The sequence below is a fragment of the Temnothorax nylanderi genome, unplaced genomic scaffold (genome assembly GCF_030848795.1).
Source record: "Temnothorax nylanderi isolate EJ_2023f unplaced genomic scaffold, tnyl_v1.0 TNYL_tig0749_pilon, whole genome shotgun sequence".
In the NCBI taxonomy this organism is placed as follows: Eukaryota; Metazoa; Arthropoda; class Insecta; order Hymenoptera; family Formicidae; genus Temnothorax; species Temnothorax nylanderi.
The window spans coordinates 355-72443 of NW_027249811.1; the positions used below are offsets into that span (position 1 = coordinate 355).

Here is a 72089-nt window from a genome sequence, read left to right on the forward strand (position 1 = left end):
TCTCGAGAGCTTTTCAAAACACTATAATAAAGTATTTTTTCATTAAGAACTTTTGAAATTATGAGGCTTGAAAGTTCTAGTATTTTGACATAAAATACAAAATATCTTGTAAAACATTAAGTTTTCGGTAATGTTACCTTAATACTTTTATGCACAGAATAATGAGACGAATCAATTGGTATGAAAAAAAGGCACAGTTCCTGTAAGAAAAAATATGTAATTTGCAACACGCATCTGCATACTTTTTCTTAAAAGCAAATATGTCTTTTTTTTCATACCAATTGATTCGTCTCATTATTCTGTGCATAAAAGTATTAAGGTAACATTACCGAAAACTTAATGTTTTACAAGATATTTTGTATTTTATGTCAAAATACTAGAACTTTCAAGCCTCATAATTCCAAAAGTTCTTAATGAAAAAATACTTTATTATAGTGTTTTGAAAAGCTCTCGAGATTAGCTACAAGAATATGCATTGAAAAATAGGGGTTTCCATTTAAGAAATTAAAGGTGTCGTTTACGTGAGCTTTAAACGACCATCCAAGGTCAAACCAATGGTACCATCTTATGGCCCCCTCGAAACCAAACAACTTTTGTCTGAAACATTTTTCTGTAAAACTTATAGTTTTCGAGATTTTTCAGGGTTTCCATACTTTTCTCCCACCCTGTATATACGCATGTACATATATAAATGAGCATCCCTAATTTACGTCTAATATTTAGATAATATAATAATATTTCTCATAGATAGTGAAAAAGAGTTCTCAGTCTTATATACATATTCACAAATATATATGATAATCTATAATATTTATTACATATATATAGATTTTTCCTTGTAAGACATGTTTTCTACATATATTGTGTGTGTGTGTTCTGTTTATTAATATTATTAATTGTGAGTACTTACCATATTTAGCAACAACAGTAACAGGGTGAAGGGCCCAATCTTTGTATGGTTCTTTGCGTTTAATAATGCAATTGCGCATATCTTTTTTTGGCCATAAAGTGTATTTTTCATCTTGTTGTAACCAGAAAGTTGGAATTACGGAATATGTTTCATCATCATCGTTTTCAGCAATGAATTTAACAACTGAATATATTGAAGCTTGCTGTAGGAAGTACACATTTCTTTGAAAGTTTACTCAATGCATGGTTAACAAATAATTGCTTGTATACTACAATTACATTGAGATTGAGACAATTACTTTAGAAAACCAGAGAACTGTGATGCTAAATTAATGTATATGGGGCATTCCATGCCAAATCAACCAATGATTGACCCCGACCATTTTTGATTTGGCTGATAATTTTTTGTGTTTTTGCACTAAATGAAAGTAGCTTCCATGATTTTTTGTAGATTTTTATCTCTACTCATACTTAAGTTATGGATTTTTGAAAAAAAATGCAGTTTAAAATTTGGCAAATTTCAAATGCTTGTAACTTTAAGAAGAAAAAAGATATTGTAAAAAACAAGGTGGGCTTTCTTTTCGTTTTTCTCTGTACTTTTCGAAGAAAATATCGAAAAAATGTTTAATGGGCAATGACTGTTTTTTTTTAAGGATTTAAGTAAAAAATGTTTGTTTTTCTCAGTGCGACCGTTTTGATTTTTTTCAAAAAAATCTCACAAATTCTAGACTTAATTTCGAAATTTTCAAGACCTAGAAGAAAATGGGATTCCAATAACTTCGATTTTTTAAGGGACTTTTTCTTCATTTTTTTTCGAAAATATTTTTTTAAAAATAAGATAGACTCTACCGATAGCTATAAAAAAATTTGATAAATTTATAGACAGCAATCCTGAAATTTCTATCTATGGGTAAAGAAGAAATTCGAATATTTTCTATTTTTTAATTGCATTTTTACTTATTTTTATTATTAAATTACTTTTTTTAAATAGAATATTATAAATTGGGGAACTTTAACGGTTAGCATGTAACAATTAAATCATATAGTTAATGAAAAAAACACATATATTATCTGTAAAATTAGCAATCAGATTTATTTGAAAATAAAATAAATAAATCAAAATCAAAATTAAAGATAAACATAAAATAAATGATAAATATATCAAAAAATTATGCCATATAACTATTTATTTATTTATTTTTTTTTTAATTATCTTATGTAATTTTACATCATTACATCGAGAGAATATTTTCACATTTACATTTCCATTCTTATCAGGTATAACGCAATGAATTTTGTGTGTTTCCGGTATACGTTTAGCACTTGCGAAGCGGTCTAGAAGCTTTGTTGCCATTAATTTGTAATCTTCTTTTGAAGAAAATTTAACCTCAATATTAGGCAAATTATTAGATTGTGACGCCCATTCAAAAAATTCTTGTGGTGTTGTTATTTGTTGATCAGAAGGAAGTTGGAGACTGGCTCGAGCAGCCATTCTCTTTACCGTACCACCAATACCATCACACGGGCCTTTGCCATGCGCAGTAGCAAAAAATGCCATTCAGCTTGTATCCCATGGTCTTCTTTATGATAATACAAGTTGATAAAGTTTTTATAGTTTTTAAACTGTTGCGGTGCGCCGTCTGAGAAATAATAAATTTTAGAAATATTCCCAGAAAGTGTTTTGATGAAATCGATTACAATTTTCGAGTAGACATGGACAGCTACGGCATCATGACTCATACAATCTGATATAATAACCAAACTCTTATGCATAAGTTCATTGTTAGCTCTAAAATAAACGACGATTGGATATATCGTGGCCTGATTATTATTCCAATGAAATCCAGGCGCTGCACTCTGAACTATAAATGCGTAATTTTCAGCGAAATCACAAATAACAATAAATTCATTGTCCGGCAGAGAATTTTTAAGACTTTTCAAAAAAGCTGCTTGCTGTTTAGCAATAAAATCATGTGGTAGAAGAGCTGTGATTTTTTCACAGAAATTATCGACAAATTCGGATGAACAATGAGAGAATTTTTCTAAGCTAGTTCGTGGTACAGTAATCCATTGACTATAAATCACATTGTCAATCGCATAGTCTTCCATGGTTTGAATTAAGAATTCACGTAAAACTTCTGTTCGAGGACAATGAGGACATTCTCCGAGGTAACATTGTGATGTAGGAACTGAACACATAATTATCCTAAGACAATCGTTATAATTTTCCAGTTTGAATTCTTGATCTTTTGTTAATGATAACAATTTACCACCTGCAATATGTGGAAAATAGTAAAACTGAAGAAAAAATTTAACTAATATTAAGTCAAGAATTTTGCTCACCAAAAATCATAAGCTTTATATTTTGATGTATCGAGCAAACACAAACGGTATGGGTACCACTACCACCCGCTAAAACGCAATGTTTAGGTCGTAAATCCGCAAACATAGAAAATCCAATCTCAATAGCTGGATTTCTTTCTCGAAATAGTTTATGCAATTCTTTTAAATTAGAAAGAATAAGGCGTTTTTGGACTTTAATTTTTTTGCCTTCATTGCGAGTGATGACATAATCATTCATTCCTGGCATTACAGCGCTCACTTCCTCTTCCTCGTAAAATTTAAGAACAGCTAATTCTGTTTCTTTACAAAGTGGATGACCTATAAAAGATTATTTAATTATTTTATGTCAATTACAGAGGTAAAGAAAATTGATTCAGTAAATAATACAAGCTTGCAAAATTAAATTTATAAAAAGTTGTTTGCATTTTTAAATGGTATTTCTACTTAAATACGTAAATACTATAAAAATATAAATACTATAATATAAATAAAATTGTTATCACATCACATTTAAGTACTATAACATATGACCAATTGCTAAACAAAATGTTTTTTTTATGAGTAAACGTTTATTTTGCTCGAAGTCGATTTTGTTCTATTGAACTATTTTATAATTTTATAATTTATATCAGAAAATGATTAAAGTTGTTTTTAAAATGATACTGAGCTTATTTCCCTTTTTTGAGTAAAATCTTTTTTTTTTAATCCAACAACTCTATATTGTGTGACCTATGCACTTAACGTAATAACTGATGGTTCTTTTTAGCTGAACAGCTATGTTTTAATTATATTATCATAATACCATAAATATGAAAAAGACATGAATATAAATAACAACTAAACACTTAGTGGAAGAAGATTGTAAATAGACACTTATAAAATCTTGTTTTGTAAAAAAATAAAATTAATGCGACGTGATAAAAAAAGTAAATTTATTATCAATTTCAGTAGTTAAAAATCTATAAGAATTGCATGAAATAATTAAAATAATTTTTTCATTGTTGACCTGTGTAATTAAACTTTTTACCTTTTTTTGGCCCAGGCATAGATAATATGCCATTGTCCTTAACAAGTTTTTTCGCTGTCCTTGTCATGAAATTGGTTGAACCTATAATCTCCATAATTTTTGATACACTCCAACTTGTCGGCAATAAAGTTAAGATTTGTATTTTTTCGCCACGGGTCGTATATTCGTCATGAAATTTGTCTCGAAGGCTCTCAATCATTTCAATAGCGTCGGAACTATTTAGTTGGTGAATTAACTCAGAATCATTGTCAACTCCATACGTTCGTTTTAAGTTTCGAGCAATAGTATTAACTTTTTCATTCAGATACTCCGTTCTTCTTAACTTCTTAGTAGGAATTGGAGATTGCTCAAGCAACTCTAGAGCTTTGTTCACGACGGGTAAGGAAGTTTGAATGCTTATAATGAGCTAATCTGCTGTGATAAAATTTGTTCACCATCACTTGATGCTGAATCTATGAGAAACAATAGAATGATAAAAAAGCTAATAGTTATGCTAAAAAGCTATTAGAGATAGGTGAATATTTTTTAAATAATCAAATTTATTGTACTGGTTGAAGTGTAGATATTTCTAACATTAATGTCATCAGGATTATTCTTTGGTAAATCAGTTTGGCTAACGAGATTAGTGTTACCTATTTTGATCTGTTCAGCATCAATATCAGCATCCAATTTTATATCATCAATAGACATACCTTCATTATTAGTGACTCCAATAATTTGTTCATTAGCCGGCAGACTTTGATTCTTTATTTTTTTTAAACAAGCCGAACATAGACGATCATCTTCTTCAAATTGCCATTGAAGTTGAATATTTTTACTCACTCGACGAAGATTTTTCGTCTTTCTGTGCTTCTTAATCTTGAAAGGATTACAGCAGCGATCAAAAAATTTTATCGGTGCCATGATATCAACAAAATTATTATCAATATAGGTTACCGCGGTAACCTTCGATACCTTCTATTACTACGCCACCTGCACGGGGATTCTCTAACTCCTTAACGACAGTTTCGGTATTGTTGCGTAAGTATTATATATGGTAAAAATGCTGTGAAACGATACCGAAACTGTCGTTAAGGAGTTAGAGAATCCCTGTGCTGGTATTAAAAAAGTAATACATTCTACTCATAAAACATTTTTCAAAATTCAAATAGAGGTTTCCAGGCTAAAAATTTGAAAAATAAAGTTTTCAGTGCTTCAGTAATTCTTCATTTTTCAAGTCAAGTGCTAAACGTATACCGTAAACACACAAAATTCATTGCGTTATACCTGATAAGAATGGAAATGTAAATGTGAAAATATTCTCTCGATGTAATGATGTAAAATTACATAAGATAATTAAAAAAAAAATAAATAAATAAATAGTTATATGGCATAATTTTTTGATATATTTATCATTTATTTTATGTTTATCTTTAATTTTGATTTTGATTTATTTATTTTATTTTCAAATAAATCTGATTGCTAATTTTACAGATAATATATGTGTTTTTTTCATTAACTATATGATTTAATTGTTACATGCTAACCGTTAAAGTTCCCCAATTTATAATATTTTATTTAAAAAAAGTAATCTTAATATATAAAAGAGAATAAGTAAAAATGCAATTAAAAAATAGAAAATATTCGAATTTCTTCTTTACCCATAGATAGAAATTTCAGGATTGCTGTCTATAAATTTATCAAATTTTTTTATAGCTATCGGTAGAGTCTATCTTATTTTTAAAAAATATTTTCGAAAAAAAATGAAGAAAAAGTCCCTTAAAAAATCGAAGTTATTGGAATCCCATTTTCTTCTAGGTCTTGAAAATTTCGAAATTAAGTCTAGAATTTGTGAGATTTTTTTGAAAAAAATCAAAACGGTCGCACTGAGAAAAACAAACATTTTTTACTTAAATCCTTAAAAAAAACAGTCATATTGCCCATTAAACATTTTTTCGATATTTTCTTCGAAAAGTACAGAGAAAAACGAAAAGAAAGCCCACCTTGTTTTTTACAATATCTTTTTTCTTCTTAAAGTTACAAGCATTTGAAATTTGCCAAATTTTAAACTGCATTTTTTTCAAAAATCCATAACTTAAGTATAAGTAGAGATAAAAATCTACAAAAAATCATGGAAGCTACTTTCATTTAGTGCAAAAACACAAAAAATTATCAGCCAAATCAAAAATGGTCGGGGTCAATCATTGGTTGATTTGGCATGAAATGCCCCATATAGGATATGTGTATGTGTGTGTGTAAGGTATTGATAAATAAAAATATATGAGTATAAATATATTTAATAATTAATATTTGTATACTATTATAAGAACCATATAGTAGGAAAAATTATATTATAACATTAAAGAACATAAATATATTATATAAATAATTTATCATATAGTGAATGTAAATATCAATTATAGTGTAAGATTGGAATTACTGCATATTTATCATCATATGGTAAAATTAAACATTTTGCTTTAATATCTTTATAATTAAACATTGATGTATTTGAAACTTCATGTATATCAATGACTTTGATAGCTAAGCTAAATGAAGGCTTGTTTGTAAAGTTAGATACATTATGAAGAATTCTTCCACTTATTTTAATATTATTATTCTCACATCCATAAATGCTTGAAATTAGCATGTAAGTAGAATTTTTTAAAAGTACACAATTATTTCTTTGGCATAAAGATATCGTGAGATTTTCATGAGTAAATTTTCTGTAGTATTTATAAGTTTTACCATTTTCATCACATACTATAGATTTATCCTCTTCATACAAAGTGCAAAGCGATGAATTTAAACATTTTTTTTCGACATATGATACATAAGTCCTTTCTTCACAAATTCTGTTATATATTTGTTGTAAAGGGTATCGTGAATTTTTTACATTTTTTTTAATTTTACCTAAATAATTTTCGAATTGAAATGCACTAAAATTGTCAAGTTTTCCGAATAATAATACATCATCACAAAGATGCAAGAGATTGTGAACGTTATATGTAATATGTTCATCACCATATAGTTTTTTGTATTTTATAACGAAATACCTAATTAAAGATTTCGCATATGTATTAAGCCTGATACATTCCGATGAACATAAAATTCTCATAGCAACATGTAAGCATAAAAAATGTTTATATTGTGCTTTAGATATATTTCCTTTTAATGCAATAGGACCTGTATACAACAGAAATTGTCTAAATTCTGTCGCTTTCCAATGGTCTACATCTTCTAAAGGTCTTGGTAAACGAGGAAACTCTTGACACATGTATTTCCTGAAAATCATCATTTTCCTTGATATTGCATTTATATTGCTATCTTTCAATTTAAATTTTCCTTTCTTTCCAATCCAAAACTGTATAAGTTTCTTCATTATACCAAGGCATACCAGATGCATATAATCAAGTAGTACATTACTGACTAAACCAATACCGATTTTGTTGAAAGGAGTGAAATCTTTGTGATGTTCCTGCTGTAATTGCAATGCGAAGTTTTCATTTGTCCTTAACATAGCATTAAGTTCTGGAAATGTCATTTTGCCCCTCACATATTTACCCTTTTGTGTACATTTATTACAACCAAAATATCCTGTGTGAGATTTAATCGAAAGAACAAATGCCGTAGCAGGTGCATCACAAATAATTTTTTTTCATTCCACTCCGACTAATTTTTTATTTATTAAAATACCATCTTTTTTTAATAACAAATATTCTTCCACAAATGCATCCAGAAATTGTGTCACTGATTTTGGTTTACTCATTCCATGATAAATACCTACTATAAAGGGTTCTGAAACTTCCATAAGATCTATTGACATTAAAATAGGCCAAAATTGACTATTTGACGATTTATTCAATGGTAAACCATCTATATTAATTGTTAAAGGGAGGATATCTACATTTTTTGTTAGTGTATTCTGCTTTAATTTATGAATTATACCTTCTTTAATGCCAATATGTATATATGCACCCGGTGGAATATCTACAATATTATTGCAATATAAAGGAGTTTTTAGTAATGTCCTGCAATCTTTTGGAACAGATAAATTTTTTGATCTCATTAAAGACAATAGTCTGTTTGCAGAATTATGTGAGATATTGTCAGTAATAATCCAATGAGCTAATTTGTTCGCTAAAGTATTTTCTTTTTGTAATTGAAATGTTTCATTATCAGCATAATCAGCTAACGTGATTTCTTTATGTGATTGAAATGTTTCATTATCAGCATTATATCTAGATTCTAACGATAAAGCATTTCCATGAAAATCATTATTACTGCTATTATCAGCATTACTATCTGTATCTTTCAAATTATAGGCAATTGAAATATTTTCAAGTGTTCTAAAAGAAGTGTTCTGTGTGCTATTAATGTTTTGCAGTTCTCTGATCTTATTATACTCATTCAATATAATTCTACGAAAATGTCTACTTGTAACCTTTGATAAATCTTTTTTCTTCCTTTGCGGTATCTACAAATAACAAAAAATTTGCTTAAGTGAATAATATATACAGCTCATAAATTAAAGTAAAAGTAAATTAAAGTGATAAACGAATATTTGTGCTTTTTGGCTCGTATTATTAGGCCATATCTAACATTACATTTCAAAGGGTTTTTCTTTAAGAACCAAGATTTTCATTGTGAAATATTTTTTATTAAAAAATATCTTATTTAGATGTTGAAATAAATAATAAAAAAAATAGAAGGAAACAAGCAGAAAATATTATTAACAATTATAGTAGTGCAAATTTATTTTTATGCTAATTAATTCTGAATCTTTATAGTATTGAGTACTTAAAAAAAATTTGGGATTTAACGTGGGCCGTCAGCTCTGTTACCATTTAGTTAGGCTATTGTATGGCACGTATCTCGAGTACTTAATAAATATAGGTTAACGTTCAATTTATTATTTTATTTATTCAGACTTACTTGCATTGACTATATATATAATAATACTTGTATGAAAAGTAATTATAATGTAGTATACATAGGAATATATGTATATAAACACATACCTCATTAGATAATTGGCTCGAAGTGGCACTACTAATAACATTTCTGTTCTTACTGCTGTTAACTGTGCTACAGCTGCGCTTCATTATGAAGAAGTGTGTTCACGTTTTATACTAATTATTATAAATTATTATTAGTATTTACCACTAACAATCGTTAAACTTCTGAGCTCTCTATTTGCTTTGGATTGATATATATCGTGGCTCGACTGCACACACACAGAACGCGGGAACGTTCGCCACGCGGCAAGAAGCGACACGTGCAGTAGCCAATCTAGTGCCGCTCTTCCGCATTGACCAAAAGTTGATTGGCTAACGCGCGTCGTTTCCTGCAGCGCGACAAGCGTTTCCGTGTCCTGTGTGCAGGAGCCATCTCTACACGGAGATGGAGAGACAAAAAGATGCAACTCGCTTATGCACAGTCAGGCTTTACCTATCTAAATATAAAATATTATAAGATGCAATATTTTAAGTTGCTTCATATAAATTTCAAATGATACATTTTACGTGTATGTTTATGTCAAATTTCCGAATCGTTACGATAGAGACATTCCATAATAGCTTATATTATAAATATACCAAATGTGACATTTCCAATGAAACATATGCTAAACATTTCGAAGTGATGTTTTGAATACATTTACAAAATAATAATGAAATTAATGTATCACTATAAACGTCTATGCATTATGACGACGACGACGATGTCCTCACGGTCTCGCCGGCCGTGGAGGAGCGCGCCGTCGCTTGCTCCAAATATTTCCCGAACGTCAGCGGTAGCAAGACGGTAGCTCGACCAGACAATTTTCTCTACTACGGTAATGGGCGCCAGGTGCGAATACGCGCACCACGTTACTCGAATTCCGACTCTAATAAACGCGAAAATATCTCAGGCGTGAATTCTATAGGCGAGATCACGAGTGGATCTCGGTTGAAGGGAGGAGAGGGAGCGCAGCGCAATCGACACACAAAGAAATAAAGCACTTAAATAACAATGGTAACGAGTATATTTGAGACAAGAGACGAAGACCGGATAATGATCTTCCGCAAGGGACCGACGACGGTCATAGCGCGTCCCGCCACGCTTCGCGAGATCGGCTACGTATCTCGTTACAACTCAGTAATGACTGAGCGCGAATTAGCCCTAGCGCGGAACAAAATTCTAACGCGGGACGATACCTTACGCGACGATACTCTAACGCGACACAATACTCTACAACGGATATTTTAACGCAACTCGGTATTTTACGCGAGACGACACATTGACACGAGAATGATACGCTCCCGTGGGCGATACATTTTACGCAAACGATACATTAACATTACGCCAGGTTTCGCGGCATCGACGCGCACTTACGTACAACGAACGCCACGACACAAATCTCCCGAAAATGACCGCGAATCCCCCGGATTACGCGAGTCCCAGATTGACCCCGCGATTGGCCTCGGCCTTCAGGCACGAAGCCTCGCGAGGTCCGCAATACGACAACTCGATGCCCCGCACGCCGCGACGCGATCACGCGGAGGCCACGCTCCGGCCCCGCGATGATACGGTGCCCGGTCGTGCGAAGAGCACCCCGCCTAAAACGGCTCGATTACGCCCGGCGCATCTTCCCGTTCGCGAAACTCCACCGAATCCTCACAACTATCTCACGAAAATCTCACGACACATCACACGCTCCCGTTTTCACCACGATATCACGAAACTAAACGCATCACAAATCACACGGAACGGAAACCGGACGACTCAACGTACGCGGAATCCTACAATTTACGAGACGCTGACTGTCGGCGGCCGCACTTCCGAATCCCCGAGACGGGCAGCACAACTCTCGTTTTCCCGGCCGGGCCCTCCCGCGGTATTTCTCTCGATTCTCTAATAGCGATAACACATTCTCGCGGCACAACGCGACTCCCGGGAGGGCCTCGGTACCGCGGCGATCTTACTTCAGGATGCGTGAGCAGTGGCCTTACAGTGGTTCTCTTGGTTGCCGGCAGCTTCTCGTCGCGAACACCGGGGCTGGATGTTATTTCACTCGCGGCTCACCCGACAGTAATTCTCTCCGGTCCGGCGGGACCACGCTGGGTCCGCGCGCCTGCGCGCCGGGGGTTGCACCACTGCCGATCGTGCGATCGCCGCGCCCGACTTCCGGTGCCTCGCGCGATCGCCGCTTCGCGCGCCCGCCGCGCCCGACTCCTGCTGCGCCCTATGCGCCTGCTGCGCCCGTCCGGGCGCCCCTCGCATGCGCCTCCACCTACCGGCGGGTGTTTCAAATGCACATCGAGTCCGGCTGTCCAGGCCGCGACTCGAGGTCCGGTCCGTCGACGACCAGGCTGGACGGGCCATGGCCTGTCGACCGGTAGCGGAATTCCGGTAGTGGTTTCATCGTGGGACGGGGACCTTCGTCGGGGCGTCCCCCTCCTCGGTCCCCCCCGTGTCCCGGGCCGTCATCCGTCGTTGCGGGCTACGCGTTCCTCGTTCTAGGTGCTCGGCTGCCCCGGCTATGGGCCCCAGCGTGACCCGACCGTCGGCCGTCCTTCCTCGGTAAGCTTCTGGCTGTCCACCTGTAATAATCCCGCGGTGCGACTTTACGTCGTTACATCAATCCTGGCCATCTGCTCCGCACCCTCGCTCCTAACCTAGAAATCTTACAAAATTTAGCCTACGATAACGCTAACGCCTCGCCCGCTCGGGTGGAGGCACCACCCTTGACGCCCACCTCGGCCGAGCTACCATCCGGGCCGGGGACGTGACTAATGTCACGTCACAACTCCCCGCTCCCAGACGAGCGCCGAGGGGGACGTCGGCCCCGGCATGCCGGCGACCACCGCTCAAGCTCCTCCACTCTACTTCAATGCCAACACTCTCCACGACTGTCTCTACCAGCCCTTACGTCTCGGGGGCTCTCTAGCCCCGCTCGCTCGAACCACCGTCAACACGAATCTCTGTCTCCGTATTCCACCCAACCAATACCACCCCGTATGGACACGCAACACCCCTCCCGACGACCGTTCGTCCCCGTCGTTATTTGTTAGTGGACGCTTAGGAGAAGACGAGGGAAAGGACCTCACACACAAGTACAAATAATCCTTTTATTCGGAATCACCCACACGGTAGGGTCTCAACCGCGGCACTTCGACAGGAGTCCCCGCCCGGAATCTTCGGACGCAGTTCCTCATGGCCTCCTTGGCCGGCTACGGCTGCGGTGGCGGTCCCGGGGTCCCCGCTGAGCGCCATACGGCCCTTGTTCCCAGTACCCCGGTCCGCAGCGGCTACACCTATCGACCTTCACCCCCGCGGCTCCGCACCCGAAACAGAATTTTCGCCGGGGATGGGGGCAGTTGCTGTACGCGTGCCCCATCTCGCGGCAGTTCCAGCAGCCCCTCGGGAATTTTTCTGGCGTCGGTGACGGGGCCCGGGTTTGCGCGCCGGCCTGACGCGAGACGGCCGTGTCCGTCTGGGTGCAGCGCTCCATCACGGTCGGCGCACTTGAGCTCTCCAGGCGCGGGAAATCCCGCCCGCTCAGCCACGTCTGCACCGCGCGTTCCGTCCGGGGCAGGGGCCCGGGTACCTCGTGGGCCACAGGGTCCGTCTGGGCCGCTCGGTCACGGCTCGCCCTCTCCGTTTGGGCGGCTTGGTCCCCTTGGCGCGGAACCTCATACATCTCCACGCCCCCCTGGGCCCTCAGGGCCTCCCTCATCAACTCCAGGGTCTGGCCCAAGTCGTCCCAAAACAGCGGGTCGGCTCGGTCGACGGCGATCCACGCGTCCAAGTGGTCCACCCAAAAGGCGAACCACACCCTACGCATAAATCGATGGGCCATTCTTACTGCGCCGCGGTACTGCTCCTCGTATCTCGCGGTAATTCCTACGGGTCAGGGACAGGAGGGTAGTATGGCTTCACATCCTTCACATGTACTTTTCCAACGGTCGGTCCGTCCAGCTGTGCCAACTCATACACAACCGGAGAGATCACCCGTTTCACCCGCAACGGCCCCTGGAACTTGGGTGCCAACTTTCCTGCAATATTCTGCGCGGCTGACGACAGCACGTGCTGCCGCCTCAAGACCAAGTCCCCTACTCGGAATCGTCGCGGTCGTCTCCGCAAATTGTAATTCGCGCCCTGCTTCTGGTTCGCGAGGTCCATATTTTCCGACACCCACTCCCGGATGGCCCGCAACTCGGTCATGCGCTGTGTCCACGCCGCAGGGTCTCGCGGTTCAACCTGATCCACCTCTTCCCCACGGTCACGCAACGAGTTCGGCGGTATCAATTCGCGCCCGAGATTCACGAACGCTGGGGACGTTCCTAGGGACGAATGCGACGCGGTATTGTAAGCGAAACGAAAACTCGGGAGGTGTTTATCCCACTCCCGGTGTTCCCTCTCGATAAACGACACGATCATGGTCTTTACCGTCCGATTAACTCTCTCCACGGGGTTGGCCTGCGGATGGTACGGCGGTACGGTGGTGTGTGTGATACCGTTTTCCTCGGCAAAGCCCTTGATCACGCGATTAACAAACTCCGTCCCGTTATCGGTGAAAAGAATCTTTGGTGTCCCCCACCGCGTCACGACAAGGTCCTCCAAGGCCTCTCGGATCTTCGGACCCGTGGCCGCTCGTAATGGCTTTAACTCTATCCACTTAGTAAATAAATCCTGGATCACCAGGAGATAACTGTATCCGGCTTTACTGCGCGGTAATGGCCCCACTATGTCTGCGGCAATCGCGGTCCACGGCCCCTCAACTACACGCCGACCCATCCAACCCGCTGGACCAGCCTGCTCGACTTTAGTCCTCTGACATGTGTCGCACGTGCGAATATACCGGGTAACCTCCCGGAACATGTTCGGCCAATAATAAGACACAGCGAGACGCTGGTATGTCTTCTCGACCCCCAAATGGCCGGCCTGAGGAGCGTCGTGGGATTCGCGAAGTGCCTCTGCACGTAATTCTTTCGGCAACACTAACTTCCACCGGTCCAAATCCTCCACTATATCCGAGATAACCGGTCGCGGTCGCAAAAAATACAGCTGTTTATCAACGATCTTCCAGTGGGCATATCGTTTCGGATCTGTCGCTACCTCCCTATACCGCTTTCTGTACCACTCGTCGCTCGTACCCTCACATTCCTCGATCTCGACCGCGGCATTCACGAGACCCTCCACGCTCTCATACATTCTCGATAAAGCATCCGGCACGTGGTGTAGGGCCCCTTTTCGGTACTCTACGGTGTAATCGTACTCCAACAATTCCAACGCCCAGCGGGCCAAACGACCCGTGGGATTCTTTAGATTGTGGAGCCACCGCAAACTACTGTGATCCGTAATCACCGTGAATTTATAGCCTTCTAAGTAAGGCCTAAACTTCTGAATGGCCCACACCACTGCCAAACATTCTAGCTCCGTCACCGAGTACCGCTTTTCGGGGTCCGATAACACGCGACTGGCATAGGCTATTACGCGCTCCTCGCCTTCTAGCTTTTGTGTTAGGACCGCCCCCAACCCGACCGAACTCGCGTCGGTCTGTAACACAAACGGCTCCTCAAAATCTGGGCACGCTAGGACGGGGGCCGCCATCAAACTGTCCCTAATACTGTTGAAGGCATGAACCTGTTCATCCCCCCACTCCCAGCGCCTGCCTTTCCTCAAAAGGCGGGTCAAGGGCTCACTCAACGTCGCGAAGCGCGGTATAAATTTCCTATACCAGGAAGACATCCCGAGGAATCTACGTAATTGCTTGAGAGTTCGCGGTGCCGGGTACTCCATTATGGGGCGCGTTTTCTCCGGATCGACCGCTAGGCCCCCCTCCTCCACGACGAAGCCCAAGTATCGGACTTGCGACCGACAAAATTCACACTTTTCCATGTTTATCGTCAACCCCGCCGCGGAAATTTTCTCCATCACTCGCTTTAGCCATTCGAGGTGTTCCTCAAAGGTCTCTGTCGCGATAATAATGTCGTCCAAATATGCAAAAACAAAGGGCTCCATTTCTGGGCCTATCAAGCTGTCCAACAGTCGTTGGAACGTAGCGGGGGCACCCGTCAATCCATATGGCATTCGAACGAAATGATACAAGCCTTTCCCCGGAACGCTGAACGCGGTAATCTCCCTACTGTCTTTACTTAGCGGGATTTGAAAATAAGCCTGGCTGAGATCGATTGTGGATATATACTTGGCCGAACGCAACTTATTTAGTATCCCCTCCATCGGTGGTATCGGATACGCGTCTTTTTTTGACATTTTGTTTACTCCGCGGAAGTCTAGACAGAATCGGTATTTGCCATTTGACTTCTTTACCATCACGATTGGGTTCGACCACTGGCTGGAGGACGGTTCAATTATACCGGCGGCTAACATTTTATCTACCTCCGCGCGGATCGCTTCCTGAACCTTTGGTGAGACTAAGTAACAACGCTGTTTCAATGGAGGATTGTCCCCCACCTCAATTTTGTGTTCCGTCAGGTCGGTTAGGCCGGGATTTTCCGATGGCTTGACTATATTCCGTAAAAAATTTTTGAGGTGTTTTTTCTGGTCTTTCGTTAACTCCGCGAGTCCACAAACGCGAGAATCCGTCTCCGCGGAATCCGTTTTCTTGGAATTAAACTGGTAACGGGCGCGAGGTCTATCCGCGAAATACCACTCCCCTTTTCCGAAGTCCAACGCGATACCAAACTTTGTCAGGAAGTTCATCCCCACTATACACGGCACGGCCAAGTCTGGCAATATCCCTACCGAAATTTTCCGACTCCTGTCCCCCAGATGGATAGGGAGCGAAGCTTCCCTATAAATCGGGGCTATCTGTCCGTTTGCCATTCGGATCTTAGCACCCCCTCCGCGTGTGGTTTGGATGCCCAAACAAAAAAAAGTGTATGCGTGAACTATTTCGACATATATATTAGTCATTTATGCCTTTCAATACTCAAAATAGCTGCTACATTTTCCAAACTTTTTTTGTTAATAACTTTTTAACGAATAACGAGCGCGGGCTGAAACCTTCTGAAGGTCACTCAGGATGACCTTGACAACATACTAAAATATCAAGGTCATCCAAGGTGATCCCCCCATCTATACAATTACCCTTTGATATATTATATAGGATATATTGACAAGTAGGGATGCAATAATATTAATATAATTTATGATAGACAAATTAATAAATCCCCGCGGATCAGTTGGCGACACTGGCGTGAGCGCGGGATGATGTACTATCATGTATCATGATCTATATTCTAATAAATACTGTTAAATTTGCACCTAATAATTTTATTACATAAATATCTGTCCCAAAAATTGAGAAACCTAGACCACTACGTACTCCGTGGGCAATGTCGACAATGCTAAATCTCCATGGACTAAGCTGCGCTAAATAGACGGACATTTAGCGCAGCTTAGCCCACGGAGATTTAGCATTGTCGACATTGCCCACTTGGAACCGAGCAAAGTCCGCAATGTGATAATCGTTGCTGACATTGCCATCGCTGGATGGGCAGTGTTAACTTTGCCCACATCAAACCGGGCAATGTCCGCTAATAAACTACTTTGCCCAGTCGCGTTGTGCAATGCTGACATTGCCCGGGCAATGCCGACACTGCACACCATCCGGACTTTGCCCGTAAACATATACATATATATAATTTACTTATTTACACACATATAATTTATGTCATACTAGGTTTTTCGCCCGCGCTTTGCGCGGACCCAAAACCTCCCTTAGGAAAATTTACTTAAAGTTTTTTAAAGTTACTTAAAGTATTTTAAAGTATTATAAAGTATACTAGCCGTAATAATAGTATACTAATAGTATAATAGTAGACTAATAGTATACTGACAGCCGAGCGTAAAGTTTTCTTTAAGTTATTAACCTCAATAAAAACTTTATAAGCAAGTCGCAAATATACTTTAAATTTACTTTTAACAAACGTAATACTTATAAATATACTTTAAATTTACTTTTTATAAAGGTAATACTTAAAGCTGATTTTAACTTATGCGTGTTGTTTCAACAGTATACTTAAAAAGACAAGTTCCCTTTTTCACCACACTTGCACCACACGAGACATTAAGAAATATTATATCATATAGTATATCCAATTCAAAATTTTATTACTCTTTTTAAACTGAATTTGTTTCTTAAGATGATTTTTGGAAAATTATATATTTGCGCTGGTTATGACATATGTAGACTATATATAACACTTACATCAAATTAAGAAGTAGTCTACCACGTAAGGCAGTTGGCTCACGATCCAGAGGTCCCGAGTTCGAATCCCACCAAGGTAAGTGTGTTTTTCAAATACGAGAAAATATTTATAATCATAGACTGCATCTTAAGAAACAAATTTAGTTATAAAATAGTAATAAAATTTCGAAATAAATAATTTTTTTTATTCCGGGTGAATATCGGAAATCAGTGTCCTCTAGTATTAAGAGGACTGCAATCTTAAGTCTAGTGTCTCATGGTTAGAGGATATTCCTCTAGATTTTAAAATATCTTCTTGAGACCGTATTTCAGAGGAAAATCCTCTAAAATCAAGCGGGAGCCACTAAATGACAGAATATTTTTTTTTGGGTGATTAATAGTAATTGCATGAGTTAACTTAAAGTAACCTTTAAAGTATATTATAGAAATACTTAAAGTTTGGTTCGAAATCACTTCTAGTTTATCAATAGTAATTTCTTTGGTAAACTTTCTAGTTTATTTTAAGTTTTTTTAAGTAAATTTTTCTAAGGGCTTTTCTTTTTTTTTTAGTCTAGATCCCTTTCCTAAACCCTCTTTGTTCTTACTTTTTTCTTCGCAAACAATTTTTTGACGTAGAACTACGTCTTTCTCCGCGGTAGGGGGGGTACCCACGGATGAAACAATGGAACGCGACGATGCAACGAAAACATGTCACACTTTGAACGTTTATATCTTCGAAACTAATAATCGTAGAGTAATCATTGACATCTCATTTTAAAGCTTAAGAAGTCCCATTTATGATAAAACAAGTCCGAACTCTCTATTTCTTACCGTTTAGATATAGTAGCGTTTGAAAGTTTAGCTAAATTTCTTGTAGATGCAACGAAAACATGTCACACTTTGAACGTTTATATCTTCGAAACTAATAATCGTAGAGTAATCATTGACATCTCAATTTAAAGCTTAAGAAGTCCCATTTATGATAAAACAAGTCCGAACTCTCTATTTCTTACCGTTTATATATAGTAGCGTTAGAAAGTTTAGCTAAATTTCTTGTAGATGCAACGAAAACATGTCACACTTTGAACGTTTAGATCTTCGAAACTAATAATCATACAGTAATAATTGACATCTCATTTTAAAGCTTAAGAAGTCCCATTTATGATAAAATGAAAGAGAGAGAGAGAGAGAGAGAGAGGAGAGAGAGAGAGAGGAGAGGAGAGAGAGAGAGGAGAGGAGAGGAGAGAGAGAGAGAGAGAGAGAGAGAGGAGAGGAGAGAGAGAGAGGGAGAGAGAGAGAGAGAGAGAGAGAGAGAGAGAGAGAGATTGATTGATTGATTGATTGATTGATTGATTGATATTTATTATGCCATAGTCTAAAGACTTTAGGCAAATGATAAATAATACAAAGATACATATAATGTAAACAAGAGCGAAATATAAAAGACAGAAGTTGATGTGAGTTTGATAGAAAAGTACAGTACTGTAAATACAAAGCATGTGCATGCTCTCTCTCATAAGACGAGCAACCAATGATCCAGCATAAAAACAATTGATAGGATGTAGAGTATGACGCAATAAAATATAACCAATTTCAATAATGTACACTATAAAAACTAAGAACTAACGCAACTTACAATGAAAATAAAATATGAGAAGCAAGTAATACTAAGCGAACTAAATAGTGAATATAAAATTAAGAACTAAAACGCATAGCAATCTACAAACTAATAATAAGGTAAGAAAGCATTAGAAGCCCTATGCCAAAACTGATGTTATTCAATTCCATGTGCAAGCAAGTCGATATGTCCATAAAGTAAGTTAGCGTTAAATTGAGCGATACGGATAAGAAAATTTACATGATGCATTATGCCGAACGATAGACAAGCTTAGCAAGATCAGTGTCGGAATCAATATGGATAACAGGTTCACCATCGGAATATTTAACGCATATCTGGCCGTTCCTTACCCAGACATACTTATACGACCTCTCCTTAGCAATACTCTTAGCCCGTTGTAATATGTCATAAGTGCTCTTGGATAACAATTCATTGACGTAAATGTGACGATCTGAGTTACCACCGCATACGTCTTTCCTTTTGAGTACACCCTTTGCCCGCTTTTTAGAAATAACAATATCGCGAACGGCACTCGAGGCCAAGGTGACAATGATCGAGCTAGAAGATGCAGCAACTGTGGAAGTCGCTGACAGTGCTTTCTTGACAGCTCTAGCGCTGAGAATATGGCATGACAAGTTCGGAACGTCCAATGCCTCTAGCACATTTTTGGCAAGCTCAGATGGAGCAACGGACAACGTCGAAGGTAAACCTGAAATGATCAACTCATTTCCACTATGGGATCCCTGCAATGACTGAGCAGATTTCAAGTCTTGGATTTCGCGAATAAGTATCGCATTATCTTGCTCCAATTTAGCTAGGCGCTGACTATTCTGAGCGACAGTGTCAGCAAGACGATTTAAGTGACTAAGTTTATCGTTTATTTCTTTGTTCGTACGTCGCTGACTGTCAATAAAAGCGGAAAGGTTCGCATCAGATTTTTTCATCTGCTCAATCAATCCACGCAAAAGATCATTGGTAGAGTCATGTATAGTGTCATGCGTAGTGGAATGCATACGTGCACCGCCAAGTGAGACATCAACGATGTTAGATACTATATTACAATGATCTGAAGAAAGTACGCGGCGATCCTCTCTCGGAGTACCCGGCATATTTAGTAATTTACAACAAGCACTAGCAGACTTCGTTCCAACGTAAGCTTTGACACAACCCGGATGAAATGCTCTATGACACTCAGCACATGAAACAGATTTACCAGCAATCTGTTTAGTACACTTGACACACGTACGCTGCATGTGTTATGTACAATCGCTTAATCACTTAAAAGAAGTAGAGTTCCGTAGTAACGATCCGCGATCAGAGAGTTGCGCATAGATCACAAGGAATGTCGCAGAGTCAGCAGTCACTTAGATAGCACGTGTAGAGAGAGAGAGAGAGAGAGAGAGAGAGAGAGAGAGGGGGAGAGAGAGAGAGAGAGAGAGAGAGAGAGAGAGAGAGAGAGAGAGAGAGAGAGAGAGAGAGAGAGAGAGAGAGAGAGAGAGAGAGAGAGAGAGAGAGAGAGAGAGAGAGTCTCTGTCTTTAGTCCCCCTTTGCAACGTAAGTAAAATCAATGTAGACGAAAATTAAAAAATATAACAATTTTTGAAGTTTCAAAAAATTGGTTTTTAGATAATGATTGATATGTTAACTTTGAGTCGGCTATAACGAGAACAAACCTGCAATTAAAAACATCATAAAGTGCTTGTTGCTTAAAAAACAAACAAAAACAAACAAACAAAAGAAACAAAAAACAAACAAAAACAAACAAAAAAACAAACAAAAACAAAAAACAAAAAATGGGCACAGTAACAACTGTGTCGCAAGCAACACGTAGAACTACGTCAACTGTCACTGATGATGAACTCGGCGCTACAGCCCGGTGTGGGCCTTAGCCTTCCTTGATCACGTCAATCATCATCAGTGACAGTTGACGTAGTTCTACGTGTTGCTTGCGGCACAGTTGTTGCTGTGCCCATACTGTGCAGTAGACGTAGTTCTACGTGTTTGCGGCACAGTTGTTACTGTGCCTGTTTATTTTCCACTTTAAATTATATTTTCCTCTCTTAAATTTATGTATATATAGAGATAATATTTATTTTTCCCGCGCATTACGGGAATGTACTCTCCGCTGACCCGCCATTTTTTGCTCACTTTTATTTTTTCAATTATTTTTTCTAATTCTGTATCGCGTTGCATTTTGGCACTCAAGTCAGGTAGTACAACCCTTTTATTTACTCTCATTTTGATAAAAATTTATACATTGTTTTTTATTTTAAAGAAGTTTCAATTTTTCCACATTATAAATGCCTGTATGTTTTCTAATTTCCGCAAATTTTGAGATATTGGGCCATTTTTTTGTTTCTCGTTGGAGGAGGAAAATGCCTAATGCATACCCTAGGTGGCCAGTCCCTAGGGTTATGCCGGGCTTGCACCGGCTAAAAACATCTTTGTTGTGTATGCGCAATCAGGAATTGTACACGATATCAAGGATAACTCAAGACTGTTTTAATGCAAGAAATTCAATCGTTACAGTTGTTAGAGAAAAGCACGCTTTTGTTACAAATATCGTTTTTCTCTTGTCGTTGCTATGCTCTACTCGCATGTTTTAATATGAACTAATATAACACCAGTATAACATAACACTTCCCCCCCCTAAGAAGGTAATGTACAAGTTGTAATGTTCTTAAAATATAAACGCGTAATATACAATAAGAATTTCGCAATGCAATGAACAGCAAATAATACTTTTAAGGCAAAAAATAATCGTTTAGATAATTCGGCCTTTTACGTGATCGATCCGATCTACGTATGACCTGTTCAACCTGTTCTTGCGGCTCTTCAGGGGCATCCTCGTAAAAAGAGTGATCTGAAGAGTCAAAGTTCTCATTTACTTGCTCTTGCATTGGAGCTTCTTCTCGCTCCTGTGTTGGAGTCGGTTCTCGTGTAGGTACTCTCTCTACTCTCTCTCTCTCCTGTATTGGAGTCGGTTCTCGTGTAGGTACTCTCTCTACTCTCTCTCTCTACTCTATCTCTCTCCTCCTCCAATGGTGGAGGACCAAAATCTAAATGATCTTGTTCGTCTCTAGGTGTAGATTCTCCAATTTTTCTAATCTGATTTATGTGACGTCTCCAAAGTCGTTCACCATCCAAAAGTATTAAGTAATGTAGTTTTCCTAACTTCTTCTTAACTTTTCCGAAACGCCACTTTTTTGTACTTAAGTAGTCCCTACGACTCTTTGTCCTATATCTAAGCTTAGAACTATTTTATCGCTATTAACATTGTAATGTCTTTGTTTAACGGGTTTTAAGAAATATAAACGTGAACGAATTTGTCGGCTAAAGACTAATTCCGACGGCGATTTTTTAGTAATAACATGTGGAGATCTTCTGTAGTTTAGAAGAAATTTTTGTAAATTTAATTGTACTGATTCCTTATTTGTATTCATACGTAACAAAGCATTTTTCATTGTTTGTATAAGTCTCTCAGCTTGCCCATTTGTAGCGGGATTGTAAGGTGCTGTAAGTTTTAATTCAATGTTATTTAGTTTTAAGAACTTTTGAAATTCAGTTGAAATGAACGTACGACCATTGTCAGTAACTAAGTACTGTGGAATTCCGAACGTAGCAAAGATTTTCCTACATATTTGAATAATTGATTTGGCAGTAATATTTTGCATTACATGTACTTCAGGCCATTTTCAAAAAGCGTCGATTAAAATGAAAAAGTAGTGACCTAAAAATGGACCTGCAAAGTCCGCATGAACTCTTTGAAAAGGGAAGTCTGCTGGTTCCCAAAAATGCTTTTCTACTAACTTTGGATTATTTCGAACAGAATTGCAATTTTTGCAGTTATTAGAAAGTGACTCTAAATCTCCATCGATTCCTGGCCACCAAACGTAATTTCTAGCTAAGTTTTTCATCTTAACTACACCGAAATGACCCTCATGTAACTCTTTAAGTATTTCCGGGCGTAACTTTTTTGGAATTACAACTCTATGTCCACGCATTAACACTCCGCTTTGTAAATTAAATTCGTGTTGTTCAATATTAAACCTATTTGCTTTAGGCAGCAATTTACCTGAAAGAATCGAATTTTTAATCCTAAGTAATTCAGAATCATTATCAGTTTCTTTGACTAGATTCGAAAAAGTAATTGGTAAATTCTCAATCACGTCTATTTCGAAAGCATCCGCAATATCAAAACCATGATTTGATTTTTCTGATATGGGTAGTCTAGATAGACCCGATGAAAGTAGATGCCGATGCATTACTGTGGGATTTAGTTTGCCTATATTCAATTTTATATCTAAAGGCTCTGAGAAATAAAGCATAATGTTGCATACGTAATGCACTGCAGATTGGTAGACTTTTCATAGGATTGAAAATTTGCACTAACGGCCTATGGTCCGTTATTAAGGTAAATTCATTTGCGTACAAGTATTGATAGAACTTTTTAATACCGAAGATTATAGCATATGCTTCTTTATCGATCTGTGAATACTTTTTTTGAGTATCAGATAAAGTTTGTGACGCGTACAAAATAACTTTTTCGGATCCGTCAGAATATCGGTGTGATAACACCGCTCCTACGCCATATGAACTGGCATCCGTAGCTAGAATAAGCGGCAACCTCGGATCGAAATGCACCAAATAGTTCCCGCTTTTAAATTCCTTTTTAGCTAAGTTAAAAGCTTTCTCTTGAGCTGGACCCCACGAAAATACAGTATTCTTTTGCAATAGAGAATTTAAAGGGTGTAAGATTGCGCTTAAATTGCGTATGAACCGACCGTAGTAGTTAATCATTCCTAAGAAAGCACGTAATTCTGTAATATTACTAGGTCGTGGGAGTTTATCGATAGCTTCCAGTTCTTTAGGTTGCTTATGAATTCCTTTATCAATTACGTAACCGCAGTAATGTATGCTATCTTTGAAGAATTTACTTTCATCCCAATTAATGCGTAAGTTATATTTTGATAATCTATTTAAGACTTCTTTTAATCTGTCGTAATGCTCTTTTTCCATAGAGCCTGAAATTTTAATATCGTCAAGGAAAGCAGTTACACCTTGTATACCGTTTAGAATCTTCTCAATTTCTCTTTGCCAAATACTAGACGCAGAAGCAACTCCGTATAGAAGACGAGTACATTTGAAAAGTCCCATATGGGTGTTAATAGTAAGTAAGTGTTGGTGCTCAGGATGTACTCTTAATTGAAGATACGCGTTTTTCAAATCGATTTTAGAAAACTTAATCCCCCCTGCTAACGAAACAAACAATTCATCTACTGTAGGCAACGGATGTTGATCTATTAGTAGTTGATCTATTAGTAAGTTTCTTTAAGTTTATTAAACTTAGAAGATATATTTGATGTAGAAACGTAAAGTAAATCTAATGGTTTTAATAGATTGATACTATTTTGCAGAAATTCGCGAATCCATTCTCGGCCTAAAATCGGAGGCCTATCAATATTTACAATGTACATATTTAATTTGAAACTTTTTCCGTGATACGTCACCGTTACAGACATATAACCGCGAGTACGCATTTCAGTTCGGCAGAAAGTAACTAATCTCAAATTCGAAGTATGGATGAACGAGTTTGGAAACAAAGTATTGACAAGTTTATGACTCACAATAGTTACGGCGGCTCCACTGTCCACCTCAAAGGTAATTAGTTTTCTATTAACCAATAAAGTAACTTCAAACTTGCCGCGTCTGTCAAAGTGTTCAATTGTGCAGACGTCCTCAATAGCAAAAACATTTTCTTTGTTGTTATTGGAGAAACACACTTTACTGAGGTGACCCTTCTTGCCGCAAGAATAGCAGGTAATATCTTTATTCAACGAGCACTTTGACGCAAGGTGCTGATCGCCGCATCTGTAACAAATAATATTATAGTTGTTCGCATTTTTGTACAAAGAATTATTTTTAGTAAACGGTTTTCGCTTATCCGTCTTGAAGTTTTGCTTCTTCTTCCCCGGATGGCTCTTGAGCTTGTTATCCTTTTTCTTTTCTATCTGCAGACACTCCTCCGGGGGTTTCTTTGATTGGAGTTGAACGCCACCCTTCTCGGATAGTTCCATGGTTTGAGCAATTTGACACGCTTTGTCGAAAGTAAGGTCCTTAACCTCAAGAAGTCTTGACTGGATCCGTTTGTTAGCGACGCCGAACACTAACTGATTTCTCAACGCAGTTTTTAAGTACGTGCCCATCTTGCAGTTTATACTTAATTTGTGTAAAGCTGCAATGAATTGCTGGATAGTTTCACCGTCTTCCTGTCTTCTTTGGTGGAAACGGAAGTTTTCCACAATCTCAAGAGGTGCCGGCTCATAAAATTCCTGGAGCAATGCGGTGAGCTCGGCATAGCCTTGTTCGTAAGGGTTGGCTGGATCCAGACGATTACAGAGCATATCGAAGGACGATGCCCCGATATAGTGTAGAAAATACGCAACTTTGCTTCCTTCGGCTACTTTAAAGACACTTAAAGCGCCTTCGAAGCGTTGTAACCAACGGCTCCACGATGATGCGGTCGGATCGAATTGTTCAATATTGAATGTACTCGGCACAACACCAAAGGTAGGTTCCACCGCCATGGTTCTGATTCTCGTAGCACTCACTCGTGAAAGTAAGAAAATGGCAGAGTAACGAGCGTTGAATTATTCGGCGATTCCGTGACTTAACGAGCGTTGAATTATTCGGCGATTCCGTAATTTTAATGACGGAATTGTATCACGCCGATCCCATCCTCGTCGCCAAAATGTTATGTTTGCGCAATCAGGAATTGTACACAATATCAAGGATAACTCAAGACTGTTTTAATGCAAGAAATTCAATCGTTACAGTTGTTAGAGAAAAGCACGCTCTTGTTACAAATATCGTTTTTCTCTTGTCGTTGCTATGCTCTACTCGCATGTTTTAATATGAACTAATATAACACCAGTATAACATAACAATCTTATTAATTTTATTACATTTTATTTACTATTAATTAAATTTTATTATTTTAAACAAAATTGGCCTCCACCACACATCCTTTTTTTGGATCATCCTTAGCGAATGGAATATTAAATTGCGCCAATTGCAAAGAGAATATATATATACCTATATATATATATATATTGCTTTGAAAAATAATTGTTGTGCAACTGCTTTTAAAAAATAAAACTCAAGTGGTACGTATCTTTGTATTCCCATTCAAGGGTCTTCTCATTCCAACCTAAGCTTTAATTCTTTTTAACAAAATTATAATATTACAAAGAATCATTTTAATCACAAAGAATCATAAAGAGATAACAGTACAAAATAAAAATATTTAATTAAAATAAAATAAATAAATTTTTCTTGTAAAAAACTTGGCGCTGCTAGACCTTGAAATTTAATAAAGTACTAAAATTTTGATTAAATTTAATAAAGCACAAAATTTTTAATTGAATAAAAAAGCAATAAACATAATTTGAGGAAGTATGCAGCGGGAGTAAAAAAGCAGCGCCAAGTTTTTTTACAAAAAAAATTTATTTATTTTATTTTAATTAAATATTTTTATTTTGTACTATTATCTCTTTATGATTCTTTGTGATTAAAATGATTCTTTGTAATATTACAATTTTGTTAAAAAGAATTAAAGCTTGGGTTGAAATGAGAAGACCCTTGAATGGGAATACAAAGATACGTACCACTTGAGTTTTATTTTTTAAAAGCAGTTGCGCAACAATTATTTTTCAAAGCAATATATATATATATATATATATATATATATATATTCTGTTTGCAATTGGCGCAATTTAAAGATTTCACATCTTTTTTTGAAATACATATCACTTGGGTTGAGTTAGGTAACGCAATTTTGTGAATTATTTTGTCAGGGAGAAATGAAGCTACTACTATTTAGGATTTTTGGATTTACAACATACATTGCGCGTGTACTTGGCGCTTTTTTCTACCTTTTTTTGAAAAAGGTAATTTTGTACTGATATCATGCATTTTGTAGTGATAAGCAGGGATCGGCAAAAAATTTCCATTTTTTATTTGTTAATTATTCACAAATTAGCAATAACAACAAATTAAATTTTTATTGAATTAGCAAATTAGTAATTAGTCACAAAAATTACTAATTATATAAAAATTAATATTAGGCTAAAGTGAATTACCCATTACTTAAAAGATTAGTAATTCGTTACAGAAAAATTTCTATAGTTACGTGAAAATTAGTATTTAGGCAAAAATAAAATAATTTTTTTTGCAAATTGGTAATTAGTAAAAATAAATAAATAAATAAATATATATATATATATATATATATATATATATACTCATTCTTTTAACTTTTTCTATATCTTATAATCCTATATCTAATGACTTCCTATATCTAATGACTTTCTATATCTTATAACTTTTAATCCTTTTCTATTTCTGAAAACTTTTGTATATAATCTTTTATATAATCTTGTAATCATTTCTATATTTTATAATTTAATTTTAACTCTTTTATAATCCTATGACTCAATGTTTTCACTAGCATCTTTTATTGAACTTTTAGTTCTTAAACAGATTTCATGCAACATAATGCCATAGTATACTTTTTTTAATTCTTTTAACATTGTGGTAAGAAATATTTCATTTCGATTCACCCTTAGAATAAATAAATTTTTATCAAAAGTAGAATATATCACAAACGAAGTTGACTTTAAATTGAGCACTGCCATTCTTAATTGCACCTGTCCATAATATCGATGTTTTTCTTTCAAATAAATATTTTCTTTATCTTTTATTAAACTTCCCCCCCCCCTAAAAAAATTTATTTGAAAGAAAAACACTTATAGTCTTACACAATGTTAAAAGAATTTAAAAAAGTATACTATGGCATTATGTTGCATGAAATCTGTTTAAGGACGTTCTCCGGTCCTTATACTAGAGAAAATCGATTTTCTTAGGATTTTCTTGAAACTGTGAATATACGTTAATTTAGGTGTGCTTTATGCGTGGTATAAATTTCAGTACCTCTTCCGGTATAAAAAATAAAGATACTGAGCCTCAAAGTTTCAAAAAAAAAATTTAATTTTAATTTTTTTTAGTTTTGGCATTTTTTTCTTATAGAACTCGACGAGAGGAGCAACTTTGGTCCTCTTGGCCAACCTCGTATCTCTTACCGTTTGGCCTGGAAAACCTTTTCATTAGTAAAAGTTGAAACTTTGAGGCTCAGTATCTTTATTTTTTATACCGGAAGAGGTACTGAAATTTATACCACGCATAAAGCACACCTAAAATAACGTATATTCACAGTTTCAAGAAAATCCTAAGAAAATCGATTTTCTCTAGTATAAGGACCGGAGAACGTCCTTAAGAACTGAAAGTTCAATAAAAGATGCTAGTGAAAACATTGAGTCATAGGATTATAAAAGAGTTAAAAGTTATAAAATATAGAAATGATTACAAAATTATATAAAAGATTATATACAAAAGTTTTCAAAATTAAAAAAAGTATACTGTAGCATTATGTTGCATGAAATCTGTTTAAGAACTGAAAGTTCAATAAAAGATGCTAGTGAAAACATTGAGTCATAGGATTATAAAAGAGTTAAAATTAAATTATAAAATATAGAAATGATTACAAGATTATATAAAAGATTATATACAAAAGTTTTCAGAAATAGAAAAGGGTTAAAAGTTATAAGATATATAGAAAGTCATTAGATATAGGAAGTCATTAGATATAAAATTATAAGATATAGAAAAAGTTAAAAGAATGAGTATATATATATTTATATTAATGTTAACATGTTAATGTGATAAAGTTTATTTTAAAAGTTGATATAAGATGATATATGTGTTTAACATTTTAATAAACTACTTGCTATTACTCATTATGTGAAATTATCAAAAATCCAACTGCCAAATTAAATTTTCGAGAAATAAAATCGAACATTTAAATTACGATCAACCTTACTTTTACAACCGCGAACTGAACACTTAATTCTGCTTGTAGATTTACAACGCGGAGAAAATTCCATATTAATAAAAATACAAAGCCAGTAACGCAAAGCCAGTACGACCGCACGTCAAGCCTGTACAATGCCACGAGATCCGTACCATGCAGTGCTTTCACTTTCGAACACCAGATGTCATGGCGACGAATGTCAGATCCCAATATCGATATATCGACTCGAATGGATTTACTCGCTGGGTTGATAATACCTAATTTACCCAGATAACCAAATGTTGGCACGGTGGCCGCATAATGCACGCACGCGTGCAATGGCATGCTGTCATGTGATGTCCAGATACTACCGCACCTGACGAGCACAGTGACGGCACATTGCGCTTAACGGGCAATAATGCAGGCAGCATGCTAGCATTTTGCAGGTCAGAATGTCGGCATCGTGCATACATATAAATTTTTGCGAATAAAAATTTGTACTTAATATTTTATATATTTCTTTAAATTTTTTTTACAAAACAATGTTGTAAATAAAAACACATTATAATAATTTTAGAAAAAATATTTTTATTTGTTATAATAATAAAACTTGATGTTTTTTTAATATGACGAATGTTTTTGGACTTAACAAAATCTGCTTGACGAAGTATCGTATATAATTTGTATTAAATTTGTACGTAAAATTAATTAACATAGATAAATTTTAAAAAATAAAAAATATTCCATTTATATCTAATATTACCCAGATAACCAAATGTTGGCACGATGGCCGCATAATGCACGCACGCGTGCAATGGCATGCTGTCATGTGATGTCCAGATACTGCCGCACCTGACGAGCACAGTGACGGCACATTGCGCTTAACGGGCAATGCAGGCAGCATGCCAGCATTTTGCATATCAGAATGTCGGCATCGTGCATACATATAAATTTTTGCGAATAAAAATGTGTACTTAATATTTTATATATTTCTTTAAATTCTTTTTACAAAACAATGTTGTAAATAAAAACACATTATAATAATTTTATAAAAAATATTTTTATTTGTTATTATAATAATAAAGCTTGATGTTTTTTTGATGTGACGAATGTTTTTGGACTTAACAAAGTCTGCTTGACGAAGTATAATATATTATACGTATAATTTGTATTAAATTTGTACGTAAAATTAATTAACATAGATAAATTTTAAATATTATATAAAAAAATATTCCATTTATATCTAATATTATATATATTAAATAATATTTTAGAATAATATTTTAGAAATGCAAAAAAAAGATACCTTTGTATATAAAAAAATAATTTTGAAAAATAAAAAGAAAAGATATCGTTCTTAAGTATAATCATTATAAACTGCTGGATTATATTCCAGTGACTGTTCACTTATATCCGACAGATTTGTACTGCAGTCTTGATCATTATGTACTTCCTGCCGAGCATCGTCGGAGTTAATAGACTGACATTTATATTTAAAAAAATAATAATTTTGATAAATAAAAGGAAAAAAGATATCGTTTTTAAGTATTAATCATCATAATCATCATTATAAACTGCTGGATTATAATCCGGTGACTGTTCACTTATATCTAACTGTTCGGTTATATCTGACATATTTGTACAGTCTTGATCATCATGTACATCCTGCCGAGCATCGTCGGAGTTAATAGACTGACCATCCTTTTGTCTTCTATTTGAGATTCTTGCTCTTCTTATAAGAGGCTCTTCGGGTTCATCATTTTCTAAACATCTTGGTCGTTTTTGTTGTCGGCGAAAACGTTCTTTTGTACTTTTTAGAGCTTTTATCATTGCATCCTCGAATTCATCACGCCGTGGCTTAGGAAAATTTGAATTGCTGCTAATGGCGTCTAAAGATACATAACATTTTTGTTGTTAATATTGTAAAATTTTAATTTTCTGCAAATTATACAACATATTATTACTTATTTACCTTCACAAGCATGTGCAAAGCGAGTAATTTTCAAAGCTTTTAAATCTTTTGTACCATGCCAAGTTACTTCCAATGAAGTTTTTTCAGCATTTTCAAAAGCACATTTGAAATATATAGCAGCACAATCTATAGGATTTAATCCACCTAAATAAATGAAGTAATCAACCTAAAATAAAATTTAAAAAAATATAAAGATATTTTTTTTTAACAAATATAATTTAGTATGCATAAACAAACATGAAATTTCATAATATTTTACAGAAAAAAAAGAAAAAAATGAAAAAGGAAAAACCATGCTCAAGCTCTTGACACACCTTAAAATCATAAATAATTTAATAAACAAATTTTATTAATAAGAAATCATGATTACCATAAATTTATTTTTATTTACTAGCTGTTAGGAAAAGTAAATAAGTATAGTACAAAATTTGAAACTGCTATGTACATAAAAAGTACACGATACAAATGTTTCTGCTTTGCATGTATGTTTTGTTCTTTTCAGAATGTTACGGTAATAAATAAAGTAGGTTTTTTTCATAAAACAGTAATAAATTGATATAAATTTTTCGAAAATCGCTTAGGGATTTAAATTAAAAAATGTAAATATTAGAAATTGAAATATAGAACATTAGTGTGACTGTGGCAAAATCCAGTCTTCGCTTCAGATTATTTTAGAATCAAAGAGAACTTGAATAATAAAGTAGACATGCAATAATTAGTTTTAGCTAAAAAATTGATAAAGATGATATAATGCATACTCGAATGCATAGCTATACAGATCGAATGATAGTATTGATCAGTATTTACGGTATCTTACGGTAACAAACTGGTGACAGCAATGTGAAATCGTATATTATAAACAAAAATTGATATATCTGCAACTTTTGTGATCTCTGAATTTTCTGGAACAAAGTCTTATGCATCAAAATTATTATTAAAAAATTACAAAATAATTAAAATAAAATAGTACAATTGCTTTATCACAGAAAATAATTTATATTTTTAGCGTAAATGAAATAAAAATTATTAACTAAAATACTTACAACTTCGTTATAGATTTCATCACTTGCGTCGTCAAACTGCATTAAATTTTCTACAGATTTAAAAGGAAAACATTTTGGCATCGATTGAACCCTTCTATTTGTTATTTTCGTTAATCGCAATAGCATCGCATGGTTCTCACTATAAGAATATAAATAAGTAATAGTGTAAAACGTAATTTTTTAAACATACTTGAAAAGCAACTCTTCATAAAACTATACCTTTCTGTCTTTTCGATTATATCCAAACGTTCATTTACTTTTCTGTAAAAATTTCAGTATGTATTAGCTAAAAGTTTTTTTTGTATTGTCTAAAATTTGTGCAAAATTTTAATTATATTTATATTCAATAAAATAGTATATTTATATTACCAGATGGCACACAGAGTAAAATAAAAATAATAATCGAGATAAGAAAATAAAATAATTCAGAAAATATCATTAATTTCATAATACTATTTTTTATTAAATAAAAGTATAATATTCATATCGCGATTATCTAAAATCTTTGTCTTTGGCTTGCAAACATTTAAAGATATTATTTATTACATTTATCAAGCTTGCGATATACTTATGTTGTACTCGTATGTCTCTTATATGTTATATAATTATTGCATATCATAACGCGCGAACACACACATTTTTGTATGCTATACTTACTGAAATAATTCTCGAAAAACATTTATGATATGTTTATGTTCAGTCACGTTGCTTTTGCTTGTGTTCAAAGAACAGTCACTGCTTTTTGCAATTATCGATTTGTTACTTGTCTCTGAAGGTTTTATTTGGGAAGCAGTATTCTTCGGCACGGACATTTGATTAAAACACTGATTTTTTGATTTGTATTCTTTTAGTTGAAAAGTACTTCTGTTAGTTATTGCTTGCTCGCTTTGCTCGCATTGAGGTGTTAGTGTCACAGAGTTCTGCAATGAACAAAATTACATTAATAAAGCAACTATTAACATATACAAACATATTTTATTAAATATTTATTATTGTTAAATAATATATTTATAATTTCTTTTACCTGTGGTAACTGCTTTTTTGTAGTTAGTAATGATGTATCAGAATTTGAAATAACATGTGTATCATCTGTATATTTTATTCTTTTATTCATTTCAGTTAAAGGTTTTTTTGTAATATCATTTGTATATTTTATTCCTTTATTTGTTTCAGTTAAAGGTTTTTTTGTATTAGCATTTGTATATTTTATTCCTTTATTTGTTTCAGTTAAAAGTTTTTTTGTATTAGCATTTGTATATTTTATTCCTTTATTTGTTTCAGTTAAAAGTTTTTTTGTATAAGGTGTTGAATGAATTAAAGGTTGAGACAATGTAACACTAGATACAATCCGAGGTGATGACGTACTTTTCGCATTTTCTAAATCGGCAATCAGATTTTGCATACCATCTTTTGAACTAAGAGTACCTACAAGGCGGTGATTTTTTTTATTCATCTTGAAAATCTGTGAGAAAACAAATTATATTAATTAAAAGAAATTATATTATATAATAATTATATTAAGTAAAAAACAAATTATATTAATTATATTAATTATCTTAATTATATCAATTATATTAATTATATCAATTAAAAGAAGATAAAATTTTAACAACAACGTAATCATCAGAATTTGCAGTATTCATTATATCACATAACGGAAATTTAAAGCATTTTCCAGCAATTTGGTCGAAGTTAATTATTATTAATTCATCGGAAAGCGAGGAACAATGAAAAATTCCTACATCGGAAGATTGCACTAGAGTAGAAAAGAAATTTTCAATCTTATGAAAACGTTTCACTACAAGATAATACTTGTTATCATGACCAATAATATTTCGAATAATGCAAACAGTAGAATCTTTGAGAATTATTGTATCATCCCTTTCATTTAATGATAAAAAAAACTGTTTACAAAGTAATTTCCGATATTGAGAATAGTGATGGAAATCAATTGCAGGTACAGGTCCATGTTTATGTAAACCTGAAACTTGAATGAAATCTTCAATTGAAATAACGAATTTTTCCTGTAACCCTTTTTCCTCATAACGTCTATTTGCTATTTGCTGCAAATGTTGATTTGGCTTTCTACAAACTTTTCTAAAATAATTCATATTATTTTCAAATGGGAAAGCTGAAAACGAATCCAAAGGACCAAAATTTCTTACATCATTAGCTAAGTGTAGAAGACCATGGACATTATACGAAAGAAATTCTATACCATAATGCTCAGGAGCTCTTTGAACAAAAATTTTTAACATTAATTCTGCTTTATTAATAGCTTCTGCATTCCTACAAGAAACGACGTCTACTAAAATACGCATCGCAGAATGGAACAATAAAAAGTGCAAATACATGGCTTCATTCATGAGTCCGCAAAAAATAACAGGACCACTATACAGCAAAATCTGACGATGTTCTGTAGCTTTGAAAGAACGATGCTTTGTTGCATTAATCGGCTTTCTAGCAAACTCTTTTGGACAAAATTTCTTGGCAATCTCTAATCTAGCAGAAAGAGTTTTTATTGAAGTAGGTGATAGTTTTGCAGAAGAAGCATATTTTCCATCAACGATAGCTAAAAATATTTTTTCCATAACACCAATGCAAGATAAATGCATATAATCGAAAATACATTGAGTCACTAAACCTATAGAAAGACGTGCAATGCTAGATTCACCTTCAGTATGATGTTCTCCATCTAAACACATAACATATTCTTCGTTTGTTCGCAATCTATGATCAACACCACTAAACACCATAACACCTTGACGAACACTAGTTCCTACAAGCCAACATTTGGAACATGGAACTCGAGACTTATGACCCTGATGGCCTAATACAAAAGCACGTGCTACTGCATATGCAATAAAGCAACGGAGCTCAAAAGTCAGTTTTTTCCCATTAAAAATAATCCCATTATTGTTTTTAACTTGTAGCACATCATCGACAAATGGCTTTAGAAATTCTGTAGCACTTGTAGGCTTCGAAGATCCTTTCCAAACCCCTACGATTTCTGGCTTGCTTTGAAAAATATTAGCAATTCTAATTTGTATTGGATATAACTGAATATTGCTTGCACTATCTAAAGAAGCACCATCTATGTGAAAATCAATTTCTAAATTATTAGGGATCATATTCAAAGGAGTAATTTGAAGAATAGATTTGACACCTTCTTCGAAACCTAAATGGAGATATTGTCCTCCAGCAATATCATCAATACGACATGACGTACGAGGAGTATTCAGAATCGTTCTTGGATCGCTGTGAAGGTTTGAAAAACAAGAATGAGTTCGAAGCAATTTCAAAATCTCCTTTGCTTGGACATGATTAATATTTGTTTTCAAAAAGACAGACGCAAGCTGTTCTTCGAAATTGTTTTCCTTTACAGATACCAAAGAATTTTCAATTTCTTCAGATTTATTTGCCAAATCGAAAGTATTGAGACTCAAATTATCGTACTCTATATCATCAAAACACTCTATGTTTTGAAGTTCCTGCATAGCAGATGAACTGGTCGAATCATTTACTTCAAGAACATGCTCTTTTTCATTAGATTTTGAAGGCATTTGAGCAGTATTTATCATTTCTTTACGTGAAACGAGAACTGCACGAGTTAACTTCTGTCTATATTCAGTTGAAACATTATGAATAATTTTACGAGAGCGTATTTTCTGTAATTTATACATTTTACTGCGAATTAAAAAACACTAAATTGAAGATACAAAATTCAAGGAATATTCATTATAAAGAAAATGATAATCAAACTTGTGTGTTGAGGTTATGTGAAATTTGTACAACTGCATGCAGTGATTATTTTAAAATATATGAGATATAATACAAAAGTTATATTAGTTTTATATAATATAAGTAAAATAACTGCCCTTTTCAGTTAAAATTGGAGTAAAAAAGGAAACCTTGTTACAAAAAGCAGTATTCAAAGTCTCCTCGGATGCGAGATGCGTTGGATTGCACGTATCGTTCGCACGACAACTCGTACTTGCATTGTGCTTGCAGAACGCTAATTGATAAAAATACTTACCGTGATAGCACCGTGCTAGCGCTGTCTGCTTTATCGTTTAAAACTGACACACTGACAGCATAATGTTGGCATAACGTGCTGAGCACGGCGTGCGCTGTCGTGCTAGCACGCTTGGTTATCGGGGTAGAAATCTTCCTCCTGACCGATAAGTCTATCGACCTAATTTACCTACTAGATCGATAATAATGCGCGCGCGATATCGAAACTGGCGATACTAGCACCGCCAGTGTCGAAAAAGTGAAAGTTACATTTCTCTGATATATGTATGTATATGAGATATATAGATGAGAGACGACGAGAGTAGACGTATCTTAATAAAAAATTTTCACATTTGAACTTTGCGTCGCAATATCTCCGCTCGTAGGGCACGTAGCGGAAAAATAAAAACACGTACCCCCCCAAATCGACCCCAAGCTATCAATCAAGCCTACTTAGAACTTGATCCGTTTACTCGTTATTAAGATCTCAACATCTCGAGTACTCGCAACTCGTCGCGTCGCGTAAAAGAGTCACGGTCGGTCTCGCTCCGCGTGTACTTGGCGCGAGACACTACCGTGTCTCTTGATAATGAAGATATTTTTAATAATTTGATGATTGCTTCAGATCCAATAATATCTAATTCGCGAAAAATTACGGGACATAAAAAGAAAGAATTAACTAAAGATGCAAAATATTTATTATATTTTAGCGATAATGATGTAGATTATGATGATTAAGTTCAAGAAATAGATATGAGAAGCAAGAAAAACAGTTCCTTTTCTATTTTAAAACTCACAAAAATTAAGCATCCCGATGTTTAAGACTATCAGTGAAAATCAAATTGACCTTATTTTTTTATTTAAAAAAATGTTATATATTGATTATAGCTCATTTTTACATACTCAATTCACTTTATACGTTACAGTTATGGAATAATCATCTATGCGCTTTATGAAAAATTGTTAATTAAATAATTTTAATTTCATACACTAAATATATAATTATATTATTTATGTCAAATTTCATGTCATTTCATTGAAAAATGTGGAAGTTATAAGCAATTGACCGAAAAATGAGACGTTTGCCTCACTGTGCGCCGGGTTTAAACGACGTGGTCCGAAGATGCCCGACGCCGCGATCGCGCTCGGCGGTGTTCGAGCGACGTCGGCTTCGCTCGGCTTTTTGAGCCACCGGTGCCGCGGATCGCGAGTCCGTTAGGACTATCCTAACAATGTTTCTACGTTTAAAAAAAGAAGGTGGGCACACTGTGCCCGTTCCTCACCCGGCGGATGGTCGGCCGGGCGGCATCGGCTTGCTGTTCTGCCGGAACGATGCATATTATTCGGGGCGCATTGTTACAAGTGATACGCTCGTTCCGTTCCGCATAATCTGCTCCATGGGATGCTAGCCTAAGACATACCTATCTCGAACGTTCGGAACCCCCTAGTCCAGTCCAGGGTCGTCCAATCTATCGATTTTACATGATTTTAAACGGGATGCGAAAACATATGGTTTTGGTCGTGGGGTCCCGTTTTGTTTTCTACCAAAACTACTACGTTTTTTTTCTGCCATCAGCCTAAGGGCCTGACGTTAGCGTATGTCATATTGTCATATCCATCGTGTTGCATACGCGACGGATACGACATACACTAACGTCAATCCTTGTGCGTTGACTTCCGACACCGGCTTATGACTTACGACAGAGTCATAAACGGTTATGACAATCTTTATGCTCTGGTCCTTAGGCTGATGGCAGAGAACGAAACGTAGGCTCTTATGTCTATCGTAGTTATAAATTCTTTTTATCTAATTTCAAGTTTAAATATTTAAAAGAGAAGAATATATGTGACATATAAGCATTTCAAAACGGCTTGATACGGTGCGACTTATTATCCATATTTTCTTTTATAGAAAATGCGCTAAAATGCTACATGTGCACTTCATTATCAAACGAAGGTTGTGGTTCCAATTTGACAACAAAGTTACAACCAATGGAATGTACTGTTAACAATATACAGGAATGGCAACGAAGCATCCAGCAACACAATGGCCTGAAATCGGTTGCATCATTTTTTGAAGTTGATGAAATATTTCAGCATTATCAAGACGCTCCCCAGGATATGGCTTGTGCAAAAATGATGATCTTTAATAGTAGTAAAAGTAAGTAGTTAAAGATATTCGCAAGGCGCGTAAAAAATAATATGAACGGCATAGAATATGTATATTCAGAACAGTTAATTCAAATATAATGTATTTTTCCAGTTATTCCGAAACAAGATGTTATTATAAGAACGTGCCAAAGAGCTAAAACGGAACACTTTGATCCATGCAAGACGATGGAAGATAAACTAAATGATTTGGCGACATTTAAAATGGAGCAATGCACACTTTGTTTTAAAGATGCCTGCAATAGCACGATGTTCCTATCTTCTGAAATATTCTACATTTTTTTATCATTTTTTTGCACTCTTATTGTTTTTTATCGTTAGGCATAACCTTCGTTATTTCATACATTCTGAAAAAATTCGCTATATAATGGATAATAATTATTCGGCATCAAACCCGGGAAAAAAAATCTCTTATAATGTCTTATATGATCATATAAGAAGCGATCTTATATGCTCATATATGAATTTTGGCCTGATAAGAACTTATATGGTCATATATGATTATATAAGATTATATAAGGACATATAAAAAATATCTCTTATAATGTCTTATATGGTCATATAAGAAGCGATCTTATCATATATGAATTTTGGCCTGATAAGAGTTTATATGGTCATATATGATTATATAAGATTATATATAAGCAGTAATCGGCAAAAATTCTGTTTTTAGAAATGATATCGGCGGTTATTTTCAATTAATCAAAAATAAAAAGTTTGAATGTTTTTAATTTTAATTTACAAAAAATTGGTAATTAATAAAACACTAAGCTCTAAATTTAAAATAATTATCAATTGATTAGAAATATAATACTCTGTCTGAGAAATTAATAAATAATCAAAATTATATTGCTTATAATTTAAAAATTGGCAATTATATTAAAATACTGTCGATTTTTTTTTAAATTACTTATTCGGAAAAAAATATCTCATTTTTTGAAAAATTAGTAGTTTTTAAAAAGTATATTATTTGTTCCTTGAGCAATTAGTAATTGTTAGAAAATATATTACTAATTTTTGAAAAAATTAGCATTTATTAATTTGTAAAGCATCCGTTTTTAGGAATATATCAGTTGTAGGAGAAAGGAAACGATAAAGTTAATTATACAAAACAATTTTTTTGTACTGAAAATTCGCATTCAAATCGGCATTTAAATTTTTTATTTGTTGCAATTTTTCGTGCACAATTATTTTTTTAGTTGTCTAAAGAATATTGGCATCCATAGAACAATTTTCTGTTTTATCATTAACGTGTGAAATAAGTGTAATCAAGAACTCTACGGTGCCCCCTTCGTCGCCCAATATCACTGATATTATCAGTCATCTCATGTTCATGCTTATCTTTGCCAAGAGGACTTGTTTCAGAGTCAAGGATGAGAAACGGAAATTATTTTTATTTAATTGTTAATTTAAAAAAAATTAGAAACTATTTAATTACTAATTTTTTGGAAAATTAAAAATTATTTTTTTTATTATAAAATTATTTATTTTTTGAAAAATTAGTTATAATTTTCGATTCATTATTAAATTTTCCAAAAATTAAGAAATAATGTTAAATTATTATTAATTTTTGTAAAAATAATCTTTTTTTGAAATTATTTACATATTGCTTGGTAAATAAAAATAAATTGAAAAAAAATTTTTTTTTCTGGCACTTAATATTGTATTTTTACTTATTAATGATTACTTTAATATTTAAAAAATGAATAATGAAAATTTTTTTGCCGATCACTGTATATAAGGACATATATATTTAAATAAGTTTTAGAAAATTGTTATATATTTTCAAATGTTATTTTTTAAGCGTGCCACTTTATTATAAAAGTGGACTCCACGATATAACTGATACACAAATTGTGTCGCTCCGAGACAGCGTCGCGCGAGAATAGCGCGAGACAGTGTCGTGTCTTTTGATGCCGTTCTTATAACACTGTTTGTCAAATTTTAAATACGAGAAACAGATCACATCGAATGCCATCTATCGGATACTTTGAGATGCAATATTCTGATCTGATCATATATAATCTTATATGACTATATAATTTTATATACGATTATATTATTTTCAGTTTAAATTATAAGGTATGTTTGCAAAATAATACAATTAATATATTTGTTTATAAGAACTATAATATATATTATATAACAGTTTTTTTCACGAATTATTACTTTATTACAGGTAATTTCACTGTTTACAAAAATATTTAATAAAAATTAATATGTCAATTAAAAAAATTAAGTATCTTATGAAAAATTAGAAAAAAAAGAAAACTTAAAATAACATAAGCATTGAGAAGTGCCGTTTTCGGTCGAAGCGGATCTTGATGCTTAATATAATAATATTTCACAATATCAATTATTATTAAATACATGTTTCAGTTTTTTAAATTGGCACTGCGTGCCAATATGGACTTTGTCGGACTTAAAACGCAATTGTGTAAACTAAAACTAGAAATAATATATCTCATATTAATTTGATATTGTCAAGTAAAATAATATACTGAGAAGAATATTTATAACAGTTATATAAATTTATATGGACAGATCCATTATAGAGTAGGTATACATTCATATATGATTATCTTTAACTTTATAAATATACTTTTACATGATCATACATGATAATATACTAGTATATAAGACCATATATGACTATATAAAGTTATACTTAAAGAGGTTTAGCCATATAATATTGTTCAAGATTATATTTCCATTTCTTATATGATCATACAATATATAACACAGCCACACACAAAAAATTTTTTGTCTGATCTGGGGGTCTGACCATGTTTACTTTATGTTTTTGGGGTCGCTGAATCCGAATCCGAGGTCTATTTAACCCCATCACATCAGGATTATATTTATTTTAATTGTTCTCTTTTTTCGAGCTGTATCGAGTTCTTTTCTTTTCAAAAGACCTATGCAAAGGATTTCTTTTACGCTTCTTGTCTTGACCAAGTGTTTCTCTTTTGAGCATCCAGGAAAAATCTACAAGCATATTAACGTCCCACCGTCCCTGATAGCGAGTTTCCATAATTTTAATATCTTGGTGAAAACGTTCACCCTGTTCTTCACTGAAGTGTCCCAGGTTATCGGGAAATTCATCAAGATGAGAGTGCAGGAAATGCAGTTTCAAGTTCATCAAGCATCCTAGGTTCTCGTAGTTCTTTATCATCTTGGCGACTATTTCTTTGTACTGTGGACTTTTTCGGTTTAGTTGATAGATTTTTGGTTAAGTGGGTTATAGGGTTATGGAGTTATGGGGTTATGGGGTTTAAGAGCTTGGGTTTTCAGATTACAACTTTATTCTTTAAATTATGGGTTTTTTGAGGTTATGGCAAAATCCTGATGTGATGGGGTTAAATAGACCTCGGATTCGGATTCAGCGACCCCAAAAACATAAAGTAAACATGGTCAGACCCCCAGATCAGAAAAAAAAATTGTTTATGTGTGGCTGTGTAATTATACATCTACTAATATGAACAAATAAGAGGTATTTTTTCCTGAGTATATAATCATATATGCTCATATATGGCCATATATAATTATATACTCTTATATATGGCCATATATATTGTTTAAGATTATATTTTCCATTTCTTATATGATCATATCCCACTCGGCATGTAATATTTCAGAAACATTTCTGCAAAATTCCATTTGAAATATTACATCTTTCATTAATATTTCAGAAATATTTCACGACCGTTTCTACATCATTTCGGCAATGTTTCAATGTCCGCAATTATTTTAAATGCGACCATGCTGAAAGAACACTTCAGAGATATTTCAAATACATTTTACACTGAGAAAAATGTTTCGTATTAGCAAACAAAATTTTCTTACTGACGCAAAAACTATTTGTTGATATGTGAAAAATAAAATATTTTATTATCGGAACAAAAAAAAATATATTAAGCCGTATATGTGCGTATAGCCGTCGCGCGTTTGTCCGAAGAAATCCGCTCTCTCAGCCGGTCACCCATCCAAGTAGTATACCGGCGCTTTGTCGCTTGACATCGATGATCGAACAGGGTAGTGGTGATCCTCTAACTCTGACGCTTCTTTCTTTCTTATACTTGCTTATTTTGGTGAGCATAAAGCTATCGCATAACAATATTAACAATACAGATATACGAATAAATCTTTTTTGCCAGTCAGCGTCGAATATTATTTTATATTAAATATTATTAAATATTTTATATTTTATATTAAAAATGCCATATGACAAAATTTGGAATATCAGAAAATTCTTAATAAAAGAGAAAAAATGCAATCTATATATATAAAATAGAATGTCTGTATGTATGTATGTATGTATGTATGTATGTTCTTTATACACTCTTAAACTATTCGACCGAATTTTTACCAAAAGTATATGAAATAGGGGTAGAATTTTCCGGGGAGTGTTATAGAGTGTATAGTTTTTCGTTACCGATCTTTTTGGAAACCGGTATCCGAAATTTTTCCAATTTTTCGGGAAATAATTGACCGAATCTTAAAGAGTTGTATATAAAACAGGGGTAGAATTTTCCGGGGAGTGTCATAAAGTGTATAATTTTTCGTTACCGATTTTTTTGGAAACCGGTATCCAAAAATTTTCCAATTTTTCGGGAAATAATTTACCGAATCTCAAAGAATTGTATATGAAACAGGGGTAGAATTTCCCGGGGAGTGCTATAAAGTGTATAATTTTTCGTTACCGATTTTTTTGGGAATCGGTATCCGAATTGATAAAGGAATTTTCTTCGATTAAGGATATTGAAACACAAATAAAGTCGTTTGAAGAAAAACAACTCCCGGGCGAAGCCCGGGTAACCAGCTAGTAATTATATAATAATAAATTTAATTTTTTATAAGTTCTAAAGTCTGTCAGCAACTTTTCGGAAATATTACAAATGCAATGTTGTATGTGAAACATTCAAAAATATAACGCGTGCAATGCAAACGTAATAATAGTTTTATCAAGTATCAGAAATGTTTCTAAACCATTACATCTGCAATATTTCTCCCACAATATTGTAGGAAATTCACTGCCTGCAATTCAATTTTTTATTACCGACGCAATCTTTCAGAAATTTTTCACAAATATTTTAAATGCAATGTTGCGTTTGATATGTTACAGAAATATTATTCGTGCAAAATAAACGTAATAATACTTTTATAATGCTTTAGAAATGTTTCTCAAATATTGCTACATTTTTTTTGCAATATTACAGAAACTTACAAATATTGTAAACAACTTTCTGAAAGATTTCAGACATATTGTTAATGCAATATTACAAAAAACATGGTGCAGGTACATTTTTGAAATATTTTAGATGCATAGTTACAAATAAAATGTTAATGAAATATTTCTGTATTATTTCCGAATATTTCAATATTTCAGCAACATAACATGCCGAGTGGGATATAATCATATATCTACTAATATAAACTAATATAAACTAATATAAATAAATAAGAGAGAGTTTTTTTTCCCGGGGATATATTCGTCTTGTAGTTGTGTAGCTCAACTGTAGAGAAGTTAGACTTCTATATAATTAGTATATGTTTTACATACATGTGGCCACAATTCGAAATCTGAATAATTCATAAAACCAATCAATTTCGAATTTGACCAATTTTAATCAGAGTTAAAAAAATATTCTGTAATTATTCTTTAGGCAACTAATTTTAGAATTGGCTGTCTTATTGACTAGACAGCTGAAACACTAACATTGTGGAACCTATTTATTTTAATTTAATTTATTCGTTCTGATTAATTAGAACTTTATTAATTTATTATAACAAGATTTACATATAAATATGTATATATATTTATTTATTATTTTTTCAAGAAATAAGTTTTATAATAAATTAAAATATAAATTAAGATGTTATAGGCTTTAAGGAAAAAGAAATAATCAGTATTATAGCAAATTTTTACAGCACATTGAAATAGATATATATTTACAAAAAATCAAAGAATAGTGGCTAAATATCTAAATAAACTTAATAAATATTAAATTAAGTTAAATTAAATTAAATTAGGTTAAGTCAAGTTAGAGATTATAAGTTTTAACATAAAAATATATTTATTTCTTTATTATGTATATATCTTAATAATATGTACATGCACTATCGTTCAAAAGTTTGGTCAATACTTTTAAAGAAAAACGTCATATACGAGAAACTTTACTGTTTTTGGTTTTAACTATTGAACACAGTATTATTTGTTTCTAATCGTTTTCCAAGGATATTTAAAGAATTTTATTAGTACCACTGTGGTTTTTCTTAAAAATGTAGTGCTTCCAAATTTTTTAACGGTAGTGTATGTACAATACTTAACAAAATTATATCACAAAATTGCGTTACCTAACTCAACCTAAGTGATATGTTATTTCAAAAAAATATATGAAATCTTTAAATTACGCCAACTACAAAGAGAATATATATATTGCTTTGAAAAATAATTGTAGTGCAACTACTCTTAAAAAATAAAACAAAATTGTGTGTTGCGGATTGAGTTTAGTAACGCAATTTTGTGATATAATAATAATTTTGTTAAGGTATATATATATGTATATTGTTAAGATATTCAATTTTTCCGCTCATTGATCCACCATATTGATCCACCATATTGATACACCATATTGTTCTACCGTATTGATCATATACTATGTAGCATTCACTAGAGTTCCTCTAGTAAGAGTTAGGACACCCCGGTCTGACTCCTGATTGGTTCCGCCATTAATGGGGAAGACGTTGGAGTGGGAGTGAGACAAAGCTATAAGTGGGAGTGAGACAAAGACCCATGAAAAGTACGAGTGGGGAGGTTGTCTCTCTCGATCGTTCGCATAATTCCCCATTAATGGCGGACGGTGTCCTAACTCTTACTAGAGGAACTCTAGCATTCACACGACTCTCTAAGAGTACACGCCTTTACACTACATTGTATTCGACCATCGACTCGATACGATCAAAGCCTTACTTCTGTCACGTGAATCAATTAATAAAACAGGCATCGTGCATTTAAACACTCTAAACGAGGTTTGTCATATACCTTTGAAACCACTTCCAATAACTACTGGCGATATTTAACAGGTTATGGCCCCAGAAGCGTTTATTTGAGAAGTTAAAGCGTTCTTCGATTTTGAGGTTAAAGTCACCACGTATTGAATTATATTTAACAGAGAGACATGTCTGGTGTTATGATTAACGGGACTCGAATCGAGCCTTTATCAAAGGATAATTATGACACATGGAGGATGCAGATTGAGGCATTGTTGATAAAATGTGACTTGTGGGAGTATGTCAACGGTGATACGGCTATTCCAATAGTAGCTCCAAATGCAGACACAGCAGCTGTTTCAGCCAGTGCAGTGGCTCGAGGAATGTGGAAGAGAGCTGACAGGAAAGCTAGATCGGAGTTAATATTATCGATCCATCCTTCTCAACTTCCTCAGGTACGCAATTTGGAAACTTCTCGCGAGGTTTGGCTTAAATTAGAATCTATTTATGCGTCTCGAGGTCCAGCCAGAAAAGCAACACTTCTTAAGCAGCTAATTCTGCAACGTATGTCTGATGGCGAGGATGTCAGGGACCACATGGCCAAATTCTTTGATGCTGTCGATAAGTTATCTGCCATGGAGGTCGAGATAAATGGTGATTTACTATCCATAATGCTTTTGTACAGCTTGCCACCTACATTTGACAACTTCAGGGTCGCTATTGAGTCACGAGACGAGCTTCCGTCTGTTGATGCTCTCAAGGTTAAGATACTAGAGGAATATGATGTTCGAGCTCAGTCATCTGTCGGTAATGTCGTTGGAGGACTGGCAGTAAAGCAAGGAGTGAAACCTCGTCCGAAACGGAAGAAGGTGAGAAGTAAAGATAAAGACTCAGAGAATAAATCAAGCGGAATTCACTGTTACAAATGTGGTTTGCCTGGCTACAAGTTTCCAAGTTGTCCAACCTGTAATAGCTCCGAAATGCCTGATAAATCTAAGAAGAACACTGTAAATGTAAAGCCTACAGATAAGCCAAGTGCCCATGCTGTGGATGATTCATACTTGGCTTGTCATACTGTTTTTCATGAGAGTCATCAGATTTCGACCCACCCTACTAAGCCACGTGGTTGGATCCTGGATAGCGGGTGTACAGCTCATTTGTGCGGAGATAAGAGTCTTTTCAGTTCACTTGATTCGTCGAGGAGAGGCAGACTCAGTTTAGCGAGTGAAGCTTCAACTACTGTTGAAGGAAAGGGAGCAGTGAGACTACCTGTTTCAAACACTCATGGTCATAGATTAATTGAACTTCAAAATACTTTATTTGTTCCAGATCTAAGAACCAATCTAATGTCTGTTGCAAAAATTGCAGATAAAGGTGGATCGGTAATTTTTGAAACAATTCTGCCGTGGTTGTAGATCAAGAGGGGACAATTAAGATGGAGGCAGTGCGTCAGGGCGACTTGTACATAATCAAAGAAGATAATGATTACGCCGGTATTTCAAAAGAATCTCAGACTACCTCTGCTGTCTGGATTTGGCACAATCGTCTTGGACATTTAAATGCCAAGGATTTGTTCAAGGTTATGACCGATCAAGGACTGCCTTTACCATCGAAAGTAGAAGTTGATGGTTTGAAACGATGCGAAATATGCTTAAAAGGGAAGATGACTGTTTACCAATCCCTAAAGAAAATCCTAAGTGCACAGAATTATTAAAAATAGTGCACAGCGACGTTGTTGGCCCACTACGTGTACAGTCTCTGAACGGTGCTAGGTGGTTTGTTACTTTTATAGACGAAAGCTCCCGATGGTGCGAGGTATATTTCCTTAAACAGAAGAGTGGAGTAACCGAGGCATTTAATATGTACAAAAATCTAGTGGAGAATCAGACTGGAATGAAGATAAAAGTCATGCAATCAGACAGAGGCAAGGAATATTGCAATACTGGATTGGAATCGCTGCTAGCAACCAATGGGATTGAACGGAGATATTCTGTTGCTCACACGCCGCAACAAAATGGCTTAGCGGAGCGCATGAATCGCACACTGTTGGACATGGCGCGATGCCTTCTAATTAAGTCTGGATTGCCTGCAAGTTTTTGGTCTGACGCTATAGCAACAGCTTCTTACATAAGAAATCGCTGCCCGACGAGTACCTTGAACGGTATGTCTCCATATGAGAAATAGACAGGCGATTCTTTGGACATTAGTCATTTAAGGACTTTTGGAGCAGAAGTTTTTGTCCTTGATAAAACCCCTAACAAAGATAAATTCGCGCCTAGGTCTATGAAGGGTATATTTATTGGTTATCCGCGTGAGACGAAAGGTTACAGAGTTTGGTTACCTAATGAGAAGAAGGCTATAATTAGCAGAGATATTAAATTCTTGGAAGATTCACGTGTAGATTCAACTGATAAACAAGAGATTTGTGAGTTACTCCAAATACCTGAGTATTCAAAGAAAGTCGTGGTGGATTCAAGTACACCTGAAGTAGATGATACTCTCCTTGTAAATCCAGGTGAAGAAGAGTCGAATATTGAAGTTGCACCGCAGGATCGGCAGGGAAGTGTGCTGAGGACACCAGGTACGCCAATTCAGAGAGGAACTCTAAATCAAGAAGACAATGCAGTTAGAGACGAGTTCTTTAAACGAGCTCCAGGTCGACCACGTTTATTACGTACAGGCAGACCAGGAAGACCCAGAAAACTTTATAGGACAATTAGTACAATTGATCAGGACGATGCTGGGTTGCCGGATGAAGTCGAAGGTGATGATGACGTCTTCGTTGAATCACAATCTGACCCAGAAGCCAGTTTTGCTGGAGTTGCTGAGGTGTCCCTTGATGATGCCTTGTCCAGTGATGAGAAATCTGAATGGATTAATGCCATTGTAGCTGAAGTAGAAAGCTTAATCAAGAATGATACCTTTGAAATCATCAAGAAGCAGGAAGATCAGAAGACAATCGGTTGTCGAGTTGTCCTGACAAATAAATATAATCCAGATGGATCCATATCTCGCCGAAAGGCTCGTATTGTTGCAAAAGGATATGGTCAAAGATATGGTATTGATTATCATCAGACCTTTGCACCTGTTGCACGAATGGAATCTATCAGACTCTTATTGACTTTATCAGCAGAGTATGATTTGAAGGTTTGGCAATTTGATGTCGTTACTGCATTTCTGAATGGATATTTGGATGAAGAGGTAGTCATGGACGTGCCGGATATGCTAAAGATCTCACTCGAAAGGTTAGTGACCGAGAAAGCCACCGACCCCGTTGTGAAGAAACGAGCTGAGAGATTGTTGAGTGAATTAAAATCGGGTGGTAATGCCTGTAGACTCAATAAAGCTTTATACGGATTACGTCAAGCAGGCAGGCAATGGAATAAACGCCTGAAGAAAAAGTTGAAGAAGATTGGTGTACTTCCCACCAAAGGAGAACCATGTTTATATCAAGCACATCGAAATGGAAAGATATTGTTGCTGTTAATCTATGTAGATGACATCTTAATTGCTTCCAGTGATGATGACTGGTTGAGTGAGATAAAGCAACAATTAATGGACGAGTTTCAGATAAAGGATCTTGGCTTGGCCAAGAGCTGCCTTGGCTTGGAAATTCATCAAAAGAAGAATGAAATAACCGTTTCTCAGAAGGGATATACCATTGACTTACTTACAAGATATGGCATGGAGGCTTCTAATCCAGTGAGTACCCCTTCAGAGATAAACTCAAAGAGACCAAAGGGGGAATTATCCACCCCGATTAAAGAGTTTTACCCCTATCGTGAGTTGATAGGTGCTCTTATGTACCTGTCTACTTGTACAAGGCCTGACATAGCCAACACTGTGTCGAAATTGGCTCAATTCAATACAAATCCTAGTAAGGAGAATTGGATCTCCGCAAGACGAGTATTGAGATACCTTGCCGGTACATTTGATCTCGGATTGTCGTATAAGAGAGCCAACAAAAGCTTGATTGGATACTCGGATGCTGACTGGGGTGGATTCAGTGTGGACAGACGATCTTATACGGGATACGTTTATCTGCTCGGAGACGGTGCCATTTCTTGGAAATCACAAAAGCAACGGACCGTTGCACTTTCGTCGACCGAGGCTGAGTACATCAGCATGACAGAGGCTGTTAAAGAAGGTATCTATCTGCAGAGTTTACTCAAGGAGTTAAGTCTTTTTCAGATGGCTGATGTCACACTTTATGTTGATAACCGTGGAGCTCAATACCTGGCCAATGACCACATGTACCACCCACGAACAAAACATATCGACATAAGGTACCACTTCATAAGGGAAGTGATCGCAAATGGTCTCATGAACCTGGAGTATGTACCTACAAATCAGATGGTGGCCGACTACCTCACCAAGGCTCTACCAAAGGATAGACATTGGAATTGTGCATGGGAATGCGGACTTACAATACATGGATCTAAGGATTCCCCTTGTTGTTTTTGTTTTGCCAAAAATTGTTAGTAGCGTTCAAATTGAGGGGGCGTGTTAAGATATTCAATTTTTCCGCTCATTGATCCACCATATTGATCCACCATATTGATACACCATATTGTTCTACCGTATTGATCATATACTATGTAGCATTCACACGACTCTCTAAGAGCACACGCTTTTACACTACATTGTATTCGACCATCGACTCGATACGATCAAAGCCTTACTTCTGTCACGTGAATCAATTAATAAAACAGGCATCGTGCATTTAAACACTCTAAACGAGGTTTGTCATATACCTTTGAAACCACTTCCAATAATTACTGGCGATATTTAACAATATATACCTATATACAGGGTGTCGTGTAATAATCGCCGGACCTCTTGTATGCAGGTAGAGTGAGTTAAACCGAGTGGAAAAGTTATCTATCATTTTGCGAAATTCGCAATACTTATTGAGAAATTAATTGAAAAAGATCGGCCAATCCACGCGAGTAGAAGCCGCGCGGCCAGAAGAGACGTCCCGCACGCCAACCTACTAGCCGCGCGGCGAAGCGGTGGGAGGGGCCCTGCCGCTCGCGAGCCAGCAGTGGAAGGGGCGCTGCCGCTGGCTGGCCGCCAACGCGTAACGCTAAAGCTCCGCGTCGAATTATTCTCTCTCTCTCTCTCTCTCTCTCTCTCTCTCTCTCTCTCTCTCTCTCTCTCTCTCTCTCTCTCTCTCTCTCTCTCTCTCTATCTCTCCTCTCTCTCTCTCTCCTCTCTCTCTCCTCTCTCTCTCTCTCTCTCTCTCTCTCTCTCTCTCTCTCTCTCTCTCTCTCTCCTCTCTCTCTCTCTCTCCTCTCTCTCTCTCTCTCTCTCTCTCTCTCTCTCTCTCTCTCTCTCTCTCTCTCTCTCTCGCGCGCGCGCACGAAATAAAAAATATGCTGTCAGAATAAAACGCCATTTACGGTTCGAGCTTGGATCTTGCAATTAGTAGCCTAATAATAATATTTTTTGTGTATTACACATAATTTTTTCTCCAACAATTTAAATTGTCTGCAGACTTGCAACACAGCTCCCGTTAGATCGAGTAGTAAAATCCTCTCCCTCCCCGTAATTAAATTGATTTGATTTAACTATTATTACGTTTACGCGAGCGTTACTTCTGTAGTAACTTACGATAATTCCTTCGCGTAAACGGGAGTTTGTAGTAACTTACGATAATTTACTCCGCGTAAACGAGTGAATTATCGTAAGTTACTACAGAAGTAACGCTCGCGTAAACGTAGTATGTGACGCTAAGCATCTAAATAACTGTAAAGAATTTATTGTGAAAAATTTTATGTAGTGCACAAAAAATATTATTAGGCTACTAACAATAAGATCCAAACTCGGACCGTAAATGGCATTTTATTCTAATTTGATTATGCTGTCATTTCCTCGCCACCTTGCGGTATACAGCACGGCGCATTTTTTTTTAAGTGGTATCCCCAGTAGGTCTAATCCACTCTCATAAAATTTAATGTAACAATTGTTCGAAGTGCCTCCCTCGTTCTTGTAAACAAAGTTCGACCCTTCGAGTAATGTTGCGCGTCGCGCGATACGCCAATTCTGGCGTGATGGTATTAAAAGCTGCGAGAATTGCTTCTCGCATTTCAGCTTCTGTACCATCACGCCTGTGCTCGACTACGGCTTTAATGTGTCCCCACACGAAATAATCGAGCACATTAAGATCTGGCGATCGCGGCGGTCAAATGATTGGGCCACCTCGACCCACCCATCTGTCCGGATAATGCGCGTTTAAAAATTCGCGTACCTGCCGAGAGAAATGTGCAGGAGCTCCGTCATGCTGAAAAATGATTTCTCTTCTTGCATGGAGAGGAATATCTTCGAGGAGAGCAGGCAACTCATTTTGAAGAAAATTCCTGTATATCTCTCCATTTAAACGGGGCGGTAGGAAGTAAGGACCGATCTAAAAATTGCCCAAAAAAAAAAGTTTTTAAATCTGCGAAAGAAAATTCCTTAAATAATTTTAAATGGCTTCGATGACTAAAATTCAATATGAAGAATAGGGCAAGGAAAGCCGTAACGGGATGTTCGTGTTAAATTATTTTTAATAAACAAATATTTTTCCAACCATAGTAAACTGCGCGTCGACAAATCGTCAGACTTGAAACACAATTTTTGGTTGGTGCAGTAAAATTCCCTCCCACCTCCTTAATTAAATCGTTACGATTTAATTTTTGTTGCTAAGCATCTAAAAATTGTAAAGAGATTTAGTGGGAGAGAATTTTACTACGCCAACCAAAATTGTGTTTCAAGTTTGACGATTTGTCGGCGCGCAGTTTACTATGGTTGGAAAAATATTTGTTTATTAAAAATAATTTAACACGAACATCCCGTTACGGCTTTTCTTACCTTATTCTTTATAATAAAATTCCTTAACTTATACTAAGTAAAACTACTTACGATTCGGTTCGCTATTATTCCCGCCCATACATTAATCGCCCAGCGATATTGAAATGCGCGTTCTCGAACGACGTGCGGATTTTCCTCTGCCCAATACACATAATTACGTGTATTAAACACGCCATTCGGGGTGAACGTAGCTTCGTCCGACCATAAAATACAGTCGGGGAAAAAATCATTCCGCCGACACTGCGCGAGAAATCCTGCATGTGTTTCGCTGACTGTTAATATTTATAACAAATGCTTGATGAGCAGCGTTGGCTTTCTTAGAAGCGTTGGAAACAAATGAACTCAGGAACAAATGAAGCATTTGTTATCGCCGCGGTTTTCCTTCGATCTCGTCGCTCCACAACAGTAGGTGCCCAGCATTCGATCTGTGTGTCTTATAAAAATTATAAAGAAATGGCGGAATATACTGCAAGAGAATACACCGATATGATTATCGCGTACGGAATAGCCGGAGAAAACGCTGTTGGCGCGGCTCGTGTTTACGCGGAACGATTCCCCGGGCGTGAAAGATATCCCGACGACAAAGTAATTTCGAGGTGTGTACAACGCGCCAGAGAAACGGGAAGTGTCGTCTTAAATCGACGAAACGCTGGTGCACCGATGCAAATTCGTGTAAACGAAGAGGAAAGAATTCTGCAGGTGTTTGAAGAACACCCCAGGTACAGCGTACGCAAGGTGTCTCGGATGCTTGGTTTCTCGCGAGACATAGTGCACCGTGTTTTACGTCGAAACCGAAAGCATCCGTATCATCATCAGGGAGTACAGCAACTCTTTCCGAGAGATCAAGAACAGCGCATCTATTTTTGTGAAGGTATTTTTATTATCTTTATTTAATGTTTTTGCGTTATTTTTTAATAAATATTAACAGTCAGCGAAACACATGCAGGATTTCTCGCGCAGTGTCGGCGGAATGATTTTTTCCCCGACTGTATTTTATGGTCGGACGAAGCTACGTTCACCCCGAATGGCGTGTTTAATACACGTAATTATGTGTATTGGGCAGAGGAAAATCCGCACGTCGTTCGAGAACGCGCATTTCAATATCGCTGGGCGATTAATGTATGGGCGGGAATAATAGCGAACCGAATCGTAAGTAGTTTTACTTAGTATAAGTTAAGGAATTTTATTATAAAGAATAAGGTAAGAAAAGCCGTAACGGGATGTTCGTGTTAAATTATTTTTAATAAACAAATATTTTTCCAACCATAGTAAACTGCGCGCCGACAAATCGTCAAACTTGAAACACAATTTTGGTTGGTGTAGTAAAATTCTCTCCCACTAAATCTCTTTACAATTTTTAGATGCTTAGCATCAAAAATTAAATCGTAACGATTTAATTAAGGAGGTGGGAGGGAATTTTACTGCACCAACCAAAAATTGTGTTTCAAGTCTGACGATTTGTCGACGCGCAGTTTACTATGGTTGGAAAAATATTTGTTTATTAAAAATAATTTAACACGAACATCCCGTTACGGCTTTCCTTGCCCTATTCTTCATATTGAATTTTAGTCATCGAAGCCATTTAAAATTATTTAAGGAATTTTCTTTCGCAGATTTAAAAATCTTTTTTTTTTTTTGGGCAATTTTTAGATCGGTCCTTACTTCCTACCGCCCCGTTTAAATGGAGAGATATACAGGAATTTTCTTCAAAATGAGTTGCCTGCTCTCCTCGAAGATATTCCTCTCCATGCAAGAAGAGAAATCATTTTTCAGCATGACGGAGCTCCTGCACATTTCTCTCGGCAGGTACGCGAATTTTTAAACGCGCATTATCCGGACAGATGGGTGGGTCGAGGTGGCCCAATCATTTGGCCGCCGCGATCGCCAGATCTTAATGTGCTCGATTATTTCGTGTGGGGACACATTAAAGCCGTAGTCGAGCACAGGCGTGATGGTACAGAAGCTGAAATGCGAGAAGCAATTCTCGCAGCTTTTAATACCATCACGCCAGAATTGGCGTATCGCGCGACGCGCAACATTACTCGAAGGGTCGAACTTTGTTTACAAGAACGAGGGAGGCACTTCGAACAATTGTTACATTAAATTTTATGAGAGTGGATTAGACCTACTGGGGATACCACTTAAAAAAAAATGCGCCGTGCTGTATACCGCAAGGTGGCGAGGAAATGACAGCATAATCAATTAGAATAAAATGCCATTTACGGTCCGAGTTTGGATCTTATTGTTAGTAGCCTAATAATATTTTTTGTGCACTACATAAAATTTTTCACAATAAATTCTTTACAGTTATTTAGATGCTTAGCGTCACATACTACGTTTACGCGAGCGTTACTTCTGTAGTAACTTACGATAATTCCACTCGTTTACGCGGAGTAAATTATCGTAAGTTACTACAAACTCCCGTTTACGCGAAGGAATTATCGTAAGTTACTACAGAAGTAACGCTCGCGTAAACGTAATAATAGTTAAATCAAATCAATTTAATTACGGGGAGGGAGAGGATTTTACTACTCGATCTAACGGGAGCTGTGTTGCAAGTCTGCAGACAATTTAAATTGTTGGAGAAAAATTATGTGTAATACACAAAAAATATTATTATTAGGCTACTAATTGCAAGATCCAAGCTCGAACCGTAAATGGCGTTTATATTCTGACAGCATATTTTTATTTTGTGCACGCGCGCGCGGCCGCGAGAGAGAGGAGAGAGAGAGAGAGAGAGAGAATAATTTGACGCGGAGCTTTAGCGTTACGCGTTGGCGGCCAGCCAGCGGCAGCGCCCCTTCCACTGCTGGCTCGCGAGCGGCAGGGCCCCTCCCACCGCTTCGCCGCGCGGCTAGTAGGTGGGCGTGCGGGACGTCTCTTCTGGCCGCGCGGCTTCTACTCGCGTGGATTGGCCGATCTTTTTCAATTAATTTCTCATAAGTATTGCGAATTTCGCAAAATGATAGATAACTTTCCACTCGGTTTAACTCACTCTACCTGCATTACAGAGGTCCGGCGATTATTACACGACACCCTGTATATTCTCTCTTTGTAATTGGCGCAGTATTAAAAGATTTCACATATTTTTTTAAATAGATACCACTTGTTATTTAAGTTTTTTTGAGGTAGATATCACTTGGATTGAATAAAGTAACAATTTTGTAATATAATAATTTTGTTAAGAAAAATTAAAGCTACTACCACCTAGGTTAGAATAGATTTTATTTATTTTTTAATTTAAAATTAATGTACTACCACTTGGTTTTTTTTCGAGGGTAACAACCACGCGTGTACTTGGCGCCTTTTTTTACCTTTTTTGAAAAAGGTAATTTTGTACTGATATCATGCATTTTGTAGTGTTACGCATCCTCTTCTAACTAGTCTTATAAAGAGTATATCTTACAAACAGTATGTACAGATTGTAAAGCTAAAGGTGTTACAGACTATTATTTCTAAGAAAATAGATTTTTTTAAATAACATGTAGACATGATACAAATAAAACAAATTTATTCTTTATGTTTTTTTGTACTTTTAAGTGCTCTGCATTTAAAAATAATTTACATTATTTTCATCCATTTGTATCATGTCTATTTGTTATTTTAAAAATTTTGGCAATTATACCGTTTAATAAAGCAAAGTTTCAGCTTTAAGAATCTGTTTTTTGAATTGCAATACGATAATTTTTAAGGAAGTTATGAGCAATCAAAGTTAAAATGTTTATTTCTTATTCAATCCACGATAAAAACTTTCAAAAGTAGAGATTTCAAGCTTTAAAATCCTTTTTTTAAATTTAAATTTTGTTCATTTTTAACAAGTTACAGCTGCTTGAATTTTGCCTATTTTTAAAGATAAATTTAGTGTTCTTTTAAAATACCTGACACATTGAAGATAATGAAAGTGCTTCTAGCATGCTCGGATTTTAGATTTCGAATATGCAACAAATCAATATGCAAGTATTTCTTCAGAAAAATGCATCAACATTGGTTAGCGCTTAAACGTTAAATTTCTTTTCCTGCGTTAAAAACTAAAGCTACGATTTATTTAAACATTATTGGTGCAATAACTAGGTAAAACATCAATTTAAACATACATGTGTAGTTTAGACAGGATATAAATCCAGGTCAGAATTACAAATTTCTTGAATGTACCAGCATTTAATTATACAGTAATAATATATTTATCAAGAGACACGGTAGTGTCTCGCGCCAAGTACACGCGGAGCGAGACCGACCGTGACTCTTTTACGCGACGCGACGAGTTGCGAGTACTCGAGATGTTGAGATCTCGATAACGAGTGAACGGATCAAGTTCTAAGTAGGCTTGATCGATAGCTTGGGGTCGAATTAGGGGGGGGGGGTTTCTCTTATAATATTTCCGCTACGTGCTCTACAAGCGGAGATATAGCGACGCAAAGTCCAAATGTGAAAATTTATTTTTAAGATACTTCTACTTCTACGTCGACCGTCTCTCATGCCATGCCATCATTTCATTGGCTGGAGTCGCGTCACTTTCACTTTTTCGACACTGGCGGTGCTGCTAGTATCGCCAGTTTCGATGTATACGTGTGTGTACTGCGCGCAGTGCAGATAGTGCGTTTAGCGCGCTGTCACACAGTCAGTTAACCTATAACACGGTAGTGTCCCACGTCAAATACGCGCGGAGCGAGACCGATCGTGACTCTTTACGCGACGCGACGTTAATATTTTTTCTGATTCAAGGTAATTGTTTTATTTACATGTAATTATCCTATTATTATACAATGCGAAGCGAAACCGCACCGTGACTCTTTTACGCGACTAAGTGCATGTGACAGGAATTATAATAGTTTACGTTTACGTGAGTATTTACTTCTGTAGTAACTTATACGAACGATATCTCATCGTAGTTACTATAAAATCTCCCGTTTATGCGGAGGAATTATCGTATCGTTCGTAAGTTACTACAGAATTAAGTAACGTTCGCGTAAACGTAGTATAGGTTAGATTACCGATTTTTTACAAAATTTTACATAAAACGCGAGATTCACTTATGGGAGCTTTCCAGCAAGCGACACAAGTCGACACAGGTATCGTTTTGTCTTTGTTACTCATTGCCAAAAAAGAAAGATAGAACGACGTTTGTGTCGGCTTGTGTCACTTGCTGGAAAGCTCCCTATGTATGCAAGTTTAACGCCTATTGAGTTAATATGAAATAATTTTCCTAAATGTAATAAAAATAACACGATGTTATATATGTTGTTTGCCGTGAATATATATATATATATATATATATATATATATATGTGTGATTTCTGCCCAGTGCTCTGAATGTTATGTGATTTTCGCCCAGTGCTCTGAATGTCATCTAGTCATACATATCATGCTTTGATACAAGGAACGTGAAAAAGAGCAGGAAAAGAAAAGAACAAACAGAAGAAACAGATTCAAGCTTTGTCTTTTAATCTGGACGAAGACAATGCCGAAAAATCCCCGCAGTCAGAAAATGAGCAATCTGATGGCCTCGCGATTAAGAAGATTGTTTCGGGTTCGGCGAGGAAGCCTCGGGACACGAAGGTTTGCCGGAGTCGCCCTAACAAGGGCGCGAAGCGTGCTTCAGAGATCGGCGAGGAGTGTTGGCGAATTATTGCAGTCGTTTCGTTGTTGGTATAATATTTAATTACAGCAGAGATACAGAGTTGTCCTTTATAGACACTGTGAGAGTCGTGATCTCACCGCGCGGAAGGCTGAGAGAGTCCCGTGCACAAACTCGCGGGGTCTCGCGGCGCGTGGCCCCGTTCGGAGACGAGCGCTTGATTCGACAGGTCGGTGAGGAGAATCACGTTCTCGCTCACTGAGGTCGTTCACTTCCCCGTTGAAGACGGCTGGTGGAGCGTATGACCTCCGTTTCGCGCGGCGATCGATCGAGGATGCTGGTCGCGGCGAACGGTTTGTCGATCTTTCGGCTCGAGTTCTGTGACAATTCTGTCTCTTCGCGGAGACAATCATTGTCAGTACAGGATTGCTTGGCGGGGACGCCGTGTGCGTACAGAGGGGGACGAATCGTATCGATCCGTGATTGAACCGCGTTGCGGATTACATGAACGCGTGCGCATGACTCGCATGAGTTCGCATAAATTGAACGGGAGCGAAGAGTTATTGGGCGACGCTTCGTGGCAGGGCCGTTGGCTCAGATCGAGATCTCAGCCTCTGCGATCAGGGCCGTAGAGAGAGATACGGCACCCAACAACTCCTCTCTCGCGAACGGAATTTCGATTTCTATCCTCAACAAAGATTAAGAAAAATCCAGATGTAGATACAAGTTTATTGCCAGATAGAGAAAGAGAGAAGGAGGAAAATAAACTAAGAAAGAATTGAGGCAAGAATGGGCTAGAAAGCAGAACGCGTTGAAGGAAGAAGAAATTGAGATCACATTCAGTTATTGGATGGATCTGGCTATCGTCGGAGTGTTATAATGAAGAAAGGTGAATGTCTCAGTAATTTAGAGAATTTTTAAGTTATTAAAATACTCCAGTGTCACTTTGGAGTAACATTGGCGTGATATATAATGTTCTACTGCATAAATTAAATTTTCACATACAGGTAATTCTATCTATCAGCTTCTTCAGAGATGTTTAGAAGTTCTGAAGCGTGAATTCAGCGAGCTTAAAACAGTAATGGCAGATCAGTTAATGTATGTAAAGAAGGATCTTTCTTATATTACCGCACATATACGTTTTACGATTTTATTGTAACTAAGGTAAAGATACTAAATGATTAAAACTTATTGAAGCAATATCACAATGTGGCATGTATTTTAATGTATGTATATTGCAATTAGGCACGAGGAAAAGCGAACCTTTGTTCACATTTGACGTTCACGATGATATTCGTGTATGCACGATGCTTCTGTCGAAACGAGGATATCAATGCCGGAAAAAATTGTACTTAGGTATTTATCATTAAAAGATACTTTGTATAATTCTCTTTTATGTTATTTCTCATTAGATCATGGTACGAGAGGAACAAACACATTTTTCCAGCGAGTAGATGGGAACTTTTGATCCAACGAAAAGTTTTGACAAGTATACAGTGTCGGATAAAAATAGGAAGAAAGATAAAATCTGATAAACTTAGATTCAACGAATTGTCCAATTTCGTTTAAAGGATTCAGATTCAAAGGACTGTAATTTAGTAGAGCTACATAATCGAGTAAATGAATTAAATATTATCACATAACTGAATGAATTAAAATCACAGTCCTTAAAATACAATGTAGCTACAATATATATAAGTAGGTATAGAAGGCCGCTTCCACCCCGGGGCAATGAGGGGGGGTGGGGGAGGGGGAGTATCGGGTTACGCGGGGGGGGGGGTGAGGGGGAGGGGGAGTTGGCGGGGTATCGGGTACACAAGGTATCGATTCGCGGGGGTGAGGGGGAGGGGGAGTGGAGGGGTATCGATTTCGCGGGGTGAGGGGGAGGGGGGGTATCGGGTACACAAGGGTATCGGATTACGAGGGGGTGAGGGGGAGGGGGGGTATCGGGTTACACAAGGGTATCGGATTACGAGGGGGTGAGGGGGAGGGGGGTGACCTTGGCATACCACAGGGATGACTCACCGGAATGACTCACCGGGGGATGACTCACCGGGATGACTCACCGGGGGATGACTCACCGGGATGACTCACCGGGGGATGACTCACCGGGATGACTCACCCGCGTTCGCGTTCGAGTTCGCGGTCGCGCCGCGGGTCCGCGCGGGTGGTCCGCGCCGCGCCGCGCGGGGGGGGGGTGTCCGCGCCGCGCCTTGGATCCGCGCGGGGAGGTCCGCGAGGGGGGTTCGGCGTCGCGCCGCGGGTCCGCGTAGGGTCTGCGTGACGGTCGGTTAGCGATCTTACCTTTTAATTTGGCGAGGAGGGGTCCCATGGCCGCGACCCTCTATTTGTCGCAACATAGCCAGTAAATCCTCCAGCGGATTCTGGGCACCATGGCGGCGGTTAGCGGGAGGAGGAGGAGGAGGACCCGCGATATGCAGGACTCGATCCACGTCGAACAAAAGTCATCAGCTAATCTATTGTCCTCCTCGTCGGAACATACGCGCGACCCTGCGCGAGGGCCGCGGCGTAAAACTGTGCCCGCCCGCGTCCGAGGGCCGCGCGGTGATCCACGTAAACTTGCACCGCCGCGTCCGAGGGCCGCGCGGTGATCCACGTAAACTTGCACCCGCCCGCGTCCGATACCAAGTGGTCGGATAGGGTTCAGCAGCACCCGCCGCGTCCTATGGCGGGTGGCTGACGCGGGGGTTCGGGAGCAGGCGAAGCAGCGAGCCACTCACCCTGATCCTGATCACTATCAGAGTCGTTTAATTCGTTATAATCACTCACTTACACGGCCTCGCACAATTCTAGAGGAGGCATCACACACACAAACAAACAAACAAAAAACAAAAAATACTTAATATATTATAAAAAAATGTATATAAATGAAACACGTTGCACGCTCACGTACGGCCACGACGAGACTGAATTCAATGACGCTTCAGACGGTTGTAGAACGGAGAAGTCGCCATAGAAAAATAATGGCGGTATATAAAACTGATAGTCGCTTCCAGCGAAGTCTCGCGCTACAAAGGCGAGCGACGACGTCCGCTAGAATTTCGGCTGCTTGAATTTACAAACAAGTATCGCATATCATAATATAGAAGCAAGGCGCCGATGCTCCGGCCGACGTCGCATATACGACTCGAATATAAATGCGCGCGAAGAAATTATAGTATGATTTATACTTAAAAACAATCTATCTACGCAGTACGTAAAAGACAAAGAAGAAATGACGTCATCGGGACGATGATCGACTCGATAACGCGTCGAACCTGTCGGAACATGTTCGTCGTAAACAACATTTTATGGGAAAAGGGGGTGTTATCGCGTAGACTAAACAATTCGCGTTATTTTTTACGACGCAGTACGCGAGACAAGAAAGAAAGATGACGATCGACGATGATCGCGCATCAAAGCGATGATAAAAATTAAGGTAGGGATGGACATACATGCAAAGAATTACATCGTTCATTTAAGTGTAAAAAAAGCCTGTTTATTTAACTCTTTTTACATGATATATCTTCGTACTAAAAAACTAAAGCTGCGAGCTCACAATCGATGAGCTGATTCGCTATGAACGCATCGCTAGCGTATATTACATCGACGCTTCCTGGGATCCGTCACGGTGGACGATATTGGAGAACTGCGCAAACTTTGCATCGACCGTCGCAAGTATTCTGACCAAACGATCGAATCTCGCCTCGATGCCCGATCGAGATCGACATACGACGCAACGTCGATCGGTCATCATTAAGCGTACGTTTGCAGATTCAAGACGTATGAGTTTGACGTTATTAACCGACGTACAAACTCTCACCGTTAGCGGTCCAACATTTAAAAACTATGGACATCTTTGTAGTCGTGCGAAAGAAATTCTGAATGTTTCGCCGTTGCTCGTAGAGTGCCTTCCACGTTTCGAGAGACAACAGCAGTTCTTTCCTCGATGATCTCCAACTGCGATCTCCACGTAGCTCGGTGGGCCACGTTGATACCAATTTCGAGGAATTTATATCCCGTAGCTGTCACAGCGCGGTATCGTCTGCCGAGTATGCGTACCGCGCGACGTTCTCGCGAAATGCTGTATAAGAAATGAAATTAGTTATTTTCGTAAGTATACAATTTGTAAAGATATAAAAACTGGGAGAGGCTCTATTTTTTTCTTAAAGAAACTTACCTATACATCTGGCCTCATACGTTGAGTTTCAACGTCGTGAATCGGCACGTAATAATTCACGGCATTCGCGCGTTTTGCACCGTTGTGCTGTTGCTGTGCTGCTGCTGCATCCTTCAAAGGAGAACATTTTCGCTCTCTAGGCTTGAGAAGTTGACCGTCAGTACAAGCGATCGCGACAAGACTGATCGTGTAAAATTAAAATTGTATACGAGCAACAATTCCAAAAGTAATGATGTGGTGGGGGAAAGGGAGAGGGGAATTAATGTTTATATATAGAACTGCGCAGGATTTTTTTTATTAGGAGAGGGGAAGTAAAGCCTACTCTAACGTGATGATGGGGAAGGGGGAGTAAGAAATAAAAACATTATAAAAAGTATATATAATTTTATTTAAAAAAAAGATCGCAAGTTTTATGGCGTCGCGCGCGACCACCAGTTAAATAGTTTATTACATTTTGTAACGCGCATTCCTTTCATGTTTTCCGCATCGCATAGTTGGTGCATCTAGTTTATTCAAGATTCGATATCTTCGTAATGCGCATCCAGAGTCTCGACGATTAGGTTTTTTGCGCATAATTCTCCAGCAGATCCACCAGCCATTCTCGTTTCTGACATCCCTGACATACACGAGAGTCGCATCTCGTCGTCTCGTCATCGTCTTCTTTCTCATCATCGTCTTCTTCTTCTACACCAAGCACGGCCGATGTAATCAGGCGTTTCACCATGCTGTACGGCACGTTTCCGTCTTCCCATCGTAATCCATGGTGATTGCGAATCAACCAGGTAGCACACGATTTATCGGATTTTGTGAGGAGATTCCACGGCATGGGGTAATTAAAGATGTGATGCGACAGAACGCAGCCTTTTCTCAGCAAGCCACCTCCTTCACGACAAATTTCATCCCAACGAGGAATCCTTGCAGGTCCACGAATGTTGGTACGGACATGACGAGATTTCTTTATATATATCTCTCTCTCGTCAATGCGTCAATCGAGAGGAATGACGCGCAACTCTGCAAACCGTCTCGCGACACTCTGATTTATACTTCCCCTCCCTTACCCTCTCAATAATTGTATCGAAGACTGATGGAAAGAAGAAGAGAGAGAGAGAGAGAGAGAGAGAAATATTCACGTCGACGTTGCCGCGAACGCTCAGACTATTCTGCGCACCACGTTCGTCAACGGGTTGTACTCAATCACGCGGTCGTGTATGATGAGACAGTAAGCGGAGGTATTCGGCGGTACGTTCTCCATGCAATCGAATTCTATTCTGACATCCACGGTGGCGTTTTTGACGGATTCGTTTTGGCGAGAGCAATCGATGATCACAAACGGGCCGTTACGTAGAAAAGTCGAAACGGTGAGACTCGGCTCGAGATATTCGTATCCGTAGTAGCCCTTGCAGAAACGCGCGTACATATCGTACAGAATCGCCCATCTGTGTTTACCAAAATCCAAATTCAAGTCGTCATACGGATAAACTTCTGAGTTTAGATAGAGTTTTACGTTGGTCAAGTTGCAATCGTCGAATCGACTTGTGTCGGCGGACATGACGTTCTTCCGACCCGTCTGCAGAGCGAAGACGACGTATCGCGGTTTCTCGAGCTGAGTCGCGGTCTTAATGGCCCACGAGTGCTTGGTCGTGTTCTGCAACAGGGGATACTCGTACAGATCCCACGAACGGAAACCCATACTTAGATATCGTCCGTTTTCCAAGGTGCGCAACATCGACAGCTTGTTGATCTCGTTCAATACCACGTGAGGCATTCGCCATTGTATCTTATGTATTTTGATGGTGGGCTCCAACGCGAGACTTCCCACCAGGGAATTGTTGTCGTTGCGCGATCGTATCAAGATCAATTCGTGACGAGCATTGATCACCACGCGTTGTAATCCTCGCAAAATCCCAGTAACGTGTTGAGCGGTACGCAGAAATTGAAATATCCATTCGGGTTATTCTGTGGCTCCCAGCCAGCGTTTCTCAGGATCACGCTTCTGTCGGACGATACCGTAACGTAGTTCTTGAGCGTGCTGGTTATTCCTACGTTTCTGCAGCGATCAATCTCCATACCGTCGAGCTCGTATCGAATCTCGTCGAACATGAATGCAACGCAATTAGTCCCCAGTACCACGTTATCGACTTGGCCGGCTGCTCTGGTCACCGCCAATGTTCCTTCGACGTAGAGAAAACTTTCGCACGGCAACGTATACAGATCCTGCTGTGTATAGGTATTCGTATCTCGTCGCTATAGTCAAACGTTGTGTTGGCGTACGGGTTGTACGTGTGAGTCTCGATCTTGACGATGCGATCGTCGAAGACCGGCTCGCCTCCGATGTTGAGAATTTCAGTCATCGTTCAGATGTTTCGCACCGCGAATCCCAGAGATTGTAAAAATTTAACGTTTAACGCGTTGAGCTTCTTTCTCGTCGCTTGTTTAACATCACCGAATGTCGACTTGACGATATCGTCGATCGGCGCAACCGTAAAGATATTATTGTTGTTATCTGTCGCGTGCTCCGAGTCGTTCAACACTAGCATCTCATATGTCGCGCGCACACTCACGCTCACGCACACGGCTGCCGCGTTATCGCTCTCGCCGTCGTACGTGCAATCTGACGGTGATCTCTTCTCCGCGAAAATCGAGCAATCGTCCGTCTTGATCAGCGACGCGTATCGTTAGATCAGTAACGCTCCGCGCGATGATCGGCAGGTAAATGATCTGCGCCGGCGTTTCCGATATCTTATATCCCGGTGGTACGCTCGGTGAAAACTCGTGTATCGTATGAACGCGTTTGCCGTTGCTGTACGCACCCGCGGTCACGTTACACTCCACGCGGATAATGTTTACGTTGATAATATTAATCGGTGCGTCCGATTCATGCCACTGTCCCGCTGCAATACACGCGTCGACGAGAATCCCAGTAGCGATCCGACGTTGTTCGGTTTGTTAAAGTTCACTCTGAAAGCGCATCTCGCTTTTCATCGTATTGTAATTTGCGCGGAGCACTATCGGGTACTCCGCGACCTCGTCTTCGTAGCCGTTCGCGCGAACGGTCTCCTCTCGCGCGATATTCGCGACCGACATACGATCGTCGTCGTCGTTGGAACGAACCACGCGTCGCGGACGTTTCCGTGAAATTTCACGTTTCAAAAACTCGTGTATGGCCCGTATCTCGTACGATCCCTCGGGAATCGTAATTTCCGTGTCATCCTCGTCGAAATAAAATTATTATTCAAAGAATTCACGTTCGGAATCGTATGATAAGTCTCAAAACACGTTAGACCGAGCTCGTAGTCACCGTCGCTCAGATCCACGGCGGGAAAATAGTGCTCCGCGAGGATGCTGCTCTTCCCGGTCAGCGTGAACGTTATAGACATGTCGACGGGAGCTGTTCGACGAACACTGAGTCTCCGCAAGGCGCGTCGTCAGGTTTTAAATTAGCGTCGATCGTCGTCGATCGTCCGGAGAAATTGCAAGCACAATTGTCCACAGATGCTCTGATCGTATCGCTGATAAGACGTGTGATTGTACTCGATCTTCGTCACGCTCGGTCCGAAATATCGCACCAGTTCTTTCGGTGGCCGAAGATTGCCGAAACTGTCGAAATATACGACTCGATCTCCCTCTTGGCGTACGCTACCCAATGGGTGCCGGGGCCCGCTGCATCGTCCAAATTCACGATACCGCTCTCGTTTCGACGTACGCCATCGACGATCGGTAACGAATCACGCATGAAAACACCTCTGAAGAACGGTACGCGCATTCGCCTTGCCAGTCGACTCAATTGTACGTTAGTCGTAATACCCGTGGGCATATTTAACGTCTTTTTGACGTTTTTTTTTCTTTCTAATCTTCAACGCTACTCTCGCCCGCGTTTGTGCGGGCCGAGATACAGTCCTTGTCCATATTTGTATGGAGCGAGATAAAGTCCGCGACCTTCCATGGCGCGATTGTGACGTTGCGTCTCTTCCAGCTGACGCCGCGCGGCTTTGCTAGCGTTCATCGCCGTTGTAATTCCAGCCGCTCCGCCGGCCAGAGAACCGAGAACTCCCAACAACGGTAGAATCGGCAATACGCCACCTCGTTTCGCTGTCGGAAGTATCCGTTTCTTCGTCGACCTTTTCCTCGTTCGTGTTTTTCGTGTTTTCAAACCCATTCCGAGCTTCGTCTTAGCCTTCATAGCCGCCCAGACGGCTGTAGCGGCAGCCCTCTCTCCGAGAGTCGAATCTCTCGCGATGACGCGTCCCAGCGCTCTCTCGGCGAGTATCTTGTCAGCCACGTGTCTCTCGGTGAGCTCTTTGCTACGCGAATAGTCTATGTCGTGCTCGCGACACGCCGCGTCCAATGGATTTACACCCGGATCACCTCTAGCCAATCGTTCTTGCAAACGAGTACCCGGACCGCAAAACTGGTAGCCGGGAATGTGCAATTCGAACGGAAGTGCACCAATCGCGCGATTAAACAGACCTCCACCTGTTTTTTGTTTTCATTGACATTCGCCGCATTCGGCGCTAAAATCGCGAATGTTCGAAGGTCTCGACAGCAGGACGAACATCTGTGCGACTGAGCGATTCGCGGTACCGCGCATCTATAAATAGACGTTCAAACGAGAAAGTTCGATTCAGTCGTACAAAGTGTGAGGAAAAAAAATGAGATTTGTGCGACAACCGTGGGCGATTCGCGTGACGAATTGCGACGACAGATCACGACCGATGGAGGGCAACGCGGAGAAGCGCAGACACGGTACGATGCTGCCGACTACTATACGCGCGATCATTTGCGGTCCCTCGAATTGCGGTAAAACCAACGTTCTGATAAGTTTACTGGAAAGTCCGCACGGTGTACGTTTCGAGAATGTGTACGTGTACTCGAAATCGCTGCGACAACCGAAATACCGATATCTGGAGAATTTATTGACATCGATCGACGAAATCGGCTACTACACCTTCTCCAATAACAGTGACGTCATTCCACCGAGCGACGCGTGCCCAAACTCGATATTCGTCTTCGACGACGTGGCGTGCGATAAGCAAGACACTGTGAGAGAGTATTTCTCAATGGGCAGGCACTCGAGCGTCGACTGCTTTTATCTCTGTCAGACGTACGCGAGAATACCTAAACATCTGATACGCGACAACGCGAATCTGCTGATCCTATTCAAACAGGATGGTACTAATTTGAAACACGTGTACAACGATCACGTAAATACCGACATGTCGTACGATGAATTTTGCTCGTTGTGCCACGATTGTTGGCAATGCAAGTACGGATTCGTAGTGATAGATAAGGACAGCGCGCTTTCGGACGGCCGATACAGAAAAGGGTTTAACGTGTTCGCGATACCGCAAAAGCGGTCAGTCGTCGCCGATACGTCGTCGAAGGTGAAACGTTAGCGTTACAGAGAGAGATCGACGCTCTGCTTTGTTTTTTTTCCCCCGCGATGGCTGCGATCGACGGGAGCGAGACGATTCGCGAACGCGAGAAGATCGTGAAAGATATTGCGAAAACGAGTAATTCGATTCGTAAGAAACTTCGCACTTTGAAGACCGGTAAGATCGAGAAGGACATTGAGTTGGACACGCACTTTAAACCTCTCATCGGGCCGCTGAAAAAGATCGTCGACAACTCGAGCTTGACCGCGGTGAAGAAGGAGAAGCCGGAAAGCGTCGCTGGCGAGGAGGAGGAGGATGCTACACCGAAGATAAAGAGGGAACGATTAGACTCCTGGTCGGATCTCTCATCGTCGACACCGCGTAAATCTAATCAATCGAAACGCTCGATAGTACTACCGATAACCTCTACACCGACGCAAACCGTGCAACGTACAAGTCCCGAATTTCTCGAAAACGAGTATGTTTTCGAAACCACGGATGACTCGATCGGGACGACCGTTCAAAAGCAGTTGCAAACGTCGGAGGGGCGAGAATTGTTTATAGAAACGTTGGAAGATCGCTTCGGTCCACTGAGCCGAGTGTATATCTCGTCTGTTTTGGGCGCCGATCCAACGATAGACGACGTGTACGGCGTTTATCTCGACAAGAATGAATTGATGCTCGGTAATAAACGTTTTTACGTGGACAAAGCGGATAACATTCATATCGGCGACGTACGATACGCCGGTACACCCGGTATTTACGAGTTAATCTTCAAAAAAATACCGATGATAAACTCTACACGGAGGCCGATAGGGAAAAGTACAGGAGCATACTGTTGGCGACGAGTGCTCATAAATACAAGCACGATCCTCGCGAGCGAGTAAAGGGTAACAGGGGATACAAGTATCTATTGTAATCTCACCGTTGATATCGACCGAATCCAAGACGAAAAAATCCGGAAAGGGCGTATTCGCGCCTCGCGCGATGACGCTAACCGACAATAAGATCGACTACGTGCACTGGGACGACCCAACGAGCTGGTGGATCGTCTGCGATTGCTCGACGCATCGCGTCAAGCTGGCAACAATGCCCACGACAACGAGATCACGTCGATCATCGAGGAACTTCGCGAGGCTGGGCTTATTATAAATTAAACGGCGCGACAGCGATCCGTTCAATCGGTGTTGAAATGCCAATCAATAAATTTGGATTGTTCGCACAGCGAAGACGCGACGAATGCCAATTCGTACCATCGGTGGAGCGGATTAGTGAGAAATTTCGTGCGCGACAACGCTCTGTGTCGCATCGCCACGGACTTTGACGCAAGGTCGTGCAAGATTCGTCGCGTAGCGCAACCTGAGACTGACGGTGACGCTGTTAACAAACTATACGTGGATCAGTGCGTTAAAAGTTTGCGAGATCAACGGAAAGAGTCAGACGAGAAGCTTACCGCGTTCGAGAAGGACGTGCGAGCGTTACAGACTGCGGTAAACGCGCTTCGGCGTGCGAATATTGTTAGATTGGAAACGGACGAACGAACGAGTGAAGAAACGGTTCAGCAGAAACGACTATCGAACGGCGACGACGAGTGAAGAGAGGCAACGGTTAATTAACGACGCGACGAACAGCAACGAACGACTCGAGAACGGTTGTCGGACGGCTGTCTTACGGTTCAAGAACGGTTGTCGGACGGTTCAGAGTTCAAAACAACTCAGCTCAGAAACGATTACGAGCGGTTCAGAAACAGGTGCGAACTACGCGGTGACAGGAAAGGCTACAAACGGCTAAAGAACGTCGACGACGACGACGACGACGATGAATGATAAACAACGGTTAACTGACGACGACGAACGACAACGAACGATTCAGGAACGGTTGTCGGACGGCCGTCAAACGGTTCAGGAACGGCTCGAAATCGTATCTGAGCGGTTCAGAAACAGCGACGAACGACGCAGAAAATCAAACAGAAACGGCTACGTACAGTTAAAGAACGACGACGAACAACCAACGAAACGTTAACCGAACATGAGACCGTTAAAATCGACCGATGTGGATAAAAATATCGAAAAGCGACGGCTGGTGGACGAATTGCACGCACCGGCGAGAAGAAATTTTCCCCGCAGACACGTCATAGTGCGAGGATACGACGATCTGTGGCAGGCTGATATCGTCGAGATGCGTCCGTACTCGCGTTTCAACGGAGGCCACCACTACATACTCACCGTCATCGATGTGTGAGCAAGTACGCGTGGGCCGTGCCGCTCAAGGGTAAAGGCGGCAGCGAGACAGCTGACGCTATCGCTGAGATAATTCGAGATAGCGGGAGGTGCCCTAGTAATCTACAAACCGACATGGGGAAGGAATTTTACAACACCGACGTGCAACGTCTCGTGAAAAACACGGCATCAATCATTATTCCACGTATTCGGTGATGAAGGCATCGGTCGTCGAGCGATTCAATCGCACGTTAAAAAACAATATGTGGAAGATGTTTACGCTCAATGGAAATTACAAGTGGGTCGACGCCTTGCCGCGACTCGTGTCGGATTACAACGCGCGCAAGCATCGAACGATCGGCATGCGACCCGTCGACGTTACCCCCGCGATCGCCGAAAGACTCTTGGCTACGGTGTACAGCGCGATAAAGATCGCGGGCCCGGCAAAGTTCAAAACGGGCGACTCGGTACGCGTCAGCAAATACAAGACGATTTTCGAGAAGGGTTACACGCCGAATTGGACCACCGAGGTGTTTAAGATCGTTAAAGTGCAGCATACCAATCCCGTAACCTATCTATCGTGGAAAATCCGTCGCTGGAGCGTTCTACGAGTACGAGTTGCATCGCGCGACGTATCCTGACGTGTATCTCGTGGAGAAAGTACTGCGCAGGAAGGGTGACGAGGTTTACGTGAAATGGCTGGGATTCGATGGATCGCACAACTCTTGGATACACAAGAATAATGTTATTTAATTCGTACAGATTGTATTTTTTAAAACATATGAAAAAATAAACTATGTAAAAAATATTAAATACAAAATATCCAATATATAAAAAATATGTAACGACGTATGCAACATATAAAATGTTTGAAATATATATAAAATGTTTGAAATACATATACGATATCTTTATTAATATCCTTCTAATATAATATGTATTACTATTGCGGGTTTCGTGTTCATCGTGGCGCTATAAACAAATATTTTCTTGAAGAAGGGGGCTGTTATGCGTATACGTATCTATCAGTATCTATTACTGTTACGTATGCACACTTACGACGCAGTACGCAGACAAAGGAAGAAATGCAAAACAAAGAAAAAAATGATCTTTCAAGATTCAGTTGGAGCGAGAGAGAGAGCAAAGGGTATATAACGAGGGATGCATCAAGCTACAGTAGTATGATTTGAGAGCTTAAACACCTCGGTGATACATCTGTGCATTGATTGAGACATTTAAAATCTGTGTACAGTGATCGAAACAGTTAAAATCTGTGCGGAGCGATCGAAACAGTTAACAATCTATGGTGCAGCGATTCATCTGTGCAACAGTTCATCTGGTAAATTTGCAAATTATTATTTAAAATTATTGGAATGTGTTGTGGTATAATTTTATGACATATTTTTGTCAAAGGTTTTTGACAAAATCGCAGTATGGAGATGGTGGTGGAAGGCTTCGGTCTGAAGCTCACGCAAAAGGATCTTCACACGCTGGTCGATTTAAATGGGCTCAACGACGAAGTGATTAACTTTTATATGAATCTACTGATCGCCAGAGGTACATCTTCGAACAAATATCCGAAAGTACATGCGATGAACACGTTCTTTTACCCAAAACTTCTGTCGAGCGGTCACTCGTCTCTGAAGCGATGGACCAAGAAGGTGGACATCTTTGCGCAGGATCTCATTATTATCCCAATACATTTGAATGTGCACTGGTGTATGTCAATAGTAGATTTCCGCGATAAAACAATTGTTTATTACGACAGTATGGGCAGTGATAATCCGAAATGTCTGGCTGCGCTAAAACTATATTTACAAGATGAGAGTCTTGACAAAAAGAAACAACCTTATGATATGAGTGATTGGATATTTTATTCCGCCAAGAATATTCCGCAACAGACGAACGGCAGCGATTGTGGTGTATTTCTTGCATGTTCGCCGAATACGTCTGTGCAAGCAGGAAGATAACGTTCACGCACGATGACATGCCGTACTTTAGGAACAAAATGTTTAGGGAAGTAATAAATGGAATATTAATAAAAAAAATTTTTATTGAATAAATGTTTATAATATAAAATATAAATATATGTGATTAATATTGTATTAAAATTTTTTTATTGAATAAATGTTTATAATATAAAATATAAAATATATACGTGATTAATATCCTTCCATTATACATCTACGTACATACATATATACATACATACATTCATACTAGTACATACATTACTTACATTACATTACATTACATTACATTACATTACATTAATACATTAAGTACCATTATTATTAGTTATACATACTTGTACATGTATATACGTACATTAATTTTATTACATATATTGATTACATTACATAATACATACATAAATACATAATATCAATATAACATATTATACTACATCATACATACATACATGAATCTTCACTGTTTCTTATCATATAAAGGTATGCGATAATGTCCCAAGGCAATGTATCTGTCGAATCGGCACGATATATCGCTATCGTCGTAAGGAATCAGAGCGATTTTTCGTCTCACTGATAGTGTACACTTCGTGCATTTTCGATCGTATGCACGACTGCGGTCGCGTCATTTCGATCTCATTCGTTCAGACACCGCGTGTAGTCGTCGAACGTAATGGGGCGCGCGATAAACGTTGCTTTTGACACCTTTAGCTTTTTACAATCGTTTTTGCCATGACTCGCAAGGCATA

General features: G+C 38.1%; 2 protein-coding genes, 1 long non-coding RNA gene and 2 pseudogenes across 3 annotated transcripts; 3 read left to right on the plus strand and 2 right to left on the minus strand.

Annotated features, from left to right (window-relative positions):
- Positions 1-31965: 31965 nt before the first annotated feature.
- LOC139785179 (uncharacterized) lies at positions 31966-33193 on the minus strand. The gene is made up of 4 exons (XR_011721849.1): positions 33021-33193; positions 32654-32916; positions 32216-32257; positions 31966-32135 (listed from the first exon to the last, which is right to left on the minus strand). It is a non-coding gene; the product is annotated as an uncharacterized lncRNA (long non-coding RNA).
- A 2023-nt stretch (positions 33194-35216) lies between these two features.
- Positions 35217-45207, plus strand: LOC139785175 (uncharacterized). The gene is made up of 3 exons (XM_071724330.1): positions 35217-35262; positions 37923-38171; positions 38274-45207. The coding sequence occupies exons 1-3, from the start codon at positions 35217-35219 to the stop codon at positions 38498-38500; spliced, it is 522 nt and encodes a 173-aa protein (XP_071580431.1). The 3' UTR covers positions 38501-45207.
- A 5918-nt stretch (positions 45208-51125) lies between these two features.
- Positions 51126-52385, minus strand: LOC139785176 (uncharacterized; annotated as a pseudogene).
- Positions 52386-52477: 92 nt separating this feature from the next.
- Positions 52478-54127, plus strand: LOC139785177 (uncharacterized). The gene is made up of 4 exons (XM_071724331.1): positions 52478-52743; positions 52841-52895; positions 52985-53173; positions 53675-54127. Exons 1-4 carry the CDS (start codon positions 52478-52480, stop codon positions 54125-54127), a joined length of 963 nt encoding a protein of 320 aa, XP_071580432.1.
- Positions 54128-70803: 16676 nt separating this feature from the next.
- On the plus strand, positions 70804-71340 carry LOC139785178 (sentrin-specific protease 1 pseudogene; annotated as a pseudogene).
- The last annotated feature ends 749 nt before the right edge of the window (positions 71341-72089 follow it).

Coding starts and splice junctions, on each gene's coding strand:
- LOC139785175 (XM_071724330.1), top strand. CDS start 35,217: ATGACGTACGAGGAGTATTCAGAATCGTTCTTGGATCGCTGTGAAG. Junction 35,263..37,922: donor GTTCTTGGATCGCTGTGAAG/GTTTGAAAAACA, acceptor TTTCTTTTATAG/AAAATGCGCTAAAATGCTAC. Junction 38,172..38,273: donor GATCTTTAATAGTAGTAAAA/GTAAGTAGTTAA, acceptor GTATTTTTCCAG/TTATTCCGAAACAAGATGTT.
- LOC139785177 (XM_071724331.1), top strand. CDS start 52,478: ATGGCGGAATATACTGCAAGAGAATACACCGATATGATTATCGCGTAC. Junction 52,896..52,984: donor GCGCATCTATTTTTGTGAAG/GTATTTTTATTA, acceptor TTTCTCGCGCAG/TGTCGGCGGAATGATTTTTT. Junction 53,174..53,674: donor GAATAATAGCGAACCGAATC/GTAAGTAGTTTT, acceptor GGCAATTTTTAG/ATCGGTCCTTACTTCCTACC.